Here is a 72089-nt window from a genome sequence, read left to right on the forward strand (position 1 = left end):
CTGGATGAGTCCCCGAGAGTAATTTTACTAAGGTCGGGTAGTAGTAACCTCATAGGCTTGTTTGTTGTCATGTATCTCAATAGGGCGGACCTATTTGAGCTTCATGCCAGTGGGGTCACTCTTAGTGAACCCACTGGGTGTAGTCCCCGAGACGATGTCGACTGCTTGCGTTGGCAGGGGTCTGAAGAACTTCGAATTTTTATTGTTGTCCTTGTTGAATTTGTCTGATTGTCTCTTGGCGCTGACTTGCAGAAAACTTGCGAGATGGGATCAGCGTACGAGACTCTGAGGGCGGAAAAGGTTCAGTTTGCTGGGGAACTGGATGCAGCAATGGTTGCCTTGGCTGGTATGAAGGATGTTCTGGCTGAACGAGAAAAGTCCTTGGAAAAGGCCCGTGAGGCAAACAAGGCATTGGCGGCTGAAGTGGAGCAAATGGGGAAACAAAGGACCGAGCTGATGGGACAGATGCAAGTGTTGAACAGGCGGTGTATAGCACCGGAGAATTACGTCAGTGACTGGGCAAGGCAGATGATTGCGCTTCTCGGTGGTAAGTTCTTTTTTTTCGAGTGTTTGTTGACTGTGTAGTTCATTCTGCGCTTACTTGCTGCTCGTCTTGTCTTTGCAGATTTTTGTATGGACGCTGAGGCTGAAGGAGCTTTTGTGGAGCGGTCGGTTATTCCGAACGTTCCACTCGGCGACGACGCCAATCGAGACATGCTCCGAGCGCACATTCGCCTGGGTAAAGTGGGACCTTTCATCGATCGACTGAGAGAGGTCGTCGGCCGAGTCGACAAGGAACTATGGCCCGAAGACGAGTCTCGGCAAGAGATGGAAGGTTTGATGACTCGGCTGGAGGAGGTCCCGAACCGAGTGCAGGCATGGAAGAAGTCTGCGGTTCGCTGTGGTGCGGACGTGGCGCTGTCGCTGGTCCGAGTGCACTGCAAGGAGGCTCGCGAAGAGAAGCTGAAGGCGTTACAAGTCGCAAACACCAAGAAGCTTCGCTTCGAAGATTTCATGGAGACCTTCCTTGAGAGCGCCACTCGCATCGCAGACGGGATCGACCTCGACACATTCGTGGAGCCTGCCAGTCCCAGCGCCAGTCCTGACGACGTTTAAGAAAACTTTTACCTCGGTATGTCGAGTGTTAGTTGTATGAAACTTGGGCCACTGTTGTTGGCCGTCACATTCGTGGTTCGGTGTGGATAAGCTTGATCTACACCGAACAAACTATCTTTAGGCGAACTTTGAATTTGAATCGAATCATTTGCTCTTCTTTTGCCAAAGAGTTGTTGACATGATTTTGGCTCGTGGTTTTTGTTTGGCTTTTCTTGGTGAAGCCAATGGCAAACATGCGGATCATGTAATTGTCAGTTGTCTTGACATCTGCATGATCCTCACTGAGGGTCTGCTGAGTCTCCGAGTGGATCTGTAAGATACACTCTAAGGCAATTGTGTACTTAGGCGATTCGTGATCGCGGCTAAGTCTTCGAGTGTGATTGTAAGGTCGTACTCGGAGCGAGTTGTTACTCATGTGATTGTCAGTTGTCTTGACATCTACATGAGCCTCAGTGAGCGTCTGCTGAGTCTCCGAGTGGATCTGTAGGATACACTCGAAGGCAATTGTGTACTTAGGCGATTCGTGATCGCAGCTAAGTCCCCGAGTGCGACGTTTATGGCACACTCGGAGAAAGTTTGTACTTAGGCGATTCATGATCGCAGCTAAGTCCCCGAGTGCGACGTTTAGTGCACACTCGGCGAAAGTTAATGCTTAGGCGATTCATGATCGCAGCTAAGTCCCCGAGTGCGACGTTTAGTGCACACTCGGAGAAAGTTAGTACTTAGGCGATTCTTGATCGCAGCTAAGTCCCCGAGTGCGACGTTTAGTGCACACTCGGAGAAAGTTAATACTTAGGCGATTCATGATCGCAGCTAAGTCCCCGAGTGAGACGTTTAGTGCACACTCGGCGAAAGTTAATACTTAGGCGATTCATGATCGCAGCCAAGTCCCCAAGTGCGACGTTTAGTGCACCCTCGGAGAAAGTTTGTACTTAGGTGATTCGTGATCGCAGCTAAGTCCCCGAGTTCGACGTTTAGTGCACACTCGGAGAAAGTTAGTACTTAGGCGATTCTTGATCGCAGCTAAGTCTCTCTTTTTTTTTAGACCGGAGTCTGCGACCGCGGAAGAATTTTCAATCTGCAAAAACTCAATCTGCTTTGTATTATTTCACCGATACTTGTTCTTTACATTGCTTTAGTCGACGGTCACGTGTAGAAGCGCTTCAGGAGATCTCCGTTCCATGCTCGCGGCTCGTCCGATTCCCTGTCGATGTTGTAGATTCGGTATGCTCCGTTGTTCAGCACCTTGGAGATGATGAAGGGTCCTTCCCAGGCGGGAGCCAACTTGTGAGGTCTCTGCTGATCCACTCGGAGCACCAGGTCGCGTGCTTGGAATGTACGACTCCTGACGTGTCACGCGTGAAAGCGCCGCAGATCTTGTTGATAAATGTTGAGCGAGTCAGTGCCATCTCGCGCTCCTCCTCTAGAAGATCCACTCCGTCTTGCCTTGCTTGCTCTGCTTCAGCTTCGGAGAAGAGTTCAACTCGTGGAGCGTTGTGAAGCAAGTCACTCGGAAGGACTGCCTCTGCTCCGTAAACGAGGAAGAACGGGGATCGCCCTGTAGATCTATTTGGGGTTGTGCAGAGACCCGAAAGCACCGAAGGTAGCTCGGTGACCCATGCGCCAGCGACATGTCCCACTTCTCGCAGGAGTCGAGGCTTCAAACCTTGCAGAAGAAGTCCATTCGCCCGCTCTGCTTGCCCGTTTGTTTGGGGATGCGCCACAGATGCAAAATCCACTCGGATACCTTGGCCTGTACAGAAACCTTTGAATCTGTCTGAATCAAAGTTTGTTCCGTTGTCAGTGATTATGCTGTGAGGTACCCCGAATCTGGAGATGATGTCCCTGACAAACTTGATGGCCGTTAGGGCGTCGAGCTTCTTTATGGGCTTGGCTTCGATCCACTTTGTGAACTTGTCGACTGCCACCAACAGATGTGTGAATCCCCCTTGGCCTGTCCTAAATGGACCGATTGTATCTAATCCCCATACTGCAAACGGCCAAACAAGGGGGATTGTCTTCAACGCAGATGTTGGTTTGTGGGACTTGTTAGAGTAGAACTGACAGCCTTCACATCGGTCGACCATAGCTTTCGCCATTTCATTCGCCTGCAGCCATAAGAAGCCAGCTCTGAATGCTTTGGCGACGATTGCTCTTGAAGAGGTGTGATGACCGCGGGTTCCCGAGTGAATTTCTTCCAGGATTAACTATCCCTCCTCCGGGGAGATGCATCGTTGAAGGACGCCTGAAACGCTTTCCTTGTACAACTGGCCATCAATGACAGTGAACGACTTTGACCTGTGGACGATCTGTCTGGCTTGGACTTCATCTTCTGGTAATTCCTGCCTCAGGATGTATGCAATGATCGGCACAGTCCAATCGGGGATGACAACAAGAATCTCCATGATCAAATCAACCACAGCAGGTACTTCGACTTCAGTCGGATCTGTCGAGCTCTTTGGTTGTACTGGTTCTTCTGTGAAAGGATCTTCTTTAACTGAGGGGAGGTGGAGGTGCTCGAGGCAGACGTCACTCGGGACTGGTCTCCGAGTGGATCCGAGTTTTGCCAACTCATCAGCTGCTTGGTTTTTCAGTCGTGGAACATGGTGGAGTTCCAGACCTTGAAACTTTTTCTCGAGCTTCCTCACTGCATTGCAGTATGTGGTCATGGTGGGGTTCCTGACATCCCACTCCTTCATCACTTGATTAACCACCAAATCCGAATCGCCATAGACCATCAGGCGACGGACGCCGAGTGCGATGGCCATGCGCAATGCATAAAGGAGAGCTTCATACTCTGCCTCGTTGTTGGAGGAATCAAAGTGTATCTGCAACACGTACTTGAGTTTGTCACCCTTTGGCGATATGATCACAACGCCAGCGCCGGAGCCATTCAACATCTTGGACCCATCGAAGAACATTGTCCAATGAGCCGAGTAGATGTGGGTCGGTTGCTGTTGTTCTACCCATTCTGCTATGAAGTCAGCCAGAGCTTGAGACTTTATAGCTTTGTTGGCCTCGAACTTGATGTCGCAGTACAACATCTCCATTGCCCACTTCGCCACTCGGCCCGATGCATCCCGATTGTGGAGGATTTCCGACAACGGAGCATCAGAAACGACAGACACCGAGTGGTCTTGGAAATAATGAGCCACCTTCTTCGCAGTCATGTAAATACCGTAGATAAGTTTTTGATAGTGGGGATACCTCTGCTTGGAAGGAGTCAGGACTTCGGAGACATAATACACTGGCCGCTGAACCTTGTTGCTTTGCCTTCTTCTTCCCGTTCGACTGTGAGAACAGTGCTGACGACTTGATTTGTAGCCGCGATGTACATAAGAAGGGGCTCTTTACTGAGCGGAGCAGTAAGAACCGGCTGGGTGGAAAGTAGGACTTTGAGGTCGTCGAATGCGACTTGAGCTTCGTCTGTCCACTCGAAAGTATCTGATTTCTTCATGAGTCGGTATAGAGGAAACGCTTTCTCGCCGAGTCGACTGATAAACCTGCTCAAAGCCGCTAGGCAACCTGTGAGCCTTTGAACATCGTGTATTCCGACCGGCCGCTCCATTCGGACGATGGTCCCGATCTTTTTGGGGTTGACATCGATCCCTCGTTCGGAAACGAAGAAACCAAGTAACTTTCCGCTGGGAACACCGAATAAACACTTGGCTGGGTTGAGCTTGATATCGTACCTACGAAGGTTGGCGAATGTTTCTGCCAAGTCAGTCAGCAGGTCGGAACCTTTGCGTGACTTGACTACGATATCATCCATATACGCCTCCACATTCCGACCGATCTGGTCGAGGAGGCATTTTTGGATCATGCGCATAAAGGTTGCTCCTGCATTCTTCAAACCAAATGGCATAGTGATGTAGCAGAAGCACCCGAATGGGGTGATGAAGGCTGTTTTTAATTCATCGGGGCCATACAGACGGATCTGATGATAGCCCGAGTAGGCATCAAGAAATGACAAACGCTCGCAACCCACAGTCGAATCGACAATTTGATCGATGCGGGGGAGCGGAAAATAGTCTTTCGGGCAGACCTTATTGAGATGCTTGAAGTCGATGCACATTCGGAGCGACTTGTCCTTCTTGGGCACCATGACAACATTGGCGAGCCACTCGGAGTGGTGTACCTCGCGAATGAAGTTGGCTGCCAAAAGCTTGGCCACCTCTTCTCCGGTTGCCTTCCTCTTGTGCACGGCGGACCGATGCAGGCGTTCTCGAACAGGCCGAGCGGCGGGATCCACATGCAGTCAGTGCTCAGCCAACTCCGTGGGTACACCTGGCATGTCAGCGGGCTTCCATGCGAAGATGTCCCAGTTCTCACGGAGGAATTGGATGAGCTCGGCCTCCTATTTAGGATCGAGGGTGGTGGAGATGTTCGTCGGGGCAGCGGTGTCGTCTGTCGGGTGGATGCTGACCTTCTTCGTCTCTCCCGCCGACTGGAATGCGGATTCCGAAGCTGGCTTCTTCGAACACATCAAGTGAGCGGGGTCGACTGTCTTCTTGTACTCGTCGAGCTCGAGGACAGCCATCTGCTGATCGGCGATCCTCGATCCCTGCTGCAGACACTCCTCGGCCCGCTACCGATTGCCTGTGATAGTGATCACACCTTTCGGGCCTGGCATTTTCAGCTTCAGGTACACATAACATGGACGGGCCATGAAACGCGCATACGCCGGGCGGCCTAGAATTGCATGGTACGCACTCTGGAAGTCCACCACCTCGAACGTCAACTTTTCCTTGCGAAAGTTCTTGTCGGAGCCGAAGACGACGTCCAACGGGATCTGGCCGAGTGACTTGGCCTTTCGTCCAGGGACGACTCCATGGAACTGCATGCTGCTCTCGCTAAGTTTGGACATCAGAATGCCCATCCCCTTGAGAGTGCCAGCGTACATGATGTTCAAACCACTGCCGCCGTCCATGAGGACTTTGCGCAGTCGGACTCCTTCCACCACCGGGTGGACGACAAGAGCCTACCTTCCTGGGGTGGGTACGTGTGCTGGATGATCCGACTGGTCAAAGGTGATAGCAGTCTGAGACCATTTGAGGAACGTGGGGTTGGTCGGCGTGGCCATGTTCACCTCCCTCTTCACCAGCTTCAGTCGACTCTTGCTCTCAACGTCAGCAAAAATCATCAGTGTTGCTTGGACTTGGGGGAACGGATCCTCCTTGTCCTCCTCATCCTGTTCATTGCCCTTTTCACTCGATTGCCCTTCGCCGAACCACTGGATGAGGAGGCGACATTGCCGAGTGGTATGCTTCGGATATATGGTGTTGCCCTCTTCATCCATCTTCGTGTGAATCGGACATGGCTGGTCCAGGATGGGGTTTCCGAACTGCTTCTTCTTGGGGGTGAACTGAGCCTTCCCTTTGCCCTTGAACTTGGCATTGGTAACAGCTGCGGCTTCTGCCTGCGGAGTGGATGGAGCTTTCTGCTTCTGTTTCCGAGTGTTATTCCCATCTCCATCGGCGACTGCTTTGTGCTTGCCACTACGGATGTGGTCCTCTTCTTCGCCATTTGCATAGCGTGCCGCTATCTCCATCATCTTGCTCATGGAGATGTCGCCTGTTCGACCGAACTTCAGGTACAAATCTCTGTACCGCACGCCTGCCTTGAAGGCGCAGACTGCTTGGTGCTCTGTGACGTTCTCCACCGTGTGGTAGAGGGTCGTCCAACGCTGAATAAAATTGCGCAGGGGCTCATTCTGCTTCTGGACACAGTGCTGGAGCTCCACGAGGCCAGCAGGGCGTTTACACGTCCCTTCGAAGGTCCTGATGAAGATTCGGGCCAGATCTGCCCAGCTGTAGATGCTTGAGGGGGCCAATTGGTTCAGCCACGCTCGTGCCGAGCCGTCGAGCATCAGAGGGAGGTGTTTCATGGCGACGTGGTCGTCCCCTCCTCCGATCTGGACTGCCACTCGGTAGTCATCCAGCCACGTTTCTGGTTTGGATTCTCCTCTAAACTTGCTGATCCCCGCGCCAATCGGAAGTTGGGAGGGATGTCAGCCGAACGGATGGCTCGACTGAAACACTCGGGACCAGAAACGATGGTCCTGCTTCCACTCGGAGGGTCCATATCGTGACCATCGCGGTGGGCTCGGCCCCTGTCGACCCTCCTCTGGGCGATATGCCCTCTCGCGTCGGGCCTTGGATCATAAGTGTCACCGATTGAACGTCGATCATCATGATGTCGGGGCTCGTAGGGCCCACCCCGCGGAGGGGTGTGTGAGCGACGACGATCTTTGGGATTCATGGAACGGCTGCCTCCCGTGTGTTGCTGATGAGAACCGGCACCGTGAACGGACCGATGTGTGTTCGCGTGAACAGAACTATTGTGAATCCTGTTGTGCGACTGGGAGACTGCTGAATTTTGCTGCTGCGCCGTGTGCAGCAGGGCACGGATTTTCTTGAGCCCTCTACCAGCCTCTGAATCAGTCGGCTGGAGAGAATCGGCTATCTTGGCAGCGGCAGACAGGTTGAGGACGAGCGTGCGGTACACCTCCACGTTGCTCCGCCGAGTGTGCCGACTGGCAAAACGGCGAGGCTAACGGCGAGCGCCGGATGTTTCGCCGACCTCGTGCTCGTTCCGGCCAATTTGGCGGGGACTTTCATGGGAGTTGGCCATGTGCACTTCAGCTGCAGGCCCGCGACCCAAGTACTCGGAAGGAAACTCAGTCGGAACTGAGTCCGAGCGTTGGGACGGCGGTGCAACCACAACCGACTCTAGGACCGCCACTTGCGAAGACGCGTTCTGGCGCACCTGGGCGTGTTGCACCCAACGCTGGAGCCGCGGACGGCGGGAGCGCTTGTTGCGGCGTGCGATGGCGGCGCAGGCCGACACCAGAGCTGACTGCTGCAGAAGAAGAATACCGCGGGTGCCGGCACGGAAGTGCGTAGCCCCGCGACTGGGGAGCGCCCCGACGTCGAGAGGGGCATCCCGGAGCCATGCCGAATCGTCGATGATGAAGGAGAGAGCGCCGAAGAGGATCTCGTGACCCACGCTCAAATCTCCACCGGATGACATGATGAAAAGATGTAGTCGCAAACTCGCCGGAAGTCGCTTAGACGCCTGGCCCACGGCGGGCGCCAACTGTCGTGGGTATAAGTCTGACAGTAGATGTGTAGGGTACGAAAGGACGGGCAGAACCTTAGCTACGGCAAGGTTGTATGAGTTCAGGCCCCTCTACGGTGGAGGTAAAATCCATACGTCTCAGTGCTCTTGGAGCTTGTTGTCAAGTGGAATATGGATTACAGTGGATTGCTAACCCCTGCACCAGTGGGGAAGGGTGGCTTATATAGAGTGCGCTGCCCTTCACAACGGTTCGGTGCACAGGGGAGGAGTAGTGGCGAATAAATGCCTACGTTACAGGTAACGTATGTCTTAAATGCTAATGAAGGTACATGGAAACGTATGACCGTTGCCCTCCACGGGGGTTACGATGCACAGAGTGGAATCCAGTCGGTAAGTTTGATACACTCCGAATGCTCTTCTTCGACTGGATGATGGAGGATTCGTCACCGACTGGATGATGGGAAGTCCTTAATTCAGTCGGAACTGACTAAGGGCCTTATCCCTTATGAAGGGTAGTCCTTGGGTAGGACTTATAGGGCAGGCTTATGACCCTACCCTAGGACTATAACCCTATCACATGCCTTTTATATATTTTCTGGGACTAACTTATTAACTCAGTGCCAAGTGCCAGTTCCTGTTTTTTCCATGTTTTTGACCCCTTTCAGAGGAGATTTTGAAACGAAGTCCAAACGGAATAAAATCCCCGAAAAGAATTTTTCCGTAACGAAAGAAGATCAGGAGGCTTGGGAGCCAAGGCAGGGGGGCCTGATACGTCTCCAACGTATCTATAATTTTTGATGGTTTCATGCTATTATCTTGTCAAACTTTGGATGTTTTGCATGCCTTTTATTTATTTTCTAGGACTAACTTATTAACTCAGTGCCAACTGCGAGTTCCTATTTTTTCCATGTTTTTGACCCCTTTCATAGGGGATTTTGAAACGGAGTCCAAACGGAAGAAAATACCCGAAAAGATTTTTTCTGGAACGGAAGAAGATCAGAGGACTTGGTAGCCAAGCCAGAAGAGCCCCAGGGGCCCCACAATCCCCCACCCCGTGGCCAGGGGGCGCGCCGTCCAGGCTTGTGGGCCCCTTGGAGGTCCCCTAACCTAGATCTTGCGCCTATATATTCCCAAATATTCCTAAAAAAATCAAGAAACGATCGCAATTAATTTTCCGCCGCCACAAGCTTCTCTCTCCGCAAGATCCCATATGGGGCACGTCCTGGTGCCCTGCCGGAGGGGGGATTCGGATATGGAGGGCTTCTTCATCAACACCATGACCTCTCCGATGATGCGTGAGTAGTTCACCATAGACCTACGGGTCCATAGCTAGTAACTAGATGGCTTCTTCTCTCTCTTGGATCTTCAATACAAAGTTCTCCATGATCTTCATGGAGATCTATCTGATGCAATCTTCTTTTGCGGTGTGTTTGTCGAGATCCGATGAATTGTGGATTTATGATCAGATTATCTATGAATCTTATTTGAGTTTCTTCTGATCTCTCTTATGCATGATTTCATATACTTGTAATTCTCTTCGAGTTGTGGGTTTTGTTTGGCCAACTAGATCTATGATTCTTGCAATGGGAGAAGTGCTTGGTTTTCGGTTCATACCGTGCGGTGACCTCACCCAGTGACAGAAGGGGTAGCGAGGCACGTATCGTGTTATTGCCATCAAGGGTAAAAAGATGGGGTTTTCATCATTGGTTTGAGATTATCCCTCTACATCATGTCATCTTGCTTAAAGCGTTACTCTGTTCGTCATGAACTCAATACACTAGATGCATGCTGGACAGCGGTCGATGTGTGGAGTAATAGTAGTAGATGCAGAAAGTATCGGTCTACTTGTCTCGGACGTGATGCCTATATTCTAGATCATTGCCTTAGATAATGTCATGACTTTGCGCGGTTCTATCAATTGCTCGACGGTAATTTGTTCACCCACCGTGATATTTGCTATTATGAGAGAAGCCTCTAGTGAACACTATGGCCCCCAGGGTCTACTCCACACCATATTTTCAGCCTTACACTTTTTACTTCCTTGCACTTTCCGCCTTCAGATCTCACTTTGCAAACAATCTTGAAGGGATTGACAACCCCTTTGAAGCGTTGGGTGCAAGCTTGTTTGTGTTTGCGCAGGTACTTTGGACTTGACGAGGCCCTCCTTATGGATTGGTACCTTGGTTCTCAAACTGAGGGAAATACTTATTGCTCCTGTGCTGCATCACCCTTTCCTCTTCAAGGGAAAAACCAACACAAATCACAAAAGTAACAAGAAGAATTCCTAAGCGCCAGGGAAGGACTTTTGTTGCCGCAGCAGAAGAATTTCTGGCGCCGTTGTCGGGGCGGAAGATCAAGTCAAGAACTCATCCAAGTAGGTGTTGCAAACTCATCTCTTGCATTTACTTTGTTTGCTAGTTGCCTCTCGTTTTCCTCTCCCCCACTTCACCAATTTACCTTTTTCGTTCGCCCTTTTTCTTGCCCGCTTTTTGTTTGCTTGTGTGCTTGCTTGCTTGCTGAAGTCACCATGAACGAAAATACCAAACTTTGTGACTTATCGAATACTAATAATAATGATTTTATTAGTACTCCGATTGCTCCCGCCACTAGTGCGGAGTCATACGAAATCAATGCCGCTTTGCTGAATCTTGTTATGAAAGAGCAATTCTCTGGCCTTCCTAGTGAAGATGCCGCATCCCATCTCAATACCTTCATTGAGCTTTGTGATATGCAAAATAAAAAAGATGTGGATAATGACATGATTAAATTGAAGCTTTTTCCTTTCTCGTTGCGAGATCGCGCAAAAACTTGGTTTTCTTCTTTGCCCAAAAATAGTATCGATTCTTAGGATAAGTGCAAAGATGCTTATATATCCAAGTATTTTCCACCGGCTAAGATCATCTCTCTCCGTAATGATATCATGAATTTCAAGCAACTTGATCATGAACATGTTGCACAAGCTTGGGAGAGAATGAAATTAATGATTAGAAATTGTCCCGCTCATGGCTTGAGTCTTTGGATGATTATTCAAATCTTTTACGCTGGCTTGAATTTCGCTTCTAGAAATATCTTGGACTCCACCTCAGGTGGAACATTCATGGAAATCACGTTAGGAGAATCCACAAAGCTCTTAGACAACATCATGACAAACTACTCGCAGTGGCACACTGAAAGGTCACCTACTAGTAAAAAGGTACACGCTATAGAAGAAATTAACTCGTTGAGTGCTAAGATGGATGAGTTAATGATTTTGGTTGCTAGTAGAAGTGCTCCTTTAGATCCTAATGATATGCCTTTGTCTTCTTTGATTGAGAGTAGCAACGCTAGCTTGGACGTTAGTTTTGTTGGTAGGAATAACTTTGGCAACAACAACGCTTTTAGAGGAAACTATGTTCCTAGGCCTTTTCCTGGTAACTCCTCTAATAACTTTGGCAACTCCAACAACAATACCCGTGGAAATTACAATAGATTACCCTCTGATATAGAGAGTAATATCCAAGAGTTCATCAACTCTCAAAAGATTTTCAATGCGTCCATAGAGGAAAAACTACTCAAAATTGACGATTTGGCTAAGAGCGTTGATAGGATTTCTTGTGATGTCGATGCTTTGAAAGTTAGATGTGCTCCTCCCAAAATCAACATGGATGAAACTTTGAAAGCTATGCGTGTTTCCATGATTGAGAGCCAAGAAAGAACCGCCCAAATTCGTGCTAGACATGAATGGCTTAAAAAGGCGTGTTCCCGTGATGAGAATCACGAAGATCTTAAAGTGCTTGGTGTGACTCCCATTGAATCTTTGTTTTCTTGTGTCAAACCTAATGATTATGGGGCTGGATATGAATCCACTTTGGTTGAAAAGTTCCCCAATGATTCTGAGTCCATCTATCTTGATGCTAAAAGCATTAAAAATGGAGTAGAAGACGTTAAAACTTTAAGTAGTAATGAAAGTACTACCGAGGATTTCAAGGAATTCAATTATGATAGTTGCTCCTTGATTGAATGCTTTTCTTTGATGCAATCCATGTTGAACTCTCCACACGCTTATAGCCAAAACAAATCCTTTACGATCATATCGTCGAAGCTATGATAAAAGCTCTTGAAGAGAAACTTGAATTGGAAGTCTCTATCCCTAGAAAACTTCATGATGAGTGGGAACCTACCATCAAAATCAAAATCAAAAACTATGAGTGCAATGCTTTGTGTGATTTGGGTGCTAGTGTTTCTGCGATTCCAAAGTCTTTATGTGATGTTCTGGGTTTTAATGAGATTGAAGAGTGTTCTCTTAATTTGCATCTTGCTGATTCTACTGTCAAGAAAGCCATGGGAAGGATCAATGATGTTCTTATTATTGCAAATAGGAACTATGTACCCGTGGATTTCATTGTGCTTGACATTGATTGCAATCCTACATGCCCTATTATTCTTGGTAGACATTTCCTAAGGAATATCGGTGCTATCATCGATATGAAGGAAGGGAATATTAGATTTCAATTTCCTTTAAGGAAGGGCATGGCACACTTTCCTAGAAAGAAAATAAGATTTCCTTATGAATCCATGATGAGGGCCACTTATGGTTTGAGCACCAAAAACGACGATACGTGATTCTATCGCTTTTATGCCTAGCTAAGGGCATTAAACAATAGCGCTTGTTGGGAGGCAACCCAATGAATTTATCTTTTTCTTTCTGTTGCGTCCACACCATCACAATTCTGTTGTGATTGTGTTTTTTTCTGTTTCTTTTTGTGTTTGAGCCAAGCAAAACCTTTATGACTAGTCTTGGTAATGGTTGTTTGATCCTGCTGGAAAAAGACAGAAACTTTTCGCTCACGAGATGATTTTTCATTTTTATTCAGAAAGAGCTTTTGAGTTGATTCTTTTTGCTGCTGGTTGATATGCCTTTTTCAGATTTTTTGAGGTACCACAAGTATACGAAGTATACAGATTGCTACAGACTGGTCTGTTTTTGACAGATTCTGTTTTTGTTGAGTTGGTTGCTTGTTTTGATGAAACTATGGTTAGTATCGGGGGGTACTAGCCATGGAAAAGTGAGAATACAGTAGCCCAACACCAATATAGATGTAATTCAAGTTTTCTACAGTACCAAAAGAAGTGGTAGTTTGTTTTCTTGTGCTAATGTTATCACGAGTTTCTGTTTAAGTTTTATGTTGTGAAGTTTTCAAGTTCTGGATGATGTTCTCATGGACAAAGAGATAAGAAGTGGAAATAGCTCAAGCTTGGGGATGCCCAAGGCATCCCAAGCCAAATTCAAGGACACCAAAAAGCCTAAGCTTGGGGATGCCTTGGGAAGGCATCCCCTCTTTCGTCTTCAATCCATCGGTAACATTACTTGGAGCTATATTTTTATTCACCACATGATATATGTTTTGCTTGGAGCGTCTTGTATCTTAGGAGTCATTTCTTTTTATTGTGTCACAATCATCCTTGCTGGACACCTTTTTGAGAGAGAGAGAGACATGCACTCATCGTGATTTTCTAGAATGCTCATAGTGCTTGACTTATATCTTTTGAGCTAGATACTTTTGCTCTTTGTGCTTCACTTATATCTTTTAGAGCATGGCGGTGCGTGATTTGGTAGTTGGCTTATGTTATGAAAGTAGTCCCAAATGTGATAGGTATCCAAAGAGGATGCAAAAACCTCCATTTTCATGTGCATTGAGTAGAAAGAGAAGTTTTGATTCCTCTCAATTAGTTTTGAGACGTGGATTTGGTAATATTAAGAGTTATGTTAGTAGGGTGTTGTGAATATAGAAATACTTGTGTTGAAGTTACTGATTCCCGTAGCATGCACGTATGGTGAACCGCTATGTTAGGAAGTCGGAGCATAATTGATCTATTGATTGTCATCCTTTGTGTTGAGGTCGGGATCGCGCGATGGTTAACACCTACCAACCCTTCCCCTAGGAGTATGCGTTTAGCACTTTGTTTTTGATTACTAATAAAAACTTTCGCAACAAGTATGTGAGTTCTTCATGACTAATGTGAGTCCATGGTATAGATGCACTTTCACCTTCCACGATTTCTAGCCTCTCTAGTGCCGCGCAATTCTCGCCCGTGCACAAACCCACCACATGCCTTCCTCAAAATAGCCACCATACCTACCCACTATGGCATTTTCATAGCCATTCCGAGATATATTGCCATGCAACTCCCACCGTTCCGTCTCATGACTTGTGTCGTCACTCTCATATTGCCATTGCATGATCGTAAGATAGCTAGCGAGATGTTTCAACGTCATACGCCATGCTAGATCGTTGCACATCCCGGTACACTGCCGGAGGCATTTCCTATAGAGTTATCATCATTTTGAGCTGTGAGTAAATAAAAGTGTGATGATCATCATCATTAGAGCATTGTCCCATGTGAGGAAATAAAAAAAGTCCAAAGAGCCCAAATAAAAAAAGAGAAAAAGAGAGGCCTAAGAGCCCAAATAAAAAAGAGAGAAAAAGAGAGAAGGGACAATGCTACTATCTTTTTCCACACTTGTGCTCCATAATAGCACCATGTTCTTCATGATTGAGAGCTTCTTGCTTTGTCACTACCATATGCTAGTGGTAATCTTCATTATATAACTTGGCTTGTATATTCCAATGATGGGCTTCCTCAAAAGGCTTCCTCAAAATTGCCCTAGGTCTTCGTGAGCGAGCAAGTTCGATGCACACCCACTAGTTTTCCTTTTGAGCTTTCACATACTTATAACTCTAGTGCATCTCTTGTATGGCAATCCCTACTCATTCACATTGATATATATTAATGGGCATCTCTATAGCCTTTTGATACGCCGAGTCAATGACCATCTCCTCCTTTTTGTCTCACAACCACCACCACACTCTATTCCACTTATAGTGCTATATCCATGGCTCGCGCTCTTGTATTGCGTGATAGTTATAAAAAGTTTGAGAAAGTAAGAGTGCGAAAACAATTACTTGGCCAATACCGGGGTTGTGCATGATTTACATTAGTTGTGTGAGGATGATGGAGCATAGCCAGACAATATGATTTTGTAGGGATAACTTTCCTTGGCCTTGTTATTTTGAAAGTTCATGATTACTTTGCTAGTTTGCTTGAAGTATTATTATTTTCATGTGTATAGCAAACTATTGTTCTGAATCTTACGGATCTGAACATTCATGTCACGTGAAAGAAGTTGCAAAGGACAACTATGCTAGGTAGCATTCCACATCAAAAATTCATTCTTTATCACTTCCCTACTCGAGGACGAGCAGGAGTTAAGCTTGGGGATGCTTGATACGTCTCCAACGTATCTATAATTTTTTATGGTTTCATGCTATTATCTTGTGAGACTTTGGATGTTTTGCATGCCTTTTATATATTTACTGGGACTAACTTATTAACTCAGTGCCAAGTGCTAGTTCCTGTTTTTCCATGTTTTTGACCCCTTTCAGAGGAGATTTTGAAACGGAGTCCAAACGGAATAAAATCCCCGAAAAGAATTTTTCCGTAACGGAAGAAGATCACGAGGCTTGGGAGCCAAGGAAGGGGGGCCCCAGGGGCCCCACAAGCCCTCACCCCGCGGCCAGGGGGGAGGCCGCGGCCTACGGGCTTGTGGGCCCCCTGGACGCCCTCTTCCCTAGGGGTTGCACCTATATATTCCCTAAAAATCCCAAAAAAATCAGGAGATCATCGAAAGTACTTTTCCGCCGCCGGAAGCTTCTGTCTCCACAAGATCCCATCTGGGGCACGTTCTGGTGCCCTGCCGGAGGGGGATTCGGACACAGAGGGCTTCTTCATCACCACCATGACCTCTCCGATGATGCGTGAGTAGTTCACCAAAGACCTACGGGTCCATAGCTAGTAACTAGATAGCTTCTTCTCTCTCTTGGATCTTCAATACAAAGTTCTCCATGATCTTCATGGAGATCTATCCGATGTAATCTTCTTTTGTGGTGTGTTTGTCGAGATCCGATGAATTGTGGTTTTATGATCAGATTATCTATGAATCTTATTTGAGTTTATTCTGATCTCTCTTATGCATGATTTCATATCCTTTTAATTCTCTTCGAGTTGTGGGTTTTGTCTGGCCAACTAGATCTATGATTCTTGCAATGGGAGAAGTGCTTGGTTTTGAGTTCATACAGTGCGGTGACCTCACCCAGTGACAGAAGGGGTAGCGAGGCACGTATCGTGTTGTTGCCATCAAGGGTAAAAAGATGGGGTTTTCGTCATTGGTTTGAGATTATCCCTCTACATCATGTCATCTTGCTTAAGGCGTTACTCTGTTCGTCATGAACTCAATACACTAGATGCATGCTGGATAGCGTTCGATGTGTGGAGTAATAGTAGTAGATGCAAAAAGTATCGGTCTACTTCTCTCGGACGCGATGCCTATATGTATGATCATTGCCTTAGATATCGTCATGACTTTCGCGGTTCTATCAATTGCTCGACAGTAATTTGTTCACCCACCGTAATACTTGCTATTTTGAGAGAAGCCTCTAGTAAACACTATGGCCCCGAGGGTCTAATCCACACCATATTTTCAGCCTTATACTTTTTTACTTCGTTGCACTTTCCGCCTTCAGATCTCACTTTGCAAACAATCTTGAAGGGATTGACAACCCCTTTGAAGCGTTGGGTGCAAGCTTGTTTGTGTTTGCGCAGGTACTCTGGACTTGACGAGACCCTCCTTCTGGATTGATACCTTGGTTCTCAAACTGAGGGAAATACTTACTGCTCCTGTGCTGCATCACCCTTTCCTCTTCAAGGGAAAAACCAACACAATCCCAGTCTCCGTCAACGTGTCAATTTCAGGCGCTGTTGTCTGTTGCCGTAGCAGTAGCTCACAAGGACTAACCAGTGAAGCACAATATTGGAGAGAAGACATCACATAGCTACTGGTCTTGGACTCATGGTCCAAGGAGGACTACTCACGGCACGTCCGGGAAGCGTCCATGACGGTGGAGAAGCTCCCGAAGGTCAATCCTCCCTCCAGCAGGGTGTCGGGAAGAGGTCTCCTGACGCTCCCGATCTTGTAAGCGGTGCGGCAGCGGAACGATGGAGAAATTCGCGATTCCAGGAAGTCTGCGAGGGTTTCTCACGGATCTCTAAATATAGGCCAAAGGAGGGCACCAGAGGAGGTGGGACCCACCCAGGCGACCTCCTGGCACGGCCTAGGGCCTGGCCGCGCCAGCAGGCCGCCTGGGAGGCCCCTGGACCCCCTCTGGCCCTCCTTCGGTGATCCCGAAGCTTATGTTTTGCTGACTTTTTTATATATTTTTCTGGATTTTTTCGGAATTCGTAAAATTGGGTAAAAGCCCATGCAAAATAGACATCAGCAGACAGAAACTGGCACTGGGTGCACTGAGTTAGTAGGTTAGTACAAATATGTGTAAAATGATATAAAAGTGTAGCAAAACATATAACAATGTCACCCAAAAAATCATGGAACAAGCAGAAATTATAGATACGTTTGGAACGTATCACGCTTTGACACATATGTTTTGTGGGTAAATGAGCGAGTATATTTGGTGGCTATCTCTAAGCACTTGAGCAACCAATTCATCTTAATACATCACCCCATTTTAATAGTATTGGCTTTCCTATTACTCAAGGTGATTGCTCACAAATATAAAATGTAGAGTCTTCTTGCTTGTAGCTTGAGCCAATCCTATTCATTCCTTCATCAAGGGGCTTCTCCTCACAATCCTTTGGCCAATGCTCTTTCTGGACTATACCTAAAATATACTAGGTAGAAGTGTTAGTCCAAGAGACTATGTATGTTGTCATGAATTATCAAAACCATCAAGGGAGCATATGTGCTTTCAATAGGTGATCTTATCTGACAAAAATTCTCCCCGACGACCTCTCCGGGAAGAACATGCAGGCCTGGGTCGCCCTCATGTCCTCCTACGTCAAGTCCATTGATGATAAGAGAATGGATTTTCAGCACTCGGGTCCTAGGCACCCTCTATGTTTACCTAATAATAAAGTAAATGTTATTTCTGCCCGCTCACTGTCGTCCACTTTTTGCAAAAAAATACTATATTTTTTGATAATTGTACCCGCAATCCCTTTTTAAGTGGATCAAAAAAATATTTTGTTTTTACAAAACAAATCATGACTTTTATGGGAACCAACCCGCAGTCTAGATGAATTAAGAAAAAACTGTTAGGCATGCAGATCGAGCGGCGAGCGACGACGCTCCCGATCGGATCGGGACTAGGACGACGACGGCGAGCACATGAAGGACGCAACCTACTGCCTGAGTGAGAGGAGGAGCACGAGGGGGCAGATTCAGTGTGGTATGCATCAGATGAGGATGCTCGCCCGCGGTCGACGCGAAAGCAGCGGCCGTCCATGGCGGCTCTGGTCGATGCAGGAGGGGCAGGGATCGCGAGGACTGACACAAAGAGTGAAGCAGAGGCAAGTGGATTTGGAAATTCTAAAGAGATAGCGGAGACGAGTGACTCCGTGGGCGGCGTTTACCATGAAGGTTGGGTGGTGGCTCCGCCTCGCCACGGTCCTTGCATTCTCTGAGATGAGGCGTCACCGCACCCTCCGCTGTTTTCGCATGCCTCCCATTGCTCTACTGTTGCAGTAGCCGTCGCCTCGTTGTTGCTTGCTTGAGACGAGTTCCTACTCGACCTCGAGTTCCTGCGCACCCGAACACTTTGCTTACACCCTTGCCCCAGCCACTCGCTGCCATGCATCGTAGTCGCCGCCATGTTTGCTCGCCGGCATGAAATTCGAGCTCCGCGGTTTCCTCGCTGGAGAATATGAACACGGTAGGTTTTCTTTGTAATAAATCAAATAGTGCTTCTGCTCGCTTGTTGGAAATATGCCCTAGAGGCAATGATAAATAATAATTATTATATTTCCTATTTAAAGATAATCGTTTATTATCCATGCTATAATTGTATTGAATGAAAGCATAGATACATGTGTGGATACATAGACAAAACAATGTCCCTAGCAAGCCTCTAGTTGGCTAGCCAGTTGATCCAGGATAGTCAAGGTTTTCTGACTATGTGCAAAGTGTTGTTGCTTGATAACTGGATCACATCATTAGGAGAATCATGTGATGGACTAGACCCAAACTATGAACGTAGCATATTGATCGTGTCGTTTTATTGCTATTGTTTCTGCGTGTCAAGTATTTATTCCAATGACCATGAGATCATATAACTCACTCGCACCGGAGGAATACCTTGTGTGCATCAAATGTCACAACGTAGCTGGGTGACTATAAAGGTGTTCTACAGGTATCTCCGAAGGTGTTCGTTCAGTTAGTATGGATCAAGACTGAGATTTGTCACTCCGTGTGACGGAGAGGTATCTCGGGGCCCACTCGGTAATACAACATCACACACAAGCCTTGCAAGCAATGTGACTAAGTGTAAGTCACGGGATCTTGTATTACGAAACGAGTAAAGAGACTTGCCGGTAACGAGATTTAAATAGGTATGCGGATACCGACGATCGAACCTCGGGCAAGAAACATACCGAAGGACAAATGAAATGACATACGGGATTATATGAATCCTTGACACTGAGGTTCAACCGATAAGATCTTCGGAGAATATGTAGGATCCAATATGGGCATCCAGGTCCCGCTATTGGATATTGACCGAGGAGTGCCTCGGGGCATGTCTACATAGTTCTCGAACCCACAGGGCCTGCACACTTAAGGTTCGGTGATGTTTTAGTATAGTTGAGTTATATGTGTGGTTACCGAATGTTGTTCGAAGTCCCGGATGAGATCACGGATGTCACGAGGGTTTCCGGAATGGTCCGGAAACGAAGATTGATATATAGGATGGTTTCATTTTGTCACCGGAAAGTTTCGGGCAAATTTCGACAGTGTACCGGGAGTGATGAATGGGTTCCGGGAGTTCACCGGGAGGGGCCCACCCACCTGGGAGTGAGCCCAAGATACTAGGGTGGCGCCACAAGTCCTTAGTGGGCTGGTGGAGTCAGCCCAAGGGGCCCATGGCGCCACATAAGAAAATACCAAAGGAAAAGAAAAAGAAAAGGGAAAGAGGGAAGTGGGAAGGAAGAGGAGGACTCCTCCTTCCCAAACCGAATTGGAGGAGGAGTCCTCCTCCTCCGTGGCGGCCGGTGCACCCTTGAGGGCTTGTCCCTCAAGGCTAGCCCTCCCCCTCCCTCCTATATATAGCGGTGTTTTAGGGCTGATTTGAGACAATTTTTGCCACGTGCAACTCAACCCTTGACCACATAGTTCTACCTCCAGATCGGATTTCTGCAGAGCTCGTACGGAGCCCTGCAGGAGTAGATCATCACCACCACCGGAGCGTCGTCACACTGCCGGAGAACTCATCTACTTCTCTGTCTTTCTTGCTGGATCAAGAAGCCGTGATCATCGTCGAGATGTATGTGTGCTGAACGTGGAGGTGTCATCCGTTCGGCGCTAGATCGGAACGGATCGTGGGACGGTTCGAGGGACGTAAAGACGTTCCAGTACATCAACCGCGTTTCTTAACGCTTCCTGCTGTGCAATCTATAAGGGTACGTAGATCCAAATCTCCTCTCGTAGATGGACATCACCATGATAGGTCTTCGTATGCGTAGGAAATTTTTTATTTCTCATGCAGCGTTCCCCAACACCGCTCACCGTCATTTAAAACACGCTCGAAGTTGATAGAAGTTACCCACCAATGCCATCCATAAGTGACAAAAATGATTCATTTTTTTTCTTAAATACGCCAGCATAGTGCCTCGTTCGTATAAAACTTTATCCTTTCAATTATCACAAGTGTATGCGCAGCGAACTGGCTCGAGCCTTGTGACTTAGGAGACCCAAGTTCGAATCCACCTTTTTCTGCATTTTCTCTATGACTAGTAAGTATGCACTTGCAACACATGTATTAATCAAAGCAGCCCATGAAATTTATAAGGGTATTGAATTCTCAATTCATATTGAGATTAATTAATTTTTGTGTAATGGAAACTCTCTAAGATGAAGCTCAACGTATACTGCTCCCTCCATTCACAAAATAAGATGTTCTTAATATTCTAATATAAACTATATACAAACTAAAATGAGTGGACAAAAACACTAAGACGTGTGTATATACATCCAATCCATACAGAAGTTACAACATCTTATAGTCATGAATGGAGGGAGTGCTAAGCGTGTACGAGCATTGTATGGATCAAGGCAATTCTGAATTCATATTCCAGAATTTGATGAGGGGTGGCGGTGGGAGTAGAATATATATATGTCGTGCCTGATGATCCCCATGTCTCTCATAAAGTTTAATACAAACCCTATGACTTCTCTTTTGATGATGTCATGTGAAGTTCTAGCAAATTAAAAAAATCCCAAACCAAGAAATCACAGTCATATAGTAAAGAATGTAGGATGTGTAATTAATTTCTTGTGTGAACTTGAAAGGACGTATAATAGGTATAGTTTGTCCATGTAATATGATAGAGATGCAAACTTTGAATAAGTATACTTAAAAAGTAGGTGTAATTTATCTCTCTTGGGGTTCAACCTACATGTTATCTTTGTAAGTTGAATCGCTGAACTCGAATACAACGCCGCTCATGGGAGTCGGTGATATAGAAGAGTCCGCTAGTGGTCAAGACCATTTTTTTTACATTCTGAGTTTCTCTCATCACCTGTATAGTGCAAGATTTGTGAACAAAAATGATGGTAAGTTAACATTTCTGTATGACATACATGGCATGCAAAATTAGTTCCGTGAAGATTAAAGATGAATTAGACTTGTCATATCAACATCCCAACTGTGGAGAACTGATCTCCGATTGACACGTTCAAATTGTTGCCAATGATATGACCAAATGGACGGGCAAATTCATGTCAATAATTGTGAATGAAAGAAGAGAAAATAGAGTCACCGGATTCAGCAACACGTGACCAAGAATACAAGTGCGAAGGCGGTGCCATGCAGGACTTATGGGGGGCAAGAATACATTACCCGCTTCAGCATGAAAATACATTAGACATGCATACAAACAAGGCCGTGTCATAGTTCTTCACAACATATTACATACGTAAGTTGAAGTGGTTTCTTAAAAAAACGGCATGTGTTACTTTGTCACTCTTGAGTGGCAACTCGCAAGCACATTGTTGAAGTAGGATAACCACAATTAGCATCCGTCATGGTTTATCACTGGCTTCAAGTACCACTTGACCTGAATCATGGGCGCTCCCAATACACACACCTCTGAAAAGTAGAGAGCACCAATATAAGCTTAAATGGCTTGGCCGAGATTATATATAGAAAACATACCTGTTCCAAGTTGTTATCGAAATACATGACCTGGAATGCAGTTATTTTATATCTGCTATTTTTGATTGCCAGAGTTCATGTTCCCCTCCAACCTGCATCAGCAAAATATGTAGGCCTCATCAGTATACTGGACAACTCTAGAGCTATTGGAATTGCAGAACCTCCATATGTGTGCATCAGGCTTGCCTATCAACTACTCGGTAGAAGTTGAAACCGAGCTCAACCATTATGCAAAAAATATTATAAAAAATCACGAAATACATCGTGCCCTTGTCGAAAGTATGCGAGAACACTACATGCAGACATGGTGATGATGTTACATGCATAGGGTTGTAGACCACAAAACAGCTAGCCATTCCTATTGTACAGATTTGTAAGTCTTAGGATGTGGTAGGCAGGTTAGCACTGACATACTTTTCATTTGGACCAAGATGGTTGTTATACATTTCTCACCTCCTCCTCAGTCCATCAATTAAAGAGCACATCATGCAAGGCTTTATCTATAAGTAAGGCACATACCTATTTACCCATAGCTAATGGAATCGACATACCTGCTTCACACCAGGATGTCAACTGCTCCCGTACATGTTAAAAATGAGCTCATAAGCTTTATTGCCATTGCACCTACTGAAGAGGCTAGCTAGGCTATACTATCAGTGCTCAAGTTGTTGTGGGCATCACGCAACAGAACAGAACATGCATATAATTAATTTCCCTACATGTACAGAGAAAAATCAGTCCGGTGGGTGTGGTGCCAGTATCGGCATAGCATCAAAATAATGCCTGAAGAATAGCCACAGAGAGGAGGGCAGAAGCATCCGCTGTAGGGATGTGATGAATGCGTCCGTGGGGCAGCAGTCGAGCGTCGAAGCTACAACGCACGCTCCGGGAGAGGCCAACGAGTAGCAGCCCCAACTGCATTACCTCATCTGGGTCCAAAAATAAAACAAAAAACTACATTTATCACCATCCCCAGCATCGGAGTGCAGCCGGTGACAGTCGACAGTGACCTTCTTGTTTACTCACTCGAGGGTTGCCTGCGCTCCTGGAGGAACAACTACGCTGTTCTGCAAACCATCAGAGCAATTTAGGATCCATCATCAAGAAATTTCTTTAGAAGGCATGCAAGAAGAATGGGGATGATATTCGTACCTTACATGGATCGACTTGGGCCTTCTTCAAGAGTTGAATGCCGAACCTCCTGGTGACTGGTCGATTGATCCCTGCCGATAGCTGGATATTGCTGTTGCAGCGAACAAGACGGAATTTAGTTTGATCAGGACCAAGAATGGACAAAGAACTAAAATAGGAAAACAGGATGTGCATTAGTTCCTTGCGTTTATTTTCTTACCGTCGAGGACTTGGTTGTGGACGACGTTGCCAATTAATGTCCCTGATCACGTGCATGTTTCCTCCCGCACCGGGGCGGCTAACACCGGCGGCGGCCGCCTTGAACTCCCCTGGTGGTACTGCCACACCTGAACATCACCCAAGAGAAACATAAGTAAAGATCAAGGAGTTGCTTGTTTGAATCACCGATCTGGCAAGAAACTCGTTGGCATCAGACTGCCTAGTTGGAAGCGTAGATAAAAATCAGATCTTGGCAAACAGAGTCGTATGAACAACGGACTGAGAGAGTAACCCAACGGCATACAAGCAGGACCAAATCGGGAGCCACAACCACTACAACAGTTGTTCTCCATGCGGCACGTAGAGAAAGATAGATTCGACGGGTAGGCGAATTTGTGGCTCACCTCTGTGACTCTGTTGGTCATCGGTGCGTGTTGTTTTGGCTCCGGTTAAAGACCTTGAGAACCTGCGGGGTGCTTCTAGCGAGCTCCTGAATGGAACATGACGGATCGGCGACCTCCGATCCGGGCGACATCGCGTGGGCGTGAAGAGCGAGAGGAGCTGTTGGTTATGACTCCGTGCGGCGGCGTGCGTGCCTTCTGTGGAGGGCTCATGGTAGGGTTGGCACGGGAGGAATAGACATAGAGGGATTAGCTTGATTGGTAGGATTAGCGGAAGGCGGGCGTGGAATATTCCTCTGTCGGTGGAGGGCGTTTAGTCGTTCTAAACTGCTAAATACACACATTTGACGTGGGACTAAATTAATAGCAACAATCAGATTTTATTTAGCGGGTTTAATCTAACGGTACTAATCAACCTGGGTACATTTGTGTTGTGGTTTTAAGAAACAAATAGTTTGCTTGTTTAATAGAAGTATAGATTTTGGGTAGGCGTAACATAGAGCTACTTCGCCCAATCGTCATCTTAGTAGATGGGCTGCACATTACTTTAATTTTGGTCCGGTAATTTTCTTTTTAATTTTTTTATAGATTCAAATGTTTTTTAAAATATTCATATCTTTCAAACCTTAACTTTAAATTTAAAATGTTGTACACGGAAATTGCTCAGAAAAATGTGTAGATTCCAAATATGATATTATCTTTCATGTTAATCTTGTCTACAATTATGTTTATGTTGTATCCTTAATTAATACCTTTTTATATAGGGTATTTTGAAAATGCCTATTCGTTATGCATGTCCTTAAAGATTGATTGTTTTTTATAGAGATACCAAATATGTTTGCGGGTGTCATCGAGTGTGTGTATGAGGGTTAATTTTTCTCTCCCGTTACAATGCACGGGCATATTTGATAATGAATAATAACATTGAAACAAATAGAAAAAAGTCAAAAAAATATGAAACTTTATAAAATCAAAGATGATCAAACTTTCTAGGTGATTGCAAATTTTCATGCAAAAAAAAACATTTAAGACGCTCTGCACAGAGAAAATATTTTAGTACTTTAATTTTAAGAAATTTTAGTACTAAAATCTAAAATTTGATTATACACCTTTTTGTACATGATATTTTAAGATGAAAACTTGTAAACACTTACAAAGTTTGACCATCTTATATGTTGTAAAGTTTCAAACAAAATTAAACTTTTTGCTATTTTTTAATTTTATTGTTTATAAAGGATGCATACGCACTCGGGTGCTATTACAACCTTCTCTTGACGATAAGCACATGTTGGAGATCGGGCTCAAAGGGTTCCGTCCGACTGACTCGTAGCACCCGTAAAAAAAAAAAGGCAACACGTTTTTTTAATAATAAACTGGTAAGCGTTTTTTTTTTTTGAGAATTGATAAGCGCTTCGTTGTTTCTTGTATTGTACATGGACACGCGCCCGACCGTGTCCTTTTTTCTTACATCGCCCAGCCGTGTCCCTTACCGAAACGACCTAGCCTTACATGCCGTAGCGTACCGTATACTCCACCAATCCGATCGACCGAGTTTGCCTCGGCTGGGAAGTCCACACAGGTTACTCGATCTTGAATATCCACCGATAGCTGCACATATAAGTAAGTACTAGGCAAAATGTCCGTGCGTTGCACCGGAAAAAAAAAAGCATCACATCCCGTAGCCTATAACACGAGTAATTGTTTGATTTATGACCCACATTAACAATTCTCAACATGAAGAATTATGCTGTTGGCCTTGCCATCTTTGTAAAATGGTTAAAAAAAGTTTGCATTGTTTGGTTTGGGACGTTACTATTTTATTCTCACCATCACTATTGTAGGTACTCCATTCAGTTAATATATGTCATGCTTAGTAAGACATATCTTAATTTAATAAAAAAATGGTCTTAAAGTTGACATATTTTTTGGGTTAAAAAAATGCCATTCATGAAAAGAGTTGGTGTGCATTGCAATAGGGCAAACATCTCACTTTCCCATAATTATTCTCTTTAGAGGTTCATGTTGTCTGGGATTGCAGATTAAGCCATCTTATGTTCCTTGTCATATATGTTCACGTGTTGTAAGAAATTTTCCAATGAAATTGGTTGTAAGATACATAATGATCCACTTTATGAAAATTCTATTGTATTTCAAAAGCTCGTAATCTTCTTCTGTGCTAATAAAACTTACTCCTTCAACTCACTCTAAATAAACTGGATTATTCATAGTAAGTTGTTGATGTTCAAAAATCCTACATAAAAGTCCCAACGAAGACTACATCTTTCTTAGATCCTTCTTACTTGGCTCGACAACCCACCGGCACCTACAGCTCGGCACATACCGGCGCTCGGTAACACACGCCAGGGCTCCTACAAGCAGTACACATGGAAGGCTTTTATAGTCAAGTACACACACCAGCACACGCACGCACACATGACCTGGCCACCACAACGCCCACTAACCCATGCATGGATGCATCACACCCAGCCACTAACTACGACCAGTTTTGTAGCTAACGGGGCGTAGCTCCCACGCGATCAGCCTCCGCTGCCCACGCACGCGCGCCCCGTGACTCGCTGTCGAGCGAACGTGAGTCGTTGCGCACCCGCGACCTGGAACTGCTCGGTCATCATCGTGTGCGGGCATGGCTTAGTGCCAACATTATCTACATACATACACCGGCACCGGCACCGATAGCCAACGTCCAGGGAAGCAGTCAGTAGCCGCTGTCCATGTAAAAGCCGTAGGGCGGGGAGCCGTCCATCTACACATCGCCGAACCCGTTGCCACCGGCGAAGTACAGGTCCATGCTCGGCTGCGGCACCAAGGCCGCCTCCGGGCTCTGGTCGTTGCCACTACGGTGGTACGACAGCCCGTCGACCCCCGCGCCGTCGCTGTCGAGGAGCAGTCGCGGCCTCTTGACCTCCGCGCCCTATAATCCGCTAGCATTCGACGCTACCGAGTGATTAGTTGACTGGCTATGGAATCTATGGATGACCGTGTCAAGCGAAAACTGCAGGCCATCCGTGAGCAAGTGCACATCCTCTTTCTGAGACGCCTTCTTTCTCATGCTCTTAGATTGATAGTCTCCGTCCTTGACGTAAGTCAGGATCTCCACCACCTCCTTGATCGACGGCCGCATCTCCCTCTCCATCTGCAGGCACTGGAAGGCCACCTCCGGTCGATTGTTCTCTTCGTTTCAGGGTCGGTGTCGTAGCCGAGCTCCGGATCAACCAACTGAACAACTTCATGGTTCTGAATCCTGTTGAGAGCCATGTTGGCCAGGTTGATCTCACTGTGGCTCCTGTTCATGTCCACAGCAGGCTTTGAGGAAATCAGCTCCACCAACACGACGCCAAAGCTGTACACATCGCTCTTGTCGGTAAGCTTGTAGCACTGGTGGTACACTGGGTCGACGTAGCCCGGTGTGCCCTGTGGAACAGTCGAAACATGGGTGACCTCGAGCGGGAACAGGCGTGACAACCCAAAGTCTGCAACTTTGACATGGAAACTGTTGTCCAGCAATATGTTGGTTGTCTTCACATCCCGGTGTATGATCTCAACCGCATGGAGGTAGGCCAGTGCTTCAGCCGTTTCAATGGCAATGTTCAATCTCAGGGGCCATGTGAAGCCTCGTTCCACCGAACGAGACCCATGAAGATGATCCGCAACAGTCCCATTTGCAATGAACACATACACCAGGAGAAGGTCACGGCTCATCCGGGATGTGCAGCCATATAGGATGACAAGGTTCTGGTGCAGCAAGCGGGATAGGATGTCGACCTCATTGAGGGACTGCTCAACCCGTCTGTAGTTGTTTTTGTAGAGGCGTTTAACCGCGACTACTCTCCCATCCTTGAGCTTTCCTGAATGACAAAAATTTCAAAGTTGTTATTTCAAAGTGAATAAGGGCAAGATAGTTTTATCAAAGAATACAGTTGAGAACAGAGCTGTTGGCATCTGCAATTTACATATAGCATTGACAAGCAACGAGTTCGGCAAACATGTTTTTACCTTTATAAACAGTTCCAAATCCACCATCACCAAGCTCCCTTGATGCACTAAATCCATCAGTAGCTACTTCAAGTTGATCCTGGTAATTAGCAGAAAACTTACTAACTACTTACACATCCTGATGCAATAGAATGCATGCACCAGATCAAATAAAATAAGGATTGAACTGTAGAACCTCTAGAAGCGAGAGCATGATACTCCAGTTGGCTGAATTGGAGAGGAATATAACAATTTCAAATGCACCTGAGCCCTTGGGCCATCATTCATTTGATTCGTACTCACTTGAGGGTTTCAGCTAAGAGACATATGTATAGACACACCAAGGAAGTATTCGTGTTCTCACTTGAATTTTGGTTTCTTCACCTACTTTTAAAGAATTAACTACCCTGCACCATAACTGAAACCAATAAGTACACCTGTTACAAAGTAGCTGACATATTAATTTTTTTGTTACAGAAATAAGAAATTTGCTCTTGTACATTCCAAAGGTTTTGGTTCCATATAACCTATGGTTACCATGGTGGACATGTAAATAGGATAAATAAAAAATGTCTAACCACTAATCATTGGCAGAATGCTACGTATTTCTCAACTCAACCACCCCACACTTTTGATGTTCAGATCACAACTAATGCTAACTGAACACTAAATGTTCTGAATAATAACTAATAATATAATCTCTCAGGTAAAGCTTTGCTAAGACAACACCATCTCGAAAGAGTCCAGGTATGTATGCTGAAGCAGAACTATATGGCCATGTTTGATATCTTATTTATCACTACAACGGGGTGCATAACTTTTTAAAAGCTCCACCAGCTACCACAAAATTCAGTGTAGTTCGGCGAGGGATAAATATATTTATCATGTCTACCTTTGTTTGCAAAGCAAAGTTGGCCATCTTTGCATGTTCATGAAATTATTTCACAAAAGTTTAAAAACCAGAGGTGGTAGAATCTGGCCAAGGTTCCAAGTATGGTTATGTCTCCCAAGATACCCCAAAAATAGAAACAATTAGTTGATGTTAAAAATACAATGTATAAGGAGATCTAACAAATTTCCGTTGTACATAAGCATTGGTGCTCCCAAAAAATGATAAATAAAATATTAATGTGATTTTTTTTGTAGGATAATTTCAAAGTATCCCATAAAAATTCCCACAAGAACTCCATTGACGCCCAGAAATCTCCAAAGTGTACTGTCCAGGACCTTTTGGGCAACCCTTTCATCATCAACAATGCAGCTGAAGGGAAACCAAAGATGGTGGAAAATATATGTGAAGCACACAACAGTACTGTCCCAAAAGGAAATTCATGCAAGGTTGTGCTATCAGCAGCCGAGAAAACAAGCATATTGGGATCACAATCAAAGCCCCAACCTAGGCAGTAGTGAATTTTAGAGTATGGTGAAACAAACATGCCATACATAACAATCAACTTCAAAAGGGCAAGCACCACCCAAATCATTGAACCTTGTATTGGTTACTCATAGATAAACTCTTACACATTACTACAGAGCGAGTAGAAGCATAAGAAGCACCAAAAATCAGTAAAATCAATGATGATAAAACGTTGTCCATTATTGAAAAATGTATTCGATATATACGGGAACTCTATGTTACAGATCTTATTATGAACCATGTCATTAGTAAAACAATTAAATTGGTTACCTAGCATCTCAACTCACGAGACTTGTCAAGGAGCAGCCACACAAGCGCCTCACATCGTTGAGGAAGTCAATGAAGCCCTTTCAATCCTGGGCATATAGGCCAACATAGGAGTAGATACAAAGCAGCGTACTCCTTTGCTGCCACTCTGACCAGCAGCGCCGCACTCCTCCATGCTCCCTCGACCGGTACCAAGATGCATTTTTCTCCGCCACAAACCAAAGAACAAGGAGATGCAGGGGCGCGAATGACAGCACACGTGACGCCGGCGAGAGCACGCCCGCGTCGAGCGCGGTGCTGCCCGGATTCGGTCTACGACGCCGGCAAGAGCACACCCACGTAGAGCGCGTCGCTGTCCGGATTCGGTCCGCGGCGCCTGCGAGAGCACGCCCGCGTCGAGCGCGGCGCTGCCCGGATTCGGTCCGCGACACCGGCGAGAGCACGCTCGCGTCGAGCGCGGCGCTGTGTGGATTCGGTCGACGGCGAAACACGACGGGGTTGAGAGAGATCGGAAGAGACAGGGGTGAGGGGGGAGATCAGCGGCGGATTGGAATCACAGGTCTAGGTCCGGCGGAGGCCGGAGAGAGCTATCGGCGGTGCATCCAAATGGGGTCACCTGGGCGTGGATAAGAGGAAGGTGGCGAAGCGTCCTCCATCCTCCCGCGCCGCCGCACCGTAGCCGTCTCCGCTGCCGATCGACAAGACCGAGTGGATAAGAGGAAGGGGGATGAACACGGTAAAAACGAAACGTTGTCTCAAATAAAAACAGGACTGCGGGTTGATTAACAGAAAACGGAGGGACTTTTTTGCATAAATGCCATGACGGACGACAGAAATCCTATTTGCTTTATTATTAGGGAGAGATAAGTAATCACATGCCGGCAGGCAAATAACCGCAGGATCGAAAAGTAGAAAGAAGTTTAGAGCTACCTACACGCTCAAGCAAAGGGCTCCCGAGTGCCGAGTCTACGTACGAGCATATATAGCCGGCGGCTACTCCCGGGCGGCTATATATAGCCTGTGCAACCACTGCATGGCGGCCAACACGGTGTGCGATCGGCAGACGGTAGACGAGGCGATGCCGACGAAGAGGGCGCGTGAGGAGCCCGACGAGGACAAGTATGAGTACGTCGTGGAGAACAGCATGGTGAAGCGGTTCAAGAGCAACTACTGGGACGACCCGGCGGCCAACCCCGATATCTTGCAGCGATACGGGCCGCTCATGTCCCGGCTAGATGCCCAGGACAACGAGATTGAACGCATCCTCAGGGCGAGTATGGAGTGGCGCGCCACCGTGGGTGTTGGCATAATCTTGCCTAGTCGTACTAATGTCAGAGTCTTACAACCCCTCAAAACAATGTTGAAGTCTTGCATGTATGACGTGGTTGGTGGTTCAGATTTCCATGTATAGTTGAGTGAAAAACATTTCAATTCAACGAAATCAGCCACGTCTCAGCTCGCCACGCGTCCTGCTCCACTTACACTGTGCCCCTTTTGATATTTTTTCCCGAGTAACAGGGTGTCCGGTGTTGGTTCAAACACCGGATGGCCCAGCGAAGCGAATTATTTATCTCATCAAACCCATTATTAAAGCATCTTTAAGGCCAACTCCACTGCGCGATCCCATTTTGTCCAGATGCGTTCGTTTGGGGTAGAACGGACAGATAGGACGGTCCAACGCGCGGACCCAAACAGACATATGTACGGATTTCGTCCGCTTTCGATCCATCCCTGGCCTAAACTTGCGCCGAGTTTGGGGAAAACGGATGTCGCGCGGACGCGCTCGCCGCACGCCCTTGTCCGCCCGTGGCCCGCGTGTCGGGAACACAAGTATTCCTAGAAATTCCAACGCCTCCACCCCCTCTCCCCCCCCCCCCGCCTCGCCGACGGCGCCGCCGCTATTCTCCGGCCACCCCAGCCCCCCGGTCGTCCATAGAAAACCCCGTCTCGACATGGCCGCCACCATGCCCGCGCTTTCGCCGTAGTTTGGGCGTCGATCGGAGGAGGTTTGGCCGTCGTCGTCGTAGCCGGCGGCAGAGTGGATACGACCGCAGGAGACGGCGGCCACGACAGCTTCCAACGAGTGCTCCAGAGCGGCCAGTAGCCGGCCACCAACGACCCCTGCATCGAGGTGATCATCGCGGCCTCTTTGCCACCACGACCGCAAGGTGTTCGACACTTTGTCAGCAAAGGTATGGACAGTATTGATGAGTTTTTCTTCCACCACGTCATTTATTCATCGGACGATTCGTTGTCGGATGATGAAGATATTGTGGTGGCTGGAGTGATGGTTCACGATCACATTCAACGACAGCTTCCTCGGTACAGGGGTCACTCCCTGGCCGTGCTCCCAACCTGAACTGCAACAGGGAGAGAGGCTAGGCCCAGCTCTATGCCGATTACTTTGCGAACACACATCTCTTCAAGCCGGATAAATTCCGTCACCGTTTTCGTATGGCAAGGCATGTGTTCAATCGTATACGAGAGGGAGTGGTTGCTCATGATCCATACTTCCAATGCAAGAGGGATGCCCTTGGCAAGCTAGGATTCTCCTCTTACCAGAAATGCATCGCGGCCATCTGCATGCTTGCATATGGAATTCCAGGCGATCTGGTGGATGAGTATGTGCGTATGAGTGAGACAACATGTCTGATGTCAATGTACAAGTTTTGCGAGGCTATGATCGAGGTGTTTGGCCCTGAGTACTTGAGGCAGCCAACTGCCGCTGATACAGAGAGATTGTTTGCGACCAACGTAGCTAGAGGCTTTCCAGCATGCTTCGCAGCATAGATTGTATGCACTGGGAGTGGAAGAACTGTCCATTTGCTTGGCAGGGCATGTCAAAGCGTGCACTGTCATATTAGAAGCAGTGGCTTTGCAGGATCTTTGGATATGGCATTCTTTCTTCGGCATGGCAGGTTCTCACAATGATATCGACGTGCTGCAGCGTTCTCCAGTCTTCGCAAGGCTTGCGGAAGGCCACTCTCCACCTGTCAACTTTGAGATCAACGGCCACCGGTACAACAAGGGATACTATCTAGCTGATGGTATATATCCTCAGTGGTCAACTTTTGTGAAGACAATCTCGAACCCCCAAGATGAGAAGAGAAAGAAAATTTCCTAAATGCAAGAGAGTGCTAGAAAGGATGTGGAATGTGCTTTTGGTGTGCTTCAATCCCGATGGGGTAACGTTCGAAACCCTGCACTGTCATGGGATGAAAGGAAGCTTTGGGAGGTGATGACTGCTTGTGTGATCATGCACAACATGATCGTCGAGGACGAGCGTGATGACAGTATCTTCGACCAAGGATTTGATTATCAAGGTGAAAATGTTGAGCCCCTGCATCAAGAACCGGCCACGTTTCAACAATTTGTCCAGTTCCATGGTGAGATGCGTGATTGGCACACTCATTTGGATCTTCAAAATGACTTGGTTGAGCACATGTGGGAACATATTGGCAACCAATAGATGTATTGGTTCATTTTATGTTCATTCAAGACAATTTCGATTTGGTTGTAAAACTATTTTACTTAGAGACAATTTCGATTGGGTTGATGTGCAAACTTGTTTTGATACAAAAATATGGACATTTTAGGCCCTGGCGGACAGGATGGGGCAAAAAGATGCGGCCGCGCGCTGGGCGCACGGCCACCGCATCCTAGGACAGGCCCGGACACGACCCCATCGCCCTACCCAAACAGATAGAATCCGGGCAAAACAAACGTCCGTTTGGGATCGCGCGGTGGAGTTGGCCGGCCTAAGGCCCTGTTTGGAACCATCGAGATTATATAATCCAGTTTTTATAATCTATTTTGTCTCCAAACAGGACAAATTATGGTGTAGATTATAAAAATTAGATGGACAGATTATTAAAAACTCATAATCTACTTTATTCCAACTAAAATCAGATTATGGATTGCTAATGACCCATTACCCTTGTAAAATTGGAGATAGTTACATTCCTACCACCGCCACCCTCCTTTTTAAAAAAAACAGAGGGCATACATGTCATTATGCAATGTAAAACTTGGATTACAGTTTATATAATCTGGCCTCCAAACATGTCCGCCTAGATTATTTTTATAAACCAGATTATATAATATATCTTCATAATCCAGATTACCATAATCTATTATGGTTCCAAACAGGACCTAAACCGTAGGTTTTCGGAATTCATCCTGTGTACCTAGCCAAAGCAGATCCTTCAAGCCGCGTCATCTCGGAATCCTTTTTGTGGGATCCCATACCCGTGAGCACATTTTCTCCACATGTGTGGGAATACGTCCGATTTTGGAGGATCCCCTTTTCGTTGACACGAAGCAACTTCTGTCGGCTTCATTTCACGTCTCCATCACTGCCACTGCCGCCTATCCGACCTCAGACCTCTCTTTCCATCCTTACCATGCCGGAATTTAGTCAGATGGAGTACCCGCCGCCCCCGGGTGCGCCATACCATGCTCCGCCGTCTTCTTCACCGCCGCTGGTCCGTCCGCCCGGGCCTCCCGCCGCTCCAACCCCTCCCGCCTCCGCCGGTCGGTCCGGCCAGGCCTCCCGCGGCTCCAACTCCTCCCGCCGCCGCCTTCACCATCAAGAGAAAGAGGCAAGGAAGCCATCCCGTGCAAGGTGACATCACAGCCGATGCGGCAGCATTGAGTGTTGACCCTGCTCCGGTTCCACGCGCCCCGGCCAAATAGAAGCCTCCTCCACCTTCGGCCAACCCAAGCATCTACATTGACGGCAAAGCCGCCAGCCACGCCTACAACATGTTCGATGAAACACCCAGGAGGTAAATTTGGTAGCCGGAATCCCATGTGGCCTACTTTATGTGAGAATCGAGAGGGTACAATTTACCATCTTAATTATTTCTTCAAACAAATGTCATCTTGGTTGAAAAATGGAAAATTAACTTTTTAAAGACATAGCAAAAAGAAGGGATAATCACTACGATGGACCAGATGGGTTGTGAAGTTTGCTCTTTAGACGTGCTATGGATCAATTTTTACCACAAGGCACCCGTTATGACAACCATTCATAATTTAATACAAATAATATGAAAACAACTGGTAATGTACCGTTGAAAGCATAACTACATGCAATCATGCAAGACATGGCATTGGTGATTCAACACTCCAACCTTTGAGTGGTTCTAGAGTCGGATTCTTCAGAAGCTCTATCAAGTCTGTCAAATGATACTTTGGTTCGTTCAGCGTATGGCCAGTTGGTTCTAGAGATTAAGGATCTTTTTGATAGTAGGGAATTTTTTCTCAAAAAATTAGTCGTACCCAAAATAAAGTTGTCGATCGGTTGGTCAATAATAGCCGATTTGAACGAGCTATCGTCGTGTGGTTGAGCTCGGTTTCACTATGTATTAAGAATTGTGGCCTCTCGGCTGTAACTCTATGAACCTGCAATAAAACTCCCTTCATCCCCGCAAAAAAAACATGGAAACAACTCAAAATTAATTTCAATTTTCTGATTTGTACAAATATCGAAACAAAATTCATACAAATCTTAATTCATTTAAAGTGCATGCAAACAACTCAACTTCATTTCAATTTTACGATTTGTACAAACTATAAAACAAAATTCATACCTATCATAATTCATTCTAATTACAAGAAATCTGATCCCTATTCCCCAATCCGAAATTACTCTTCTTCGTCAACCTAAGCACGACACGCAAAAATCACGTCCTCAAAGTTAAGGCCATGTCAAAACGCACGTCGTCTGTTGATGTTTCTGCACGATGGTGGGTTGCTGGATCTGAGCCATGCGGTCTTGGGAGAGGATCTGCATCCATAATGGCCTGTTCGGAGCAAAGTACAGATATGACACGAAAGTGGGTGTGAGAGAAGGGTTGCGACGTTAAGGGGGTGTTTCTTTACAGACATTTTTTTGGTGTAGGGACTAAAAAAAGTCTCTTTTAGTCCCATCTAAACCAAACATAAAGGATTTTTAGGAACTAAAACTAGGCATTTGGGACTAAAGAAAAGAAGTCCCTAAGGGAGAGTCTTTTTGGGACTTTTTAAGATTTTTTGAAACTTTTTCCAACAGTGTCCCTCTTTTTAACATGCCATTTAATAACCTCTGGTTCATTAATAGGGGTAACATGGTTTTTGAGCATGTTATTTAACCAAACAGATAAGGAATAGAAACTTTTTAATTAAGACTAAAAAAAGACTTTTTAATAAAACAGGACCTAAATTGCTATTAATGGGCACTGGCAATACTTATTTTATAATTTGCTGCAAGAAAGTAGGTGGGAGATCGAAAAAAGTTGATTAACCAAACAATTAATGAAATAAGCAAATACTGGTTAGACACATATAATTATCATCTAATTCAACAGGATGGCAAGCATAGCCTTAGTCCATGTAGTAACGGTCCAAATTCTATATTAATCTGCAGACCATATTATATGTGCATCAATTCTGTTCCACTGTTTCTCCTCCCACCTAATCCACCAGACCACCGCAATGCTAAATGGATTATAACTTCATGACTGAACCGTGAGTTATCCTCTTTTGTAGGAGATACATATGACTACTTTGGTTCTCACAATAGCAAAATGTTTGACAAAAAGATATGAGTATCATCATATAATTTGGTGTTTGACAGGCGAGTGGTGCTTGCCCAGCTACGCGTCCATACTACGGAAGCCGTGGGGCGTGTTGGTTAAGTAGGTTGCGCCCACTCCATCAGGATGTCCTCCCCCACTGTGAGTGTTAACTGATTAGTCATGCACATCCATTGAGGCAAAGATTCAGAAAAATGTTTGATTCACTAATTAATCAATTAGTAAATGACTAATTGTTTAATCCTACTAGCTAGACACTCCATCAATCCAATCCAGTGACTTTAAATTCTTTAATTCTGCACGTCCTTAAATTATGAAGAGTAAAGAAAAGATTTTGGTATTGGAAGAGCAGCCATCAAGTGCAGTTTGCAAACCAAATGCAGTTTCTATGGAGAACACTGATTTGCGACCTCAGCTCGGCCATATTGAACGGATTGATCACTCTATGAAATAGGAGTTAGCCTATGATAGTAATGCCACTCCAGCATTGGAGGAAGTGTTGATTGAACTAAGAAATTTACTTGGCGATGAAAGGAACGGCTTGCTTGAAATTTTGCAAGATAACTTCTCCAAGCTTTTAAGAGAAGCAATAATGTGACTCCCGGGTGCCTCTTTGAGAGAAAAGTTGGACATGCTTTAGCAATGGCAAAATAAAGGGAAGTAATTGCTACGGACGCGGGCCAGGTGTTCATGTGCCTATTTGATTAATGTTTTTTGCTCTTAAAAATGCTTTCGTTTTTCTTCTATTAGAACCCTTCTCTTGTACTCCTACAGATAGCAGATGAAAGAAGAAGGATGAAGAAGTCAAGCTATTGGAGAGGTCAATTGAGGAGCTCAAACGTACTTTATGTGTTCTCAAAAGTAGCTTTATTCAGTTTGAGTGAATTTTGTGGCCTAACTGTTGTAGCTATTCATGTTTCCATGCATTGTGAATGTTAGTATACAACCATGTTGGTACACAACTCCTGGTGTTATGTGTGCGTTATGACAACAACTTTCCCAGATTTTCATGCATAAACATACATATATGGACTAAACTCTTTTCCTTATTTTTGTTAATTAGATTGTGCTCATCCAATACATATGTATCCTAATATAGTTATTGGTGTTATGATATTGGTTGAGTCAGTTATACAATTTAAATATTCAAATAGGCATTGAGTTTGTATATGCAAAAATGTTCACAACCTATTATCGTCTAAGTGATAACTAATAAATAAAAACTATGCATTTTAGATTCATAGATCTATGGGAACTATGCAAGCATGCACAACTATCATTTGTCTTTCGAATTTTCAATATTTTTACTCAATATTGGTCCTTCTTATCTCGAACGAGATATATTGATGCATTCCTATATTTTCATATACTTCTAATCACCGAAAACACAATAAAAATCCTAAAAGAAGTATTGTTGTAATTAAAATTGCTAGCAATGACCTTTGTGTTTTACGTTATTAAACATCTTTTGATCTGAACATCATGCACCTGCCTGGAAACACATATTAGCACTGACCATGAATGAAATTTTTACTAAGGAAAGAGAGGCTGATTCTCGGGGATATTTTTCTCCCATTGCAACGTACGGACCCTTTTGCTAGTGAATCAAATAAATACTTAATGTTATTTTCAAGATTAAAGTCCATTTATCCTTCGTATGTGTGTGTGGGTTCGTTCGTCGGCGCCTAGCAGACTCCATGAAATTCAACCGCCCACACAGTCCCCCAAATCCATCACATAAATGGGAGAAATATGAATTGCGTGGACTATCCCTCGGTAATCATCGGGTTCGTTCATCGGCGCCGTGGTGACATGTGTGCATGCTAAGATAATAAAGGTAGTAAGGGTTAATCGTTTCCCTCTCGTTCCTGGTGGCTAGAACCCTAGCCACCATCAGGAGAGGCTAATTTTCCAGCATCGTTCTTCGACGGCTCCCCTCCGCTGGCGACCTCGGTCGTCGATGATGAAGAGAGTCATCAGGTTCACACGTGTGGATCATTTTTAGTTCATCGCAATCTATATTTTAAGGTTGTTCGTCATCTTGGCTTTCACGGTAGCGATGACGGTGATGAATAAACAATCTCTGGATCCTTCCTTGACGAGGAAATTGGTCCTATGGTTGGGGTGAATTTAGAAATAGTTTGTTTAAGCAAAGATGGTGTGGCGGCAGCGGCAAAATCTTCATGGTGGACCTGTGTCTTTGGGCTCCACCGTTGCGACGATGTTTGCTCCAGCATCGGCGAGGATATTAGGAGCTAGTCCAGAAGCGGATGCAGATTATGGTCTGCATCGATGACACCTGGAAGATGGTGGATCGTGTGCTTGGTTCGTGGTTCATGGACGACAGTTATGGTTTCTTCCTTTGATGCCTTAATGTGCGGGTGTGCAGATCTGGAGTTCGATGACGTGTCCGATGTGTTACCTCGGTCTGATTCGTTCAACGTAATGGCTTCACCTTTGGTAAGCCACCTTGAAGGTCTGCAAAGCTGCATATCAGCGATGAAGTTGTGTCGAGCTCACATGACGAGGTAATCCGTCATTTTTTCTTTTGGTGGCTACTATGGCAGTGTCACACGCAGGTGATGGGCGTTGATAACAAGTTGAGAGTTTTTTTTGTTCAAGGATACACCCGCAGAGAGTGTATCAAATCATAGAAGAAGAGGTCAAAGATGACCGATACAACGCGAAGAGGCTACACGATACAAACACGACGCCACACGGAGAACAACACAACCCACACCGCCAAGCAACAAGACTCGCCTTGCACATCCTCCGAACATGAATAACGAGGAGGGTGTACACCGAGCTTCAATGTCGCGTCACGACCGAAGATGAGAACTTCAGACCTACTCTAACTCCAAGAAGGCACAATCCAACGCACCGGCCGCCCATAAGCGCCTAGGTCGGCGAGTGGACGGCGGGGCTGAACCGACCGAAGAAGGCGTCGACAAAGAAGCTCCCAAGACGGTGTACATGTCGCCTTGGAAGCCCACACCCTCGGCGACGGCCAACACAGACTCCACCAAGTACCAAGGGCTCCATGAGCCACCAAAGCGATGCCCTCAAGAGGGGAACGACGCAGACGCATCGCCATCGCCCAATCCGAAGGCCGGACCTAGGGTTTCCCCTGCTGCTCGGGGCGGGGAAGCACGGGTAGCACGGTGACGACGCCTCCAAGGAGGTGACGACGCCCGCAGGCGTCGCCGTCGTCCGCTTCACGCTGGGATTTCACCCCGGCCATGCCGTCGACTCCAACGCCCATGGAACACAACAAGGAGCCGGTTTGACCACACCGCCGAGGAGAGGTGAGCCAGAACGCTGTCAGCAGGAAGGGATGCGCTGGCCACCGTCTCACCACCATCAAAAACAGGGGCTGGACGGTGAGGATCCGGCCCGCCGCCGCCTGCACCACCACGGTGCCATGCAGAGGCGTTGAAAGGCTCTACCTCGCCCGCGTGTAGCCGCAGCCCAGATCCACCGGCCCGCCCAAGCCCATCTGGGCCGCACGAGATCGGAGTTCCCAGGCGCAGCAACAGGGGCGCCTCTGCCGCAGGGAGGCCGCGCCTCCACTGACGTCGCTGGCCCGCGCTCGTCGCTGGCATCCCACCGCTCCATGTAGTCGAATCGCCGCAGAACCGCGCGCTGTCGCCAGGGGAGTTCGCCACCACTCAGCCTGGGCGTTCGGGTATTTTGGTTTATGGGTAATTCGGGTATTCGAAAATGGGAACCAAAATTGTTTCTATTAAAAAAAATACCTGAGCCCAAATTATCCAAAATTTCGGTTCGGGTAATTCGGGTACCCAAAATACCCAAAATATTCGGAGCATACATCAACTTTTGGTATGAATAACTCGGATAGTATAGATATTTTTGGTAATATGGGTATTTTAGTTAGTATGGGTAAAAAGTCAGTGTAATAATAACATGGAATTTTCGAAAAGTATGAATAATTTGGGTAGTATGTGTATTTAGGGTTTTCCATACTAGAACCCGAACCCTAAACCGAAAATCGAATAGTCAAGAAATGAGAACCGAACCCTTACCCTAAACCCGAATTACCCGACAATTCGGGTAATTCGGTTCGGTTCGGATACCCAAACGCCCAGGGTGAGCCACCACGGCGCGAGGGAGAAGGCCCCGCCACCGCCGTTGCCGCCCGGGCCTTGCCCAACGGGACCTGCGACGGCGAGAGGGAGGGGGGGAGGGGTGAGGGGGCCGGAGGCGTGGTCGCCCCCCGTGTCGCCTAGGGTTGGCGACGCGGAGGTGGGAGGGAGGGAGGAAGGAGACAAAGAATATATGAGTGCCCAAGTTGAGAGTATTCTTCGGTCCTGATTGTATTTTTCTTTCTTGACTCGTGTTCCATTGTGTAAGGACTAGTGTTTTTTTGTTTTTTTTAGTTTTGTCAGGTCAGTGTATTCGCGACTTGTCCTATGATCTTTATTACCATAAAAAAATGCTTAGTGACCTTGTCCCTCTTTTTTTTTTTTTTTTTGACATTTTGCGGCAGAAAACAAACAAAGAGGTCTCAATCTTTTCCCGGCCCACGACGTTGATCCGCGAAAGAACGAACCATCCACTAGCAGGACGCAGTCGGCCCATCTCACACTAGCCGATCTTCTTCTCCCCGCGGCCCGCGCCACGTCCCGCCGCGTCAACGGCCGGTGGGTGAGCGCCCGCGCCGGCGCCCCGATCCGACCGTCCACCGCGCTTGTCCGCGTCCGCCAGGATCCCCCCACCTCGCGCGCCCCCATTGGGCAGCCCGTCCCCATCCCCACCCATCCCCGTCCTCCCTACGCGGACACGTCGCGCGCCCGCACGCCGCCGGAGCCCACCACGTTCCGCTCAGTGGTCAGCCGGAACCAAAATCCCTACCCCGCACCACGCCGCCCACCCCCGCATCCCCCCACCCCCACCGACACCCCGTCCCCACCCCACCCCACCCCCGGCAGCTGCACCCGATCCCCACGAGGCACGCACGAGGGGGGCGCGGCAGCCAAGAGATCCCGGCGAGGGACAGCAGGCACGGGACGCGGGATCTGGCCGTGTGCGCGAGGCAAAGAGTGGTGGGTGACTGGTACTACTTTATTACCCGGCGCGCACTAATCCAGATTTGGGGGGGTGGGTTTCGTCGCTGTGGGGCGACGTTTTATAAACGCACCGGCTCCGCCAGGCCAACACCTGTCCTCCCCTACCCCCTCTCGCCGTCGTGGTCGCCCCCGCCAGCGGCCAACGACCGCGTTCCACCTCGCCCACCTCCGATCTCTATCCCTCCGCCTCCCTCGCGCGCGCGCACCAATCGCTCGTTGTAGCAGCAGTGGATTTGCCCTTGCTAAATTTGGCACTGCCAGCCATACTTAATCCAGCCCGGCCGCACCGTCCGACCGGCTGATTAAAGCAGCTCGAGCTCGCCCGCCCGCCCGCTGCTTGCTTGCTCCCCGTCACGAGTCCGGCTGCTGTGTGGCTGGCTGGAGCTCCAACACCTGTGAGGCCCTGACTCGAGCCGCTTTTCGATTCGGTCCGGCGCGGCTGATTGGCGGGATCCGTCATGGATTTTCCGGGAGGGAGCGGGCGGCCGCACCAGCACCAGCACCAGCACCAGCACCAGCCGCTGCCGCCGATGACGCCGCTGCCGCTCACGAGGCAGGGCTCCTCGGTCTACTCGCTCACGTTCGACGAGTTCCAGAGCGCGCTCGGCGGGCCGGGCAAGGACTTCGGATCCATGAACATGGACGAGCTGCTCCGCAACATCTGGACCGCCGAGGAGTCGCAGGCCATCGGCGCGGGCGGCGCCGGGCCGTCCACCGCCGCCGCGGGGCCGGATCACGGCGGCATCCAGCGCCAGGGCTCGCTCACGCTCCCCAGGACGCTCAGCCAGAAGACCGTCGACGAGGTCTGGCGCGACATGATGTTCTTCGGAGGCCCCTCTGCCCCCGCAGCCGCCGAGGCTCCCCCGCCGGCCCAGAGGCAGCAGACGCTCGGGGAGGTCACGCTCGAGGAGTTCCTCGTGCGCGCCGGCGTCGTGCGCGAGGACATGCCGGGGCCGCCGGCGCCCGTGTCGCCGGCACCCGTGGCCCAGGCGCCGCCTCCGCAGCCGCAGATGCTGTTTCCTCAGAGCAACATGTTTGCTCCGATGGTGAATCCTCTCTCCTTGGCGAATGGGTTGATGACCGGAGCTTACGGCCAGGGAGGAGGGGGAGGGGGTGGTGGTGCGGCCGCTATGGTGTCGCCGTCGCCGGCGAGGCCGGTCATGTCCAACGGCTACGGCAAGATGGAAGGCCTCAACCTGTCGTCGCTGTCGCCGCCACCGATGCCCTATGTTTTCAACGGTGGGCTGAGGGGGAGGAAGCCACCGGCCATGGAGAAGGTGGTCGAGAGGAGGCAGCGCCGGATGATCAAGAACCGGGAGTCTGCGGCGAGGTCGCGCCAGAGGAAACAGGTGAAAATTCTGTTTCTATCGTGCCGTTACTGTCCATAACAAATTGTGATGTGTTTGCTTACTAGCGGTGACACGTGTTGCGCAATCATATATGCTTCTCTTAACCAAATTTTACTTCAATGATACTGTATATGGCACATCAGCAGTGCTAAAATGGGTACTCCCTCTGTAAACAAATGTAAACTGCCAAGACGTCTTGCAATTGTTTACAGATGGAGTACTATAAATAGAATCGAAGGATTAGAGCCTCCTTTGTGTGCATATATAGTTTATGATAAATTGACGTCGGCATGCTAAATTACAAAGGATACAAACATGAATGGTCATGTTTGCAGCCGTCGTCTTCGAAAATGTTGAATCTTGGCGAGAACAATTTTTAACGCCAATAGGTTCTCCTTGCCGTCGAGCTTCTACAACTCTTGGATAATCGATATTGGCTAAATTTTGCCTTCTAATATGCAACAGAGTTATATGATGGAATTGGAGACTGAGGTGGCAAAACTTAAAGAGCGGAATGAAGAGTTGCAGAGAAAACAGGTATGATACATCTTTTGGCCATTTTTCTTGTTTAATTGCATTTGTATTGTACTTCGGCAATGCGCATTCTAGCATTCCTTTTTTATTTGTGAGTAGTTGGCTTCTGGTTGATCACCTCAATTTATCATAGAAAAACTGGATGATCACTATCTTGATATTTAGTTTCTAGTGATAGGTCTTAGTCACCCTGCAGCATTTAACAAAGTGAAAGTCAATCAAAGAGAGAACAAATCACAGAATGTTTTCAACTACAAGTTTACATGCAGCAAGAGTGGTCCATTTATTGCATGATTTATGTTAACATTCTGTTGTGAATTTCCACAAAACTAAAACTCATGGTAAGTGTTGACAAAAATAGCTTCCAATGGCCGCTGTCAAAATGATTCAGTGCTAAGTATTTTGCTTATCTAATTGGTAAAAGATGATCTCTTGTTTCTTCCGGTGAATATAAGCCCTATATTGACCATGGCTTATCTGGAATGGATTATTCCACTGCTAAACTAGTAACACTTCTAAACTTTACTCTGCATATGGGACTATTTCCTCTTTTTCTTTATTCTTGCATTGTTCAGTCTGTCACTGTTCTGTTACCATCTTTGACTAATTACTAGATAGAGGAAATGGAAGCGCATGTTATCTTAACTAGTTAGTTCTTTCTTCCAATGTGCAGGCGGAGATGCTTGAGAGGCAAAAGAATGAGGTAATTGCCTACCATTTTGAAGAAACTTCTTTTGCTCGACTGATACTATTTTTGCTTATTTAACCATTCAAGAGAAAACAGAACTGACCAGCCTATGTGCGCTCTTTTGTTTAACTAGTGGCGTATTTCATTAGTATAGAGGGAAACGTGTTTTGACCTGTGATCATGGATACCCATTCAGGAAGTATTGCAGTCGACCTGTCACCATCATGAATATAGTAATAGCTCTACGATGCATGGTTTGATTCATCAACGATATTGTTATGAAAATAGAAGTTATCGAAACTTGTGGTATTGATACACTTGTTTGAATGGGAAATGTTATAGTCTGATTGACAGCTACTGATGTAGAGTTCTGATTTTCTTATCGTATACTTGACTTAACAATGTCGTATTGATAAAGCAAAGCTGTGTGAACTGAAGAAATGATAAGGCGGGGATTGATGTGGATTTGATTGATAATATTTTCCTACCACAGGGGTTAGGTGGTAACATTTAAGTGGCTTAAAATGATTTTAAAAACTTTGAATTGATCGGCCAACTGCAATGTTTTTCGCTCTAATATTTTATCTATTGATCCATGTGTTGTATTGTAAGGTTAGCTGTGTTTTGTTCACTTCTTTTTTTAACTCTTACTACTATTTGATGTTACTTTGTTCATCTGTATTACCAACTTAACAAGATAAAATGTTGGAGTAAACAAATTGTACAATTGTAGTTTTTAGGCCAGAGATTATATGTGTGTCGTCAACTATATATGTTTCCATCTGATTGAAAGAACTTCTCAATTGTATTTCCCCCAATATCGCATCTAAAGTCATCATTTGTTATTAACACTTCCAATGAGAAATGGTACTTCTTATCTGTAACAACAACAATTTCAGCTATTTCTTTTTTCTTTTCTTTTTTGTGGAAAAAATTCAGTCAATTTCACCACGATACCCTATAGGACTGGACACTGGTTAACAACCCCGTCGTTTTCCAGCTTTCATTGCCAGATTCTCCAAGTCTTCATCCATTAAAATTTTAGTTAGGGGCTGGTCCCGATTGTGAGAGCTTGGTTAAGGGCTGGTCATGTGCCTGGCTTGCTGTTCTTTAAGTTCATGTACATATGTGTTTGTAACTCTCTTTTCTTCTAATGGAATGTGCAGTGCTCCTGCTGCTCATTCTTGAAAAGAAAAGAAATATAGTTACCTCCACATTTTTCGCTGAACTCCATTTGGAAGTTCACACATCATTATCTCCATGATATTATGAGAAATGTGTGGGCTGTCAGATTTAGGACAGGGACATTCTGTTTGTTTTTCATCGATTTTTGGTAAACTCTGCCGAAAAAAAGGTCATGGTCCTTCACCTGTTTCTCGTTGCCTTCCAAGTTCCTCAGGGGGTAGTTTTCTTTTATGCATGTTGACCCACTTTACAGTCGTACAAATGTGTGGGCTGTCAGATTTAGGAGAGGGACACTTGATCCAGGTTCCACTCTACACAGTTTCATTCATAGGGACAAGGGTGAAAATTTGTGCCGTAATTTGGTGGTACATAATTACATGTTGTTTTGCTGTTCCAAGTTAAAAGAAGTGACTGCTCCTCCATTGTTCTGTAGGCATTGTCATGTGACGTTTCTGAGATTGCCTCAATACACTTCAGGAGATAATTTGTAAATGGTATCTGCAGGTATTCGAGAAGGTTAGCCGGCAAGCTGGGCCTACGTCGAAGAGGATCTGCCTGCGGAGGACGCTAACGGGTCCTTGGTAAGCTGAAGACCTGTAACTAGAACAAACTACTTTCGACGTGCGCGGTTTATATACATATAGTAGGTGAATTTCAGAATCGCCCAGGAGTTGCGCCTGTAGAGCAGCCACTGATCCGATGCTCGAGAGTTCAGACTCCTAGGCCAGTAGACTGCTGGCGATCTTATAGGTTCTAGCTGTTCCATGTCAGTAGAGAGCGTTTGTATGTAAGATCTGTTTAACCATGTGGTGTTGTTAGACTACCATTGGAACTACATTTCTATCTATTCTCTTTTGAGGGCTCATTGCAACAACCATGTTAAGAGATGAGTTTGTATTCTTCATAAAACGACGTCCGGTCGGCTTGTAAAGCGGAACTATTTGCGCATCTGTAGATGATTTTCCTCCGTTTTCTGAGAGTGAAACTGAACTGAACTACTTTGCAGAGTATAAAGAACATGTGTGTCTGATGGGCAAATCAGACATAGCAAAGCTTCTTGTAGTATCTGGTAAGCACAAACCGAACCATGCCCTCTGTAACTAAATAGTTCTCTTCAGCTACAATTACTATTTAGGTACAGAGAAAATAGTTTGTAAGTATCAGTCTTGGGATTCGAGTACTCGGTGTCAGTGGCTGCTGTAGGCTGTATATTTCTTTTCTGGCTCCATTGCCAGTGCCATGTCAACGGAGCCATGTATGTAAGCTTTGTACACATAAACCATGGCGCTTGGCCATGTTGGGACCAGAACAAAAACCCCATGTATATCCAGAAACCTTCCGGATCAATCATGTTTTTTTTCTTTTTTCTTTTTTAGTATCGGATCAATCACGTAAATTACCTAACTTTTCTGGAGCTTCATTCATACGGGGTGAACGTGGGTAGGCCGGAGCCAGGATCGTTGGGAGCATATTCCCACCTGCTTCCGGCCATGGCAAAGCACCGACGCGACGCGCCGGTGGTTGGCCAGGGACGTGACACGGAGGCGTGCCGCCTGCCCTCGTGGCCATCCTAATCACGATAATAATACAGTACGTAAACCAGAAACTCGCTGTCCGGACACGTGCAGGGGTGCGGCATCCCATGTTCGCCGCTCCCGTCAGATCGGACCGGCACGTGCGTCAGCTCGGAATCATCGGCCCATCATCGGCTATAGCAGGGCTGAACTACCTGACGAAGACAGCAGCAGGCCAAACCTCAAAAGTAAATTTAAAAAAAAAAAAAAGGGAGACGGCAGCAGGCTGCCAGACAGTACTGGGAGCAAACTGCAGGTGTACCGTGCGCCGGTGCAGGGGAATTTCGCCGGGCAGTTATGGGTTTGTTCCGTTGCCATTTCAAATCAAAAGGGACGCCGTTATTAGGGTTGGTCGTGGTACGGTGCCGCCGGGAGAAGTAAAACCACGATGGCCGTGTCACCGTGCCGCCGTGCGGTGCGCCTGGCTGTACCCTCCCTGCTGACACGAACGTCCCAGCCTCCGCCGTTGCAGCGCTGCAGCTCGTGGGCGCAACGGTTCTGCCTCTGCCGTCGCACTACAGCTTCACGGTTCTGCGAGGGGCGCGATCTGGGGGTGCATTTGTGCAGTGAGCGTGTACAAACCGGACCCCGTTTCCCCTTCCTTCCCTGTACCCCCGGGCGAACAGCCCATACACCGTGAAGTCTCATGTCAACCGAGCCCGTCCGATCCGGATCCGTCGACTGGGAGCTTGCCACATGCACGGACGAGGAGGAGAGAACCCTCCTAATCTCGTGGTCCGCCTTTCCCTGAAGGCTACCGAAGAGCCAGATGTTGTAGCTGTGGAGGCGCAGCGGAGGTCGTGGGACGGCGTGACCGCCGCGAAACGAAGAAGGTGTGTCGCGCATCGGCAACAAACGACGAGGATGCGCGTGCGGCGTGCCAAGGTCTTGGCAAAGCGGCAATCCCGGGCAGGGGCGGAGCCATGCTGACATTGAGCCCCGGGCCTGCTTCATAGCTATAACATTCAATAGTGTAAAACGGTGTAAAAATGCTACAGTTAATGAAGGAAAAAAAATCATCACGCCCCGGGTCCAGGCACCCCCCGCCTGGGTCCTGTCTCCGCCACTGAGCCCGGGTCACCCTTGCTCTCGTGGTGGAGCGAATCCCAGTAGGTTGTGCCCTCGACGGTGTTTCCTCCAAAGAGGTGGATATGAACATGTTTGGTGTCGCGTCGACGCATTAGCTCTGGCGCCGAGCAAATCCGCCTCGATCCTTATTGCGCCTTTGGCTGCTAGTATCGTGCCCAAGAGGACAATGTTAAGGGTTAGAATAAGGGAAAGGGCAAGCGTGGTTGAATTTCCTCTATAGACCTATGAAGTAGAACATGTTATTTTTTGGTAATCTGATGACACATATAATGAACTCCTCTATACTACTCACTCCATTTCAAAATATAAGACATTTTAGGTATTTCACTAAAAGACTACATACGGAGCAAAATAAATGAATCTATACTCTAAAATATGTCTATGTACATCCGTATGTAGTTTATAGTACAATCTCTAAAAGGTCTTATATTTAGGAACGGAGGGAGTATGTCCTAATTTGATATGTCATGTATGAACAGCGTCCTATGTCCTCTATGAACTACAAAAGTACGTGTGTTGATCCATGTCGCATGCTTGTGTATGATTCGAGGATCTGGATACCACGAGGACGGCTACCCGGACAAATATGGGATGGCCGGGTCCAATGCGCGCATGCGTCCGGACGTGTCCTCTGCACATAGAGGGGCAGATTTGTCCACACGGATCGTGGATTACTGGATTCTACCAGGTAGAATGGCGCGGGACTGATTGAGAGAAGAGATGGGGGTGGTGGGCTGGTGGTACTGACAGCTACTGTGGACAGCTCGCCGTGCCGAAACGACGACAGGGAGGGACAGCCAACGAAACCTGCTCTTCACGTATCTCGTTTCCACCCGTTCCCATACGCGGACGGACCACAGCCTGTCCTGTCATTCGCGAGAAAAGGAATTTTCTCTGCAGGCAGGCGCAGAGGGGCGGACGCCCAGCAAATAATTCCCTTCACCACTGCAGAAAGGATGGCACAGTATCTACGGTGTCGTCATCCTCCTCCTCGAATCTCGACCTAGAACCCCGCAGCCGATAAACCTGGATCACGAATTACACCAAAAAAAATCTACTCCCTCCGTACCAAAATTCTTGTCTTAGCTTTGTCTAGAAATGGACGTATTTAATTATTAAAATTTTACTAGATACATTCATATCTAAACAAATCTAAGACAAGAATTTTGGGACGGAGGGAGTACGTGATCAGCTGCTTGGTCGTCGGATGAGGTGAAGGATCGGGATCGGTGATCTGCTTCAGATTGTTGGTGCTTCATCGGGTGGCCATTGGCACGAGCGAGGATTGATTGTTTGATTGGGTGAGCAAACCCAGTGACACCATCCGTCGGTCATCGATTATTTTGCAGCAGCAACAAGCAACAGCAACTGCTACCACCACCAGCCAACAGTATATTATTATTCCGGAACGCAAATTAAAAATCAATCTACTACCTCATGTACAGTCATGTCGAAATTATCACGAAATCAGGGGAGGTGACTAGTAACGGAAGCAATGCGACGACGGAAGATCAGGGGGAGGAGAAACTAGGTAATAACAGAGGTAATAACGCGGATTACGGAGTATGGTTCTCGAATTGCTCAACGATAAACATGTGACACAAAGGTTGATTAGTAGTAGCAGCAGGGCTAAGCTAGCTGGTCCAAGATGCGGGAGGAGCAGATGTGGAAGGCGGCTGGCCGATCGTCCGACGACACTATTGGTAGATTCTCTTCTCGTTTGCTTGCTCATCAATCATTGGTTGCTTCTTCGATCTCGAGGCAGGGAGGGATGGATGGATTATTCTTTTTCTTGTGCGTTGTTGTTCCTTGTCCCTCCTCTGAATTCGGTATGGCATCCACGTTCCACGGGATGTTCGTTCAGCCATGGCTGGTCTGTTCAGGAGCGGCTGCGCATGGACAGCGCCACCACCTGCGCCCACTGCTTCAGCCTCATCTTGACCGTCTCCGGCGGGTCATCTGCAGGGAAGGAAGTACCGCCGTCGAGAAGTCAGATCAAAACTCTAACCGCGCCTGGCCGGCGGATCAGCAATCGCGTTTGGTTGGAGAGGAACAAATCAATTCTTTCGAAATTCGGAGGCTTGTTCGTGCAATGAACAGATCGCATGGAGCTGATGGAGAGGGAATAATAATGCGCGTGCTCACCTGGAGAGAGTATTGAGAGGGGGCTCCCGATGGGCGACGGCTCCGAGGCCTCCGAGGAGGCGCCGCAGGAGCACTGGCTGGCCGCGCAGCCGGCCTTGGCGTTGGCGTTGGCGTTGGCGTTGACGGCGTAGAGGAGGTCGAGCGCCGGGAGCGTCTCGACGAGGCGGCTCCTCCCGGCGTCGCAGGCGGCGCAGCGCTGCGAGGGCGGGTCGAACCGGAAGCCCAGATCGAGGGAGCCGCGCAGCTCGTCGAGCTGGTCGTCGGTGACGCTCTGCGCGCGCTGCAGCGGCGAGCGGCGGCCCCTGCCCAGTATCCCGCGCCGGCGCCGCTCCCACGCCTCGTCCCGCTCGATGTCGGGCGACCACGAGTTCTGCTTCTGCAGCCCCATGGCCCCCGCCGCGCCCCTCATCCTCCCGCCGCCGCCCATCAGGTGCGGCTGGAACCCCTGCTTCCCCTCCTCCATGGCTTCCGCCGCCGCCGCCGGCCTCCTCCTCCTCCGCTCGGGGGATTTGGATGGAGGCGAGGACTGCTGGCTCCTCCTCCTCCTCCGCGGTGGAGTAATTTATCTCTCTCCGCCTGCCTGCCGCCGCCTTCTTCTTTCTTCTTCTATTTCCTTAGCGGATCGGATGCTTGCGTGCGGGCTAGCGGGCGAGACTGACGTCTGCCGACGTCGGGCTGCTTTATACTACTACGCTCGTGGATGGATGGCATGCGTAGCCCTGGCGGACGGATCCAACGGTGGGATTTGTTCCAACTGCTAGGCCGGGGCTCATTATTGGGCATTGATTCCGGGTCACGGGGAACGTGGGCCGGGGGGAATTCGTTCCTCAACTGACCGAAAAAACCCGGACGTATGCAAATTTAACTCCTTGCAGTACAAGTGTTTTGCGCTAGTACTACTCCTACTACTGCTGTGCGGCTGTTTGAATCGCAGCTGGATTCGGATCCCCCCTGAACCCTCGCGTGCGGCGGGTAATACGTAAAGTAGTAAAACGGAAGGATTCTTCCGTGTTTCGCTTTCACGTCTGCTTGCTAGAATTCCGTCGTGTGTGCCGTGGTGCACAAAATGTGTGGGGAAGTTTCCGTGTCGTCGTGGATGGAGGAATTGGCTCGTAAATTTCTCGGGAATAAACTAGTTGGTGAGTGCATCACACGGACGTAACCACCGGCCGTCCGGCCGGTCCAGGCGGTCCAGGTGATGGTGCGTCACAGTGGAGCGGGTGGAAGGGCGCCTGTTTGTTTGCGACGACCGACTTGATTACCACCAAACCGGTGGGATTATGTCAGGCCGGTGGGATTTGCTTGCTTGCGCGCAAGCAAAGATTTTTGTAAACTTTGCAAACCGTCCACATGCATGCATGTGGTAGAACCTTCCGGAAAACCCTTGCGGTCCTCGACATGCATGGAGAACCTTCCGAAAAAAGTTTGCGAGGTCCAACTTTGATTATACGTATTTCTTTTCATTCTGTTTGGATTGACCATACTGTACTGCTCGGTCGAGGGAATCGGCCGGGATATTTTTCCGTCTGGTCGCCTACATTCTCTCCTGGATTCGTGTCGCGCGGATCGCGCTGATTTAGGGTGGTCTGTCTGGTGGTATTACGATCTGTAGATACGGTTCACGATTTGCTTTGCCCTAATGCGTGCGTGCCAAACTTGTAAGTTTTTTTTTTACATCAGCTTGTGACCCCAAACAAATCATCTTCTTTTGTGACAGAGATCTTATCGCTACGATTTTTGAAAGAACGATCTTGATGCATGCTCGACGTGCGTGGAGAATCTTCCGGACCCAACTTCGGTTCAGTCTAGATTCTCGCGGACAGTGCTGCAACGTGGGATCAAAATTGTTTATGTGAAAGGATCTTTACTGGTGTCTCTGGTAAGATTCTTTTTGTTACTACCTCCATTTTTAGTTAAAACTGTCATTTCCCAACCAACTGTTATTTCAAAAACAAAAAATTCGAAGAATTTCCTAACCAGCTAATACATGCCATCGCTTGCAATCTCTCGTGGATACGTAGCTTGCGAATCGCGGTAATCAACAGGCCCGTGAATACGATTTTGTGTTGATGACCAATGATTTCCGCCGACGATGGATCGCATTCGCGCGTGCGTCTCAAACGTAGTACTCCTAAACCTTAAGTCTTAAGACATATTCCTACGTACTCTTAAGTCTTATAGTAGATTTATTTACACAGCACTTAAGTCTTAAGACATACTCCTACGTACTCTTTAGTCCAATTTTCAAGGACAACTTGTGCTGGCACTTGAAACGATGGATCGCTTGCCCGACACTGCCTCTGCCTGTTCCGGGCTCTATACCTAATTAGAAGGTGTACACGCAAGCTGCCAGAGCCAGAAACGGAAATAAAGCGTGCAAAATATGCACTGGCCTGTCGCCGTGCAGTGTCCGGGCGAATCAAGCTTGCCCGTGAATAGATTGGTCGGGAAACCAAGTCCGTGGCGTGCCTTGGAGCTTTGGACGATGCCATGCCATGCCATAAATTGCACGCGATGCCTGTCTTGGCTTCGATTTCTTTCTTGGGTAGGGTTCTAGTGCAATATACTAATTCTATGCGTGACATCTTACAATTGGTATGAAGAGATTCGTGGCTTGGGATTTTTGTTGTGTGCAGGAAAACAACAGGAGATCAGTTTCGTGTTTGAAACGGGCCCTCTGCTCGGGGAAATCATTTATATTTATGACCGTAATTTACTTGCGCTCCGCCACGATTCAAGCAAGATGCGTGATAAACTGTGACACCGAAGATCATTAGGACTAGTTTTTGTTTGGTAAAATGGCAATGCTTACACGGCTCAATCGCTCCGCCATTAGCCGGCTTCATTTGATTCGATTTTATACAGCCAAAATATCCTCATTTGATTCGTTTTTTACAGCAGAAAGATCTTCGTTTGATACTGCTAGTATCTAAATGGCATGCAATATTGCCTAACCATACGAGTAGTATGTGACATCGTAGACATCTTCCAACAACCGGTATATACAAGGTTAACTAGTGCAATAATTGAGCATGCAACTTGTTTCTTGGTCATCCGTCGATCGTCTCATTGGCCGAGCCTTGGGCTTTGAGAACGATGGATGACCTCATGTTGCAATATCATACCACCTTTGATAATAGCAAGTTGGGAGTATTAGACTCTGAGGAATATCCCACGGCATTGGCAGGTCAAGATACGCATATGCTCTTATCATATTTTTGCCGGCGAGAAGCACTTGCGTCTAGCTCAACCACCAAATTATTTTACTAGTACTTCTTTTGTCTAGTACACCCTCCATAAACTAATATAAGATCATTTAGAACAGAAAAATACAAAGGAGAACCTTGGTACCCGTGCATCTTATATGCAAAAAAAAGTAGTTTAAAAAAGTTCAAAATATTCTAAATCTTTTTGGTATCAAACATCATCAAGTATTGTAGTCGTATAAAAAAATTTGATAGAAAATGACTTTGGTTGCATCGTGAGTCGAAGATTCGGCAAATAACGCTATATACAAGTACTATACACGTTATAGTGTCGTCATAAACTAGTTTTTTTTTTGCCCTCAAATCACTACAAATCATTTCTTGTCCAAACTTTATATACGAGTACAATACTTGACCATGTTTGATACCAAAAAATATATGGAAATTTTTTAACTTTTTTGAAAAACAATTGGGCACATATAGGGTGTACGGTACCTGAAAGCACCGAGTTCCCGTCCATTTAAAACACTGTTTCAATATTATAAATACTTTTATATTAGTTTACAGAAGGAGTACATGGTATATTAGTATCATCATTTTCTTGCGGCTTGAATTTATACAGTTTCCATTGTGAATTATGTAGAGTACTCTGCTACTAACTGAAAATTAACAGATCAGGACGGCCCGTTAAGTAGGCATGTCTTTTTCTAGGATAGTACTTCGGATCTTTAATTTCATTTGTTTCAGACAAAAGATAATTTTATTACTCGGCTTCGGAAAGCCAGCAGTTATACAAGACAAGAACGGAAGCAAAAGGCACTTGGAAAGACAACTTTTGCCAAAAGTCTAACAACCCCCTCAAGTTCAAAAAGATAGGATGTCGTGTTTAAGCCAATTGAGCACTAGCGTGTCTTCAGCTAACTACTCCATCTGTTCACTTTTATAGCACATTTAGACAAACTTCGGATAGGGTCTAAAACGGTTCGGTGGCAGCTGTTTAAAACGTCTTCGAAAAAGAATGAGGGCGCGCTTGGTATGTCTGTATTCTAATACATATGTATCTAACTTACCGGTGTAAATTATTGGGTCAGAACAATTTTTAGTCAGAAACCAAAACGATGAGGGAAGGTTTATATTTTTTACAAATGTATTTAGCAGGAAAACTACAATCCAAACAGGGCCTGGAGGGAGTAACTAGCAAGACTTTTACGAGTAAATCGAGAAAATGGCAAACTGTATCACTAGAAATAACAGTTTCCACTGAATCTGCACCGAAATGACAACATATGTCCATGAAAGAAGACAAATGTACTCAGAATACTACAGCACAACAAACCGATGTCGTTTGTACAGTTGCTCCTAGACTTTGACCAGGATGGAACTGACCCGGAAAATGCGCCCTTTTTCCTCAACGGCCAAGGTTGTAGGTACGTAGCTCGGCATCCCACGGAGGCCGATTTCTCACCATTTTGGCATAGTTTAGCCGATCTGATTCCATTCGTTTTTTTTTTGAATCTAACCTTTTTTTCTATCCTCATTCGTTTTAAGGGTAGGCATACACATCCTCTGCGATGGTAGAGGGCAGATCAACGCAGACGGTGTCATCGGGTCAGCGGGTCAAACGACGCCGTTTGCATTGTTCCGACACTTATCCTCATAGAAAATGATGGTAGTGTATGTATGCCTATCGTTATAGTGAGTGGTGATGGAAAAAAAAATCAGATCTGATTTTCTTTTTGCAAACGAATCATATCGGGCTAAAGTTAGTAAAAATGATCAAAACCGTGAATTTGGACTCCCATGTAAGTCTCGCTGTGCCTAACTATAACATGACCAATGATACCTCTAAAAGCAACTCCAATCGGATGACCTAAACGGACGCGTGGTTTATCTGTTTTTTTTCTTTTGGATCAGCATGTCCGCCTCGGTTTTTGTTTGGGTCAAAAATGCGTCCAACGCGTTGATCTTTTTTTTGTCCGCGCGACCGACTGACAGACTTTTTTAATCGTTTTATTACATATGTATAAAATTTGACAGTAGATAGTTCAATGAAAATATAAATATTGCATAATTCAAAAACCACATAAAATATATGCTCTCATTGTTTAGAAGTCAAATAAACATTAAATTATCTCAAATACATTTGAAAGAAAAGTGGTCGATCATCTATTGGTTTTCAACATAAACCTATATATGTTCAACCAAATCATTTTGCACGCGCATGTGAGTTTCTCAATCACGTATGTGATGATGAAACTCGATGAGAGGTACAAACGTTGACGCTCCTTTATGCTCAGGCACAACATTGTTACCCTGAAACTCAAACTTTTGATCATGAAGACGTTCTGACCGCTCATCCTCTACTATCATGTTGTGCATGATCACACAAACAGTCATCACCTTCCAAAACTTTTAGGTGCTTCAAGTTCTTGCAGAATACCAAACAGTGCCCCATCGAGATTGCAGAACACCAAAAGCACACTCAACATCCTTCCTATCACTCTCTTGCTCTTGGGAAAATCTCTTTCTCTTCTCATCTACATGGCTGGGGATTGTCTTGAGAAGAGTAGTCCACTTTGGACAGATAACGCCAGCTAGATAGTATCCATTGTTGTAGTGGTGGCCATTGATCTCAACATTGACCTCTGGGCAATTGCCTTGTGCCATCCTAGCAAACACTGGAGAGCGCTGAAGCGCATTGCTATCGTTGTGCGATCTGACCATGTCGAAGAAAGAGTGCCAAATCCAGAGATCTTGTGAAGCAACAACCTCAAGTATGACAATGCAAGCACGAACATGGCCCTTATACTGCCCGTGCCGAACAGAAGGGCATTTTCTCCACTTCTAATGCATACAATTTATGCTACCAAGCATCTCCGGGAACCCCCTATTGGCATTCATGACCAACAACGGTGATGTATCGGCAATAGTTGGCTCTCTCAAGTACACTGGCCCAAACACAACTATGACAGCCCTGCACAACCTATACATGGACTCAAGACATGTGGACGCACTCATCCGACAGCTATGACTCCGTATGCAAGCATCCTAATGGCAGGTGTGCATTTCTGATAAGAGGAGAAGCCAATCTTTCCAAGGGCATCGGCCTTGCACTCGAAATAGTTATCGTGCCCAACCACCCGTCCCGAATATGGTTGAACGCATGCCTAGCCATACGGAAACGGTGCCGGAACATGTGATATCTGAAGAGCGTGTTCTGGTTCTCGAAGTAGTCGTTCCGAAGTAGGAAATGGCCACTCCTCGTTGCGATTGAACGCCGATGTGTGCCCTGGTATCAAGCCCCTAAACAATGGCTGCTACCTACTTAGCTGGTCATGGACGATCAACGTAGCTGCCATGATCTCCTCGTCATCGGATGAAGAATCGCCTGAATCGCAAAGAACATTGTAGAAAAAGAACTCGTCGTTAGAATCCACTTGTACCTTGTGGGTAAAACGATGAATAGCTTGCGGGCGTCCTGGAAGAAGCCGACCGGTGAAGTGCCTCGCACCCCACTGAGACAAGGTAGGAACTGGGCGGCAACGCTGGCATATGCGGCGAGCAGGAGGGTGACCTATCTATGAATGGATTGACGGGCCAGGGGGAAAGGGCAGGGCGTCGCGCGCGTCCATCCTGGGTCTGTGCCGACGCAAATGCGGCCAAAATTTGGGCCTGGAAATGGGTCGCGTGTGGACAAAAAATGGATGTGTGTCCGTTTGGATCGCCGTGTTGGGCCGAGTTTTATGTTGGCGACGACCCAAATGGACACGCTCGAATGAATGGGTCACCCGGTTGAAGTTGCTCTAAGAAATAAACAGGACCATGGGAAATAGATATAGAGGAAGGAATGAATAGCTCATGAATGAGTGGTGACTACTCATCATAGACATTCAAAGAACACGGTTAAAAGAGCGTCTACAACCGGAGCTCTCAAACCCCTCTCAAACGCCGAGGTAGGATGCGGGCAATGATCGGTCACACAAAAACAACCCATATGAACAGCTTAAATGAGCATCAAATGCCCGGGCTGACCGACATCCCTCATACCTAAACCTGATCATTGGTCGGGCCATGTCGGGTTCGGGCTAGGCAAAGCCCGAAGAAAAAATCCCAAGCCCGAGCCCGGCCCGAACCACATGAACAATGCCATTTTTAATTAAATTAATCATATTCAGGGTATTATTTTAATTTATTATATCTATATTTTTATTTCAAAATGTTTATATGTACATTTTGGGCTTTATTTGGGCTTTCAGCCCGGGCTTCGCGTGAGAAAATAGAGCCAGGGCCCAACCCAAATGTCGGCCTTCGGGTTCGGGCTGTTCATAAACAGGTTTACTTATACCCAATCCAAATATGGGGTAGATATGGGTGCGCCCGTACGCGTCCGCCACGTCGGTCCCGACCCAAAGTGGCCGCCCGACCCCACATATATCCCTTCCAATCCGTTCGACGGACCAAACCCTAGCCACTTCACTCCACTTCTCTCCACCACTGAGCTCACCTCTGGCGATCTTCGGCCTTACCCAGTATGACGGGTAGTGGATTTGACTCTGACCAGTCCGGATCCCTCGACTGGGGTGTCATCCCATGCGGATTGGAGAAGGCGATGCTCGTTCGCATTGCACTCTGCTGCTCCTGCAAGGACAGCGCCCATCAACGGTCGGATCTGTTTAGTGCGACTCTATAGCGTCGGCTCAACGGGCGCCAAGATCCTCTGGGGCTGGATCATCACGCAGCCATCAAAACTCTCTTTACCCATCACCGGTCGAACATAGCATGAGTCACATCGGGTCCGGTGTGCCCACCATGGGAAGGAGGGGATAATGGTCGTTGAGGCCCGAATCGGTACCAACATAGCGGCGATTAAGGAAGCCGAGGCGGAGCCGAGGGCGACCGCAGAGGAGGAAGCCATTTGCGTCCGTATTGTGAAGAAACGACAACAGAGGAACATGTGCACCCTCGCTTGAGAAAAGAATCAGGCGATCCATCAAATGCCTGGACTTCCATCTAAGGAGAAGATGAAGGACACCGACCATGAGGACACCTTCAGCGACTAGCAGACCCAACTCAATACATACCAGTGGTGAAGGCAGGGGCCGGGGACCCTATGCTCCATGATATGTCTCCATCGTATCTACTTTTCCAAACTCTTTTGCCCTTGTTTTGGACTCTAATTTGCATGATTTGAATGGAACTAACCCGGACTGACGCTGTTTTCAGCAGAATTGCCATGGTGTTGTTTTTGTGCGAAAATGAAAGTTCTCGGAACGTCCTGAAAATTTACGGAGAATTTTTTTGGAAAATATGAAAAATACCCGCGCAAAGATCCACCGGAGGGGATGGACCAGTGGGCCACAAGCCCTGTTGCCGCGGCCCCCCTGGCCACAACAACCAAGCTTGTGGGGCCCACGTCGGTCTGCCGCCCCCAAACTCAACTCTATAAATTCACCTCCGTCCCGAAAAAAATCAGAAGAGAAGATTTCATCGCGTTTGCGATACGGAGGCGCCGCCACATCCTGTTCTTCATCTGGAGGACAGATCTGGAGTCCGTTTTGGACTTCGAAGAGGGGAAATCATCGCCATCGTCATCATTAACCTTCTTCCCTCTCCAATTCCATGAAGCTCTTCATCATTCGTGAGTAATCTATTCGTAGGCTCGCTGGACGGTGATGAGTAGGAGGAGATCTATCATGTAATCGAGTTAGTTTTGACGGGGATTGATCCCTAGTATCCACTATGTTCTGAGATTGATGTTGCTACTACTTTGCCATGCTTAATGCTTGTCACTAGGGCCCGAGTGCCATGATTTCAGATCTGAAATTATTATGTTGTCACCAATATATGTGTGTTTTAGATCCGATCTTGCAAGTTGTAGTTACCTACTATGTGTTATGATCCGGCAACCCCGGAGTGACAATAACCGGAACCACTCCCGATGATGACCATAGTTTGAGGAGTTCATGTGTTCACCAAGTGCTAATGCGTTGTTCTGGTTCTTTATTAAAAGGAGAACCTTAATATCCCGTAGTATCCTTTTGGACTCCGCTGCCACGGGAGGGATGGACAATAGATGTCATGCAAGTTCTTTTCCCTAAGCACGTATGACGACACACGGAATGCATGCCTACATCACATTGACGAATGGGAGCTAGCCACATATCTCTCCGTGTTATAATTGTTGCATGATGAATGTCATCCAAACGAAGCACCGACCCCTTGCCTACGAGTTTGTCCCACTGCTGCTGTTACTTGTTTTGCTCTGCTGCTGTTACTACTGTTGCTGCTGCTGTTACTTGCTTTGCTCTGCTGCTACTTGCTACTGTTGCTACTTGCTACTGCTGTCACTACTGCTGTTCCTTGCCACTGCTGATACTCATTACCCTGCTACTACCTGCTACAATACTTTTTCTCGCCCCGTCGTCGGTAAAGAATATTTCCCGTCCACGGGCAACTTCTGGCGCCATTGATACAACCGTTAGGAATAGTCTGTCGTCAACAGATCGTTTCTGGCACCGTTGTTATCATACTACTTTGCTGCTGATACTTTGCTTGCAGATACTAATCTTCCAGGTGTGGTTGAATCTGACACATTCAGCTGCTAATACTTGAGAGTATCCTTTCACTTCCTGTCGGGCGAACCAACAAATTTGGGTTGAATACTCTACCCTCGAAAACTGCCGCGAACCCACGCGCTGGTGGGCCATTGCAAGACAATTGCTAATTGTTGAGCATCTGGGAGCAGTTTTGGCTTCGTTGCCGTGGAGGCATCAAGTAAGGAAGACGTCAACAACATTTCTCTAGTGCCGTTGCCGGGGACTGCTAGCAGCATTTTTTCTGGCGCCGTTGCCGGGGAAGGGATTGCTATATTCTCTGAGTCACTTGGGATTTATATCAGGTGATCACTATGAAGAATATGCAAGATCCAAAAACCAAAGTCTTGCCCTCAACTATGAGGGGAGGTAAGGAATTGCCATCTAGCTTTGCACTTGATTCACCTTCAGTTATGAGTAAGTTTGCGACATCACCTCCTGCTAGAAATCTTGATATGTCGCCTGTGCTTGATGATGCTTATGATGCTACTATGCCTGATACTGCTAGAGATGCTATGCCTGGTACTGATAGAGATGCTTGTTGGAAATATGCCCTAGAGGCAATAATAAATTAGTTATTATTATATTTCTTTGTACATGATAATCGTTTATTATCCATGCTATAATTGTATTGATTGGAAACACAGTGCATGTGTGGATACATAGACAAAACACTGTTCCTAGTAGGCCTCTAGTTGACTAGCTCGTTGATCAAAGATGGTCAAGGTTTCCTGACCATAGGCAAGTGTTGTCACTTGATAACGGGATCACATCATTAGGAGAATCATGTGATGGACTAGACCCAAACTAATAGACGTAGCATGTTGATCGTGTCATTTTGTTGCTACTGTTTTCTGCGTGTCAAGTATTTGTTCCTATGACCATGAGATCATATAACTCACTAACACCGGAGGAATGCTTTGTGTGTATCAAACGTCGCAACGTAACTGGGTGACTATAAAGATGCTCTACAGGTATCTCCGAAGGTGTTCTTTGAGTTAGTATGGATCGAGACTGGGATTTGTCACTCCGTGTGACGGAGAGGTATCTCGGGGCCCACTCGGTAATACAACATCACACACAAAGCCTTGCAAGCAATGTGACTTAGTGTAAGTTGCGGGATCTTGTATTACGGAACGAGTAAAGAGACTTGCCGGTAAACTAGATTGAAATAGGTATGCGGATACCGACGATCGAATCTCGGGCAAGTAACATACCGAAGGACAAAGGGAATGACATACGGGATTATATGAATCCTTGGCACTGAGGTTCAAACGATAAGATCTTCGTAGAATATGTAGGATCCAATATGGGCATCCAGGTCCCGCTATTGGATATTGACCGAGGAGTCACTCGGGTCATGTCTACATAGTTCTCGAACCCGCAGGGTCTGCACACTTAAGGTTCGACGTTGTTTTATGCGTATTTGAGTTATATGGTTGGTTACTGAATGTTGTTCAGAGTCCCGGATGAGATCACGGACGTCACGAGGGTTTCCAGAATGGTCCGGAAACGAAGATTCATATATAGGATGACTTCATTTGGTTATTGGAAGGTTTTCGGGCATTACCGGGAATGACGAATGGGTTCCGGATCTTCACCGGGAGGGGGGACCACCCACCCGGGAGGGCCCAAGGACCTTGGGGGTGGCGCACCAAGTAGTTGGGGTCAGCCCAAGGCTGTCTTGCGCAAGAGAGAAATAAAAAACAAAAGAAGAGAGAGAAAAAAAGGGAAAGGTGGGAAAGAAGAGAAGGACTCCACCTTCCAATCCTAGTTGGACTAGGATTGGAGGAGGACTCCAACTCCTCCTTGGTGGCGCAGCCCTTGGGGCTCCTTGAGCCTCAAGGCAAGCCTCCCCTCCCCTCCTATATATATGGATCTAGTAGGGCTGATTTGAGACAACTTTTGCCACAGCAGCCCGACCACATACCTCCACGGGTTTTCCTCTAGATCGCGTTTCTGCTGAGCTCGGGCGGAGCCCTGCTGAGATTAGATCACCACCAACCTCTGGAGCGCCGTCACGCTGCCGGAGAACTCATCTACCTCTTTGTCTCTCTTGCTGGGTCAAGAAGGCCGAGATCATCGTCGAGCTGTACGTGTGCTGAACGCGGAGGTGCCGTCCGTTCGGCACTAGATCAGAGCGGATCGTGGGACGGTTCGCGGGCGGATCGAGGGACGTGAGGACGTTCCACTACATCAACCGCGTTTCTTAACGCTTCTGCTGTGCGATCTACAAGGGTACGTAGATCGGAAATCCCCTCTCGTAGATGGACATCACCATGATAGGACTTCGTGCGCGTAGGAAATTTTTTGTTTCCCATGCGACGTTCCCCAACAGTGGCTTCATGAGCTAGGTTCATGCGTAGATGGCTTCTCGAGTAGAACACAAAAGTTTTTGTGGGTGGTGATGTGTGTTTTGCTGCTCTCCTTAGTCTTTTCTTGATTCCGCGGTATTGTTGGATCGAAGCGGCTCGGACCGACATTACTCGTACGCTTACGAGAGACTGGATTCATCGCTACGAGTAACTCCGTTGCTCAAAGATGACCGGCGAGTGTCGGTTTCTCCAACTTTAGTTGAATCGGATTTGACCGAGGAGGTCCTTGGATGAGGTTAAATAGCAATTCATATATCTCCGTTGTGGTGTTTGCGTAAGTAAGATGCGATCCTACTAGATACCCATGGTCACCACGTAAAACATGCAACAAAATTAGAGGACGTCTAACTTGTTTTTGCAGGGTATGCTTGTGATGTGATATGGCCAACGATGTGATGTGATATATTGGATGTATGAGATGATCATGTTGTAATAGTTAATATCGACTTGCACGTCGATGGTACGACAATCGGCAGGAGCCATAGGGTTGTCTTTAAACTAACGTTTGTGCTTGCAGATGCGTTTACTATATTACTAGGACGTAGCTTTAGTAGTAATAGCATGAGTAGCACGACAACCCCGATGGCGACACATTGATGGAGATAATGATGATGGAGATCATGGTGTGACGCCGATGACAAGAAGATCGTACCGGTGCTTTGGTGATGGAGATCAAGAAGCACATGATGATGGCCATATCATGTCACTTATGAATTGCATGTGATGTTAATCCTTTATGCACCTTATCTTGCTTAGAACGACGGTAGCATTATGAGGTGATCTCCCACTAAAATTTCAAGACGAAATTGTGTTCTCCCCGACTATGCACTGTTGCGACAGTTCTTCGTTTCGAGACACCACGTGATGATCGGGTGTGATAGACTCAACGTTCACATACAACGGGTGCAAAACAGTTGCACACGCGGAACACTCGGGTTAAGCTTGACGAGCCTAGCATGTGCAGACATGGCCTCGGAACACATGAGACCGAAAGGTCGAGCATGAATCGTATAGTTGATATGATTAGCATAGAGATGCTTACCACTGAAACTATTCTCGACTCACGTGATGATCAGACTTGAGATAGTGGATTTGGATCATGTACCACTCAAATGACTAGAGAGATGTACTTTTGGACTGGGAGTTCTTAAGAAATATGATTAATTGAACTGATTGTCATGAACATAGTCTAATGGTCTTTGCGAATTACGATGTAGCTTGCGCTATAGCTCTACTGTTTTTATATGATCCTAGAGAAAATTTAGTTGAAAGTTGATAGTAGAAAACTTTGCAGACGGAGTCTGTAAAACCGAGGATTGTCCTCGTTGCTGCGCAGAAGGCTTATGTCCTTAATGCACCACTCGGTGCACTGCACCTCGAGCGTCGTCTGTAGATGTTGTGAACATCCGACATACACGTTTCTGATGACTACACGATAGTTCAGTACAAAATACTTAATGGCTTAGAAGCAAGGCGCCGAAGACATTTTGAAACGTCACGAAACATAAGAGATGTTCTAAAGAGATGAAATTGTGATTTCATGCTTGTGCCCTTGTTAAGAGGTATGAGACCTCCGACAAGATTCTTTGTCCATGAAGTAAAGGAGAAAAGCTCAATCGTTGAGCGTGTGCTCAGATTATCTGAGTACGACAATCGCTTGAATCAAGTGGGAGTTGATCTTCCAGATAAGATAGTGATGGTTCTCCAAAAGTCACTGCCACCAAGCTGTGAGAGCTTCGTGATGAACTATAACATATCAAGGATAGATACAATGATCCTTGAGCGATTCGCGATGTTTGACACCGCGAAAGTAGAAATCAAGAAGGAGCATCAATAGTTGATGGTTAGTAAAACCACTAAGTTTCCAGAAAGGCATGGGCTAGAAGGGATACTTCGTGAAACGGCAAAGCAGTTGCTGCACTAATGAAGAGACCCCGGATTAAACCCAAGCCCGGGACTAAGTGCTTCTGTTATGAGGGGAACGGTCACTGAGGCGGAGCAACTCTAGATACTTGGTAGATAAAGAAGGCTGGCAAAAGTCAAAAGAAGTATATTTGATATACATGATGTTGATGTGTACTTTACTAGTACTCCTAGTAGCACGAGGGTATTGGATACCGGTTCGGTTTCTAAGTGATTAGTAACACGAAATGAAAGCTATGGCATAAACGGAGACTAGCTAAAGGCGAGGTGACGATACGTGTTGGAAGTGTTTCCAAGGTTGATATGATCAAACGTCGCACGCTCCCTCTACCATCGGCATTGGTGTTAAACCTAAATAATTGTTATTTGGTGCTTGCGTTAAGCATGAACATGATTGGATCGTGTTTATTGCAATACAATTATTCATTTAAAGAGAATAATGGTTACTCTATTTGCTTGAATAATCACCTTCAATGGTTTATTGAATCTCGATCGTGGTGTTGCACATGTTCATGATATTGGTGCCAAAAGATACGAGGTAATGATGATAGTACCACTTACTTGTGGCACTGCCGCTTGATTCATGTTGGTAGAAATTGCATGAAGAGGCTCCATGCTGATGGATCTTTATACTCACTTGATTTTGAATCACTAGTGGCATGCAAATCATACCACATGAGCAAGGCCTTGTTTTCATTGAGATGAAACAAGATAGTAACTTGTTGGAAGTGATACATTTTGATGTATGCAGTCCAATGGGTGCTGAGGCACGCAGTGGATATCATTATGTTCTTACTTCAATGACGATTTGAGTAGATACAAGAGTATTTACTTAATGAATCACAAGTCTGAAATATTGAAAAGTTCAATTCTGTTTCGGAGTGAAGTTCGTCGTAACAAGAGGATAAAATGTCTACGATATGATCATAGAAATGAATATCTGAGTTACGAGTTTTGGTACGCAGTTAAGACAATGTGGAAATTGTTTCGCAGTTCATGCCACCTGGAACATCATAGTGTGATGATGTGTCTGAACGTCATAGCCATGCACTATTTGGTATGGTGCATGCTATGATGTATCTTATCGAATTACCACTATCGTTTATGGGTTATGCATTAGAGACAACCGCATTCACTTTAAATAGGGCACCGCGTATTTCCATTGAGATGCAACAGTATAGACTGAGGTTTAGAGAAATCTAAACCGTCGTTTCTTGAAAGTTTGGGGCTTCGATACTTATGTGAAAAAGTTTCAGTCTGATAAGCTCGAACCCAAAGCGGATAAATGCATCTTCATAGGATATCCAAAACAGTTGGGTACATCTCCTATCTCAGATCCGAAAGCAAAGTGTTTGTTTCTAGAAACGGATCCTTTCTTGAGGAAAGGTTTCTCTCGAAAGAATTGAGTGGGAGGGTGGTAGAACTTGATGAGGTTATTGAACCATCACTTCAACCAGTGTGTAGCAGGGCGCAGGAAGTTGTTCCTGTGGCGCCTACACCAATTGAAGTGAAAGCTGATGATGGTGATCATCGAGCATCGGATAAAGTTACTACAAACCTCGTAGGTCGACAAGGTCGCGTACTACTGCAGAGTGGTACAATAACCCTGTCTTGGAGGTCATGTTGTTGAGCAACAGTGAACCTACGAGTTATGGAGAAAGCAATGGTGGGCCCGGATTCCGACAAATGGCTGGAGGCCATGAAATCCGAGAGAGGATCCATGTATGAAAACAAAGTGTAGACTTTGGAAGAACTACTTGATGGTCATAGGACTATTGAGTAAAGATGGATCTTTAAAAGGAAGACAGACGATGATGGTGATAAGTCACTATTAAGAAAAGCTCGACTTTTCGCAAAGATGTTTCCGACAAGATCAAACAGTTGACTACGATGAGACTTTCTCACTCGTAGGGATGCTAAAAGTCTGTTAGAATTATGTTGGTAGTTGCTGCATTATTTATGAAATATTGCACATAGGATGTCAAAACATTGTTTCCTCGACGGTTTCCTTGAGCAAACATTGTATGTGATACAATGAGGAGGTTTTGTCGATCCTAAAGATAATAGGAAGTATGCAAGCTCCAGCGATCCTTCAATGGACTGGTGCAAGCATCTCGGAGTTGGAATATACACTTTGATAAGATGATCAAAGATTTTGGGTTTATACAAGGTTTATGAGAAACTTGTATTTCCAAAGAAGTGAGTGGGAGCACTATAGAATTTCTGATAAGAATATGTGGTTGACATATTGTGGATCAGAAGTAATGTAGAATTTCTGTAAAGCATACAAGGTTGTTTGGAAGGAGTTTTTCAAAGGAATACCTGGATTGCGTGTGACAGCCCGAGACCGACGCCCCAGAAGATTCCCCTGTTATTTCCGTTTTCGTCGTGTGATTAGTTTTATTAGTTGCATCATCATTTAGTTTGCATTGTCGCATCATGCATGGCATCTTGCATCGTCTGTCGCGTGTGGTGTTTTGAGTGTTGTGCTTCGAGTGTTCACCGAGTCGTAGTGCGATAGTAACTTCCCCTCTCCCCTCTTATTTCGTTTTTTATGGTTTTGCTGAAGTCTTCGTTTAAACCCCTATTAAAAAAACGTCTTCTTTAAAAAAAACCTTTTGTTAAATGTGGGGCCACCCCTTGGGTTTCCTTTATTTTCCCTTTTGTTTATTTTTCTAAAACCCGTCTCATTTTCTTTTCTCCTTTAAAGAGTTCTTATTTTATTCTTTAAATAAAGAGGTTTTATTTATTTCTTCAAAGGGGTTTGGTTTAATCTTTTGTAAGAAAAGGGTCTTATTCTCTTGTTAAAAAAGGGTTTTATTTTAATTCTTAAAAAAAGGTTTCATTTTTATTTGTTTTAAAAAGCCCAATCTATTTTATAGTTGGGGTTTAATTATTTTCAAAGGAGCAAAGGCATTTTTTCATTTTAGTTTGTTAAAAAGTTTTCTTTGTTTAAGTTTTCCTGTTTTAATTGTTTAAAAAAAACCAAGAGCTAGCAGGGAGAGGGTGCCCAGCCGGCCAGGCCCAAGGCCCAGCCAGCCCCCCTCCTGGTAGCCCTAGCGAGAGGGACGCAGACGATCCCCTCGTCCTCCTCTCGTTCTTCCTCCCTGCGCCGCATCCTTCCCCTTTGTCCCGATTCCCCTACGCGCCCCCGCTTGCCTCCCTGCGCCGCAGCCGCCGGCGTCCCTCGCCGCCGCGCCGCCTCGGCTCGCCGTTCTCCCGCTCGCTGCCGCCCACCTGCAGGAGCTCCGTGCCCGCGGCCCCCTCTCTGCGCGTCGCCGCCATCCTACTCGAGGTGCCGCGAGGCCCCTTGTCAACGTCGGCTTGCAGCTCGCCGTGTCGCCGTGCCCGAGCTGTCCCAGCCTCGCCTCTCGATGCCGGTAAGTGCAGCCGCCTTGGCCGTTCCCCTGCCCGTTGCTGTTGCCGGCGTGCTGCCGCGATGCGTTGTGCCATTGCCGCTGTAGTTGCTGCTGTGCCTGCTGCAGTTGTTGCGCCGCTGCCGTGTGCCGTTGCTACTGCCGAGCTAGGTGCTGCTGCTGGGATGGTGCCTGCGTGCGCTGCTGTTGCTGTCGTGTTTGCTGCTAGTGTAGCCTGCTGCTGCCGCTGCTTGGCGTTGCTGCTGCCAGAGTTTTGCTGCTGTTGCTGTTGCCAAGCTGCTGCAGTAGGTGCTTGGCCGATGCTTGCTTTGCTGTTGCTGCCTGCTGCCGGATGTAGTTTACGTTGTTGTGCTTGCGATAGCTTGCTGTGCCGAAGATGCATGTTGCCGCTGTCATTTGCCTGCTGTGCTACCATCTAGCTGCTGCTTGTAGTTGCTGTCTACTGGTGCTGTTGCTTAGTTGCTCTGTTGCCTAGTGCATTGCTGCTAGGTTAGTTGCCTAGCCGGTTGCTGCTAGTTAGTAATTGCTAGCTGCTGCAGTTTGTTGCTGGCTGACGCTAGATAGATGCTAGGATGTCGGTTGCTGCATGCTAGTTTGCCGTGCTGTTGGTTGCCTGCTGCCGCTTTGCTGTTGTGTTGCCTGCCATCCCCGCCTGCCGTGAGTCTTCGACTAATTCGCCACACCACGACGTCCTCGACGACCCCGGAAACGAGTTCGACTTCCTCGACATCGCCGAAGACCCGTGTTCGACTACTGAGGTGAAGATCGTAACCGTCGCCGAAGACCGTGTACCACTACTTCAACTCCCGGTGCGGGAACGACTACTTCCACGACAACAACTACTTCCACGACTTCCACGACGACCGTTGGTCTCCTTCTCCGAATCGAACCGCTCCGATGTGCACGCTCCGAAGGTATAACGTTGAGACGTTGTCGTGTACCGTGTACAAGTGATGTATGAATATATGTATGGATGCAGCGTATGTTGCCCGTTGCCCGCTGTCTTCTTTCGTCGTGCCTCGACACATGGGAACCCGAGATATGGGATCACCCCATCTTTATTTACCATTTCCGCACACGCTTGTATACGTTGGCACGATATCCCGACGAGTTATCGGGATAGGAACGTTGCCGTGGCATCGTTTCCGATTTGCCGCCATGGTTCCCTCTCGCTCGCCGTGGTGACACCTATTTCTTTCCCTTCTTGCCCGTGTTGAAACTCGCATGCATGACACATTCATGGCATATATTCTGTGTTGCATGTTCATGTGTCGTAGCTCGTTCTATGTTCCGCGAGTTAAACCGACTAGGATGACACGTAGAACCGTCGCTTCACCCCTTGCCATGTTAACAACATTTAATATTGAGTGTTAAATAATCGGGAGTGAATTAAATAATTAATCGTGGTGTTTCGTCGATAGGCAACTCGTCGCATATGGAGCTTCACTTAATGTGTAGTGTTTGCGTGAGGTGATTTGCCATGCCATTCCTTGCATATTGAACTGATCATGCATCATATTAGGGTATGCATCATGTCTTGCTTTTGTTGTGGTGAATATCTGTGTTGATGTTTGTTTCCGGTTTTCTCCGTCTCGATAGAGTTCCGCAAGCGTGTCGGAATGTGAGGACCCGTTCGACTACGTTGGTTCGCCGACTTCTCGGAGTTGTTCTTCTTCCAAGCGGGATCTCAGACAAGTTGACCATTTCCCCAGATACCATTACTATCATTGCCATGCTAGTTTTACCGTTTCTATCGATTATGTCTCGTTGCCTACCACCTGTTAAATATTAGCCTCTCAACAATGCCATGATCACCTTCAACCTGTACGACCTAGCAAACCACTGATTGGCTATGTTACCGCTTGCTTAACCCAGGTGCAGATGCTTCCATGTGATAACATGGGTTCCTCGTTATATCACCCTATTAAATGCTATTTAATTTAGTGCACCTATATACTTGGTAAAAGGTGGAAGGCTCGGCCTTTCTAGCCTGGTGTTTTGTTCCACCTTTGCCCCCTTAGTTTTCGGCTACCGGTGTTATGTTCCATAAATGAGCGCTCCTAACAAGATCGGGGTTGTTATGGGGACCCCCTTGATAATTCGTTTTAGGTTAAAGCTTGTCTGGCAAGGCCCAACATTGGTTCTACATTTGCCCAACATAATAATTCTGTTAACACTGAAATGCATAGGCGTCATGAACCCGAGGAGTAATTTTACATAAACAGTGGGGCTAGTGCTGATGGTGTTGGTCCCAAAAGGACACACTGCGGGGCCACCACGGGGCAACTCGAGGTTTGGTACCTGTAGGATTTTCCATCCGTCGTGTCCTGAGAACGAGATACACAGCTCCTATCGGGATCGTCGACACGCCGGGCGGCCTTGCTGGATTAGTTTTACCTTTGACGAGATATCTTGTGCATCGGGATTCCGGTGATGCTTTGGGTAATCTCAGAGTTGAGGTTTTCCACTAGGGAATCCGACGAGATCGCGAGCTTCGTGATTGAGGATTTCTATGCGGCTTGTGGTAATTTATGATGGACTAGTTGGAGCACCCCTGCAGTGTTAAATCTTTCGGAAAGCCATGCCCGCGGTTATGTGGCAACGTGGAAACTTTGTTTAACACTGGTTCTAGATAACTTGAAGTTAATTAATTAAAATATGCCAACTGTGTGCGTAACCGTGACTATCTCTTTCGTGAGTTCCTTCTCCGATCGAGGACGCGGTGGGGTTATGTCTGACGTAGGTAGGTGTTCAGAATCATTCATTTGATCATCAGTAGTTCACGTCCGCTATGCGTAGATCTTCCCCCTCTTATTTCTTGTACTCGTAAGTTTAGCCACCAAACATATGCTTAGGCGCTGCTGCAACCTCATCACTTAACCATACCTCACCCATTAAGCTTTGCTAGTCTTGATACCTTTGGAAATGAGATTGCTGAGTCCCCTATGGCTCACGGATTACTACAACACCAGTTGCAGGTACATGTAAAGGTTACTTGACGCGAGCGTGTTGATTGTTCATTTGGAGTTGCTTCTTCTTCTTCTTCTTCATCGATCTAGGATTGGTTCCAGGCCGGCAGCCTGGGATAACAAGGATGGACGTCGTTCTTCTTTTGTTGTTTGTTTTCGTCCGTAGTCGGACCCTGCTCTTCTTCATGATGTTTATGTAATGTACTGATGTGACTCTGATGTAGCTTGTGGCGAGTGTAAGCCAATTCTATTATATATCTCTTCTTTTCAGTACATGTACTTGTGACGATATCCATTCTTGTGACACGACAAGATGCGCTTCTATCCCTGACGAGGCCTTCGTGCCTAATTGAGGATAGGGTCGCATCTTGGGCGTGACAAGTTGGTATCAGAGCAGTACCGACCTAGGAGCCACCTTGATTGATCGAACTTGGCCGAGTCGAGTCTAGTGAAAAACTGCTTTGAGTCTAGTTATATATCGGAGAGTAGGATTCTTTTTTCTCCCCTTCTATGCTCTGGTGAGGAATCTTGACATAATAATTTAATTCTACTCCTCTTCTCACTCAAAATATTTTTAGGATCACGCGGATATGTTTGGAATCTATATGATGCCGATGTGACGGAGTTCTGTCTTGGTGCCTCCTATCTGCTTTGAGTTTTAGGGGAGTTGAGCTCCAGGGAATTCTCGAGCACATCGTTATCATTCATATTTCTTAGTATCTCAGAACGAAGGGTGTTCGTAATTGCTTCAATACTAGTAGTGGCGAGATAATCCCGATGTCCCCAGTACTAGTGCAGATTGTTCGAGAGTACTGCCATACTTTGTATCGTTGTGATCACGAGGGTCTATTGTAGATGAAGGTCCGAGATTCTGGTTGTGTGTTGATGGATGTGATACAGGTGACGGGTTAGTATAGGAGTTGTGTGTTATTACTCCTTGTATCCGTGTACCAGATTGCATGACCAGAAATTTCGGGAATTCATAGGTGGGAATTCAAGTAGTGGCTTATAGGTCAATCTTCCAACAAATACATGATGTTAGGTTGGGGTTCGACATCTAGTGGATTCCTATCCACGAAAATATCGGACGAAATCTTTCTCATGAGCTTGTTCTGGCTTGTTTCATAAGCCTCACCCTTTGTGTTGTTGGAATATGGTAATTCAAGTTGCTTCAATGTCAAGTGGTGATTTCAGATCTTTTCTAAGAGATGTTCTCATATTTTCATGTGAGAATGCAAATTCTTTTGTTCGTTCAATTGTCATGTCAATTCTTGTCAACCGGAGTTGTCATATCAATTCTTTTGCAACCGGTGTGTTTCTCTCCAAGTGGATTCAATCCTCTCCAATTTTTGCAAGATCATTCTCTCATTTTATTCCGTAGTTCATCTCATCCATCCCAAGTTGTCTTTGTTTTTCCCCGCCCTCCCTCCCTTTTCTTTAGTAATTGGATTTCATCCAAGTGCATTTCATTTCTTTCTAGCTTCCGCTGTGTGTTCTTTTCTCTCTTACCCGATAATTCGTTGTGAAGATTCTCA

The 72089-nt window shown here is 46.7% G+C and overlaps 2 protein-coding genes and 1 pseudogene across 3 annotated transcripts; 1 reads left to right on the forward strand and 2 right to left on the reverse strand.

Moving 5' to 3' along the window:
• Positions 1-26969: 26969 nt before the first annotated feature.
• LOC123405743 lies at positions 26970-30057 on the reverse strand (annotated as a pseudogene).
• Positions 30058-41573: 11516 nt separating this feature from the next.
• LOC123401320 (bZIP transcription factor 23) lies at positions 41574-46650 on the forward strand. 2 transcript variants are annotated; one of them, XM_045095106.1, is made up of 5 exons: positions 41574-42896; positions 43362-43433; positions 44104-44133; positions 45808-45884; positions 46310-46650. In XM_045095106.1, coding segments are annotated over exons 1-5 (1071 nt in total). In that variant the 5' UTR covers positions 41574-42005; the 3' UTR covers positions 46311-46650. The 2 variants fall into 2 exon arrangements, with proteins under 2 accessions (XP_044951041.1, XP_044951040.1); XM_045095105.1 differs by lacking the exon at positions 46310-46650 and having other exon boundaries at positions 41576-42896; positions 45808-46275.
• A 2688-nt stretch (positions 46651-49338) lies between these two features.
• LOC123401321 lies at positions 49339-50725 on the reverse strand. The gene is made up of 2 exons (XM_045095107.1): positions 50112-50725; positions 49339-49925 (listed from the first exon to the last, which is right to left on the reverse strand). The coding sequence occupies exons 1-2, from the start codon at positions 50572-50574 to the stop codon at positions 49846-49848; spliced, it is 543 nt and encodes a 180-aa protein (XP_044951042.1). The 5' UTR covers positions 50575-50725; the 3' UTR covers positions 49339-49845.
• Between the last annotated feature and the right edge of the window lie 21364 nt (positions 50726-72089).

Source organism: Hordeum vulgare, chromosome 6H (assembly GCF_904849725.1).
Source record: "Hordeum vulgare subsp. vulgare chromosome 6H, MorexV3_pseudomolecules_assembly, whole genome shotgun sequence".
NCBI lineage: Eukaryota > Viridiplantae > Streptophyta > Magnoliopsida > Poales > Poaceae > Hordeum > Hordeum vulgare.

Bases quoted from the DNA above. Each gene is read 5' to 3' on its own strand.
- LOC123401320 (XM_045095105.1), top strand. From the start codon at position 42,006: ATGGATTTTCCGGGAGGGAGCGGGCGGCCGCACCAGCACCAGCACCAG. The intron at 43,434-44,103 runs GTATGATACATC...TCCAATGTGCAG, and splicing joins AAGAGTTGCAGAGAAAACAG to GCGGAGATGCTTGAGAGGCA. The intron at 44,134-45,807 runs GTAATTGCCTAC...TGGTATCTGCAG, and splicing joins TTGAGAGGCAAAAGAATGAG to GTATTCGAGAAGGTTAGCCG.
- LOC123401321 (XM_045095107.1), bottom strand. From the start codon at position 50,574: ATGGAGGAGGGGAAGCAGGGGTTCCAGCCGCACCTGATGGGCGGCGGC. The intron at 49,926-50,111 runs GTGAGCACGCGC...CCTTCCCTGCAG, and splicing joins CCTCTCAATACTCTCTCCAG to ATGACCCGCCGGAGACGGTC.